Raw genomic sequence first — 69,176 nt, 5'->3', positions numbered from 1 at the left:
AAACAAGATTAGAATAGTCTATGGAGGCTATACTTGTTTTGGTGTCTTTGGTTTCCTGAGGAATGCAATAAGACTGAAATAATAATAGTAATAACAAAAGAATATGTGGCTGAAGACATATGATTCATTATAATGTGCAAACCAACCTATTAAACAGTGTTCAAGTATCAGAGTGCTGGGTACTCAGCTGGCAAGTCAGTGTTTCCCGGTCTAAAGAGATTAAGGGTAGCTAAAGAAGGCGGCATCTTATTTTTCTTTTTCTCCCCAGTGCTATGGTATGTGCATATCCTTTTGGACAATATTTGGCATCTCTTTTTTTTAAATAGCAAATGAGTGGCCCAAGGAAGTGATTTCAAATCAGAGTTGTGAATAACTGGAGTTATGATAACAACAGTGCACTGAAGTGTGGGGAAAAAGCTGGGCAGCACTACCCACTGGGAACCATTTGTTCCCAATAATTTTGAAGCAATCAATGCCAAAAGAAGAAAGCATAATCTGTCCTCCCAAGCTTTTCCTTCCTCTAGAAATCAAAAAGTACCCATTTTTCTGTTAGCAAACAGAAAAGGAAGGTCTCTCTCTTCTCTAGCCCCCTCTGCACCTGCCTGGGGCTGCTGTGTGCCAGCCTTACCCAGAGACCGGCTCCGACAGTGCCTGATGTCCCTGTGCTGATGGGTGAATCACCAGTCCGGGCTCCTCCATTTGCACTGGCTGAGCTCTGAATTTCTGTCAGTATAAGGCCAGCGATTTCATCCAGCATCAGTGTGGTTTCATCAGTCAGTCCAGACAAGCATTTGCTGACATTACTTCCTTGCTAATAGTAAGGGTTTGTCTGAATCAAACTGGATGAGGTGGTTCCCAATTCGGTGGCTGAGATCCACAGAGCCTAAACGACTTAATGATTAATCCCTCCAGCAATTAGCTCAGCCATTAAACAGACTGATACCCTAATCCCCTGCCCTCCACCTGGTCTTTCTCTGTTCACCTCTGGACTCAGTTATGGATTACTGTCATGTGGAAAAGTCAAACCAGTCTCATCGCTTCTGTGTCCCTGGGTGGCTCTTCTGCCTCCAGGTCTCATAAAGATTTACTTTTGGGAAATCATGGCTATTAAACTCTCCTCAGGAGCATACAAGACAGAGCTGATATGTTTCTGTTATCCTGGAGACTGTATGAAATGCTATCCTTTCCTTTCCATCTAGGATTTAATACATTTGTATATACATAAATATTTCCTTCACCAAAACAGATATCCACCCTATCTTAAATTAAAAATACCACAGCAATCCAGGCATTGGAGAACTTTTCTTATCAGCTAGTGGCCGAATGGGAAATCACAGTATATGCAGATCATCTTCCTTATACAGGAGTCAGTCTGCTGTTACAAACATGAACAGCAGTTGGAAAAAAACCCAACTTCACAAGATTTTGGAGTATTTCTTTTCTCAGCAATGATCTGAAGACATGGCGAACAAACAGCATATAAGGATTTATCAAGTTTTGAATGAAAGAAACCCACAGAAAGAATACTAGTGGTAACATTAGCTAGTAATAATGGAACTAAATGGAAGTCCTTTATCTTATTTTCATCACTCTTATTCCCACGGATGAAGTGAGAGCTAAGCTGCCTTATTATGTGTTATTATCTCTAGAGTATCTACTGTCTACAATCACAATAAAAATGTGGTTTTCTACAGAAAAAAAATTACAGGAATAAAACTGAATATCATTTTCTCCTGTGAAAGCCAGAGATAAAAAAAAAAATCTATATCACTAGTAGTCATATTTTTGGCTCAAAAATATATGTCAAAAATACTACATAGTGGAAAGTTTGAGAGGGGCATGCAAGATCTGTGCTTCAAGTCAGATATAAGGTTTTGGTAGACATTTGCATGCTCAACAGCAGAATTCCCATACAGTCTGCAAGCAGTAACTTGCATTCTTCTTCCCAAAGAAGAATAAATCTGACCAAAAAAGGGCCACTTACATGTTGTTGGCATTGATTCCCTCAGACTTAAAGTCCCAAAATAAATACTGCCAATCCAAAAACCCAGGCTGGATGTAAACCCACCTGAAAAACATTTTCATAATCTAAGAATAAAATTTTAAAAACATAAGCCTACTCACAGTATTTATAAATCCTTTTCATTTCTTTATAAGAGTCTCAGTGTAACTCCAGTAAAACTATATGATTAAATCTGTCTTGTCTCCAAGGAACATTTAAGAGATGTGTTTAAATAAGGTCTCTCACTAATGAAATGTTGACAGCTCAGCAGTAGGACTAGGCAGCTGTTTAATAGAACATAGCATTGCAAGGGGAAGACCACTACATCCAACTACAAGCACAGGGAAAATTTAACAATGCAGAATGCAATGATCTAGCTGGAATTTGTCCAAAACGTTGAAAGCAACATGTAGGCCTAACATGCCTATGTTACAGAAAGGCCTATAAGGATTTTGTATCTGGGATGCATATCAATATACGTATTTATGAGTCAAAAGATGACAGTAGTTTGACAGAATTTGGTTTATACTTTATTTAGCTGGTATTACCCAGTGATGCTACCTGTGAACACAGCCTGGAAAGCATACTTGGGGTACTTAACAAATAGTAATGAATCACATGAAGAATAGCAGTACTAAATTGAATTTCACTAGAGTGTTAGTTCTTTCCACCCATTTTATTCCAGTGTAACTGAATGCCAGATCCCTTTAATTCCTATACTTGTGTTATTTTCAGTTTTCAACAACAAGTCCAACACAGAAAGATGGCCTGTGTCTCTAGTGGGAGCTAAGACAAATAGATACAGTACATTATATGAGAGAACAGTCTGGCTGAGCAATTACCTCTTATGATATGTTTTTTTGTTCTCTGTTGAATTGGAGATTTTTTTTCCTGGTGCATCATATCTAGAACACAATTTTTTTTCATAACACAGTTTTTTCTTTCTTCTACAAATTGCTGCTATAATTGAAATATTCTTCTCTCACTATTTTTACCTGTTCAGCTAGAACACAGGAGAAAATATACCAAAGATCATAATGAAGATCAGCATGTACATTCAGTCCTATTCTAGACTCTAAAATCTGTGGCTACCAAAAATTTTGGTGGCCCACTACAGACTAATGCTTCTGGAGAGACAGCTAACCGTTACGCACACCCTGTGATGACCACTTACATGACTAGATAAAATGGAGCTGGAAACAATGAGTTTTGAGACTGTCTGTGTAAGAGAGGAAATAAACGTTTGTGCCTGTTATCAGCCTTAAGACATGGATCAAAGTTTCCAGCCACTATTCTTACTACTGTAGTCAGTAAGCCAGAAGTATTTGACAGGCTCTTCTGAAGAAGGAAAACTGGTCTGTGCCTCATATAACTCAGATATTTAACACATTTAAGAGCTGACCTTTTACTTTGTTCAGAGGAAATAAACAAAATAAGTTTTCAGCAGAATCTGAACTACCTCATAAAGACAGAAGCTCTTTGTGAACCACTGTTTCTGCGTTTAGCTCAGCAGCCTGGTTCCTATAGAAATCTACTATGGAAAAAGCAGAAATGAAAGAACTATGCTGAAATAGTTGTGAATTTCAAGTTAAAGATAGTAAATGACTGCCTTTCCAGATACAATGTAGACCATTTCTCCCTGACAGGTTTGGAAATGGAGGCTTTATGCTACTCCCAGCAAAAAGGGTAGCAGAAGGATCCCATATATCCTCTTACCTCCTTGTGCACTTGTGTGCATGGCCTAGATACATGTGTTCATTTCCTCATTCATTTAACTCCTTCATTATATAAATTGAAGAAAGAAAGTACCCAACTCACTAATGCAAACAGGAATATAGACACAAAACCCCTGCCATTCTGTCTAACAATTGTTTAACAGAAGTTAAATGAAATCTACAAATTAAATGAAAGGTGGTGTAAAGCATTTGTCATATGAATAATTAGACATTATAATAGCAACAGCATGCTTGGTCTGTTCTCACCTGTGGTATTTCTGTTTAGCAGCTGCTATGCCTGACAAACAACTGGCAGATGCAAGAGTTCCCTGATGGGTACTGGAACATGCTCTGCATGTCCTCCTGAACTTTACTACAGTTAAAATGTTATTCTGGACCTGCAGAAAAGTAGACAGATATTTTGCCAGCTTAGCAAATGGGAATATTCCTGCTCTGAGCAAGTGGGAAATGCACTAAATCTGTCTCAGCTAGAAACATGTTTAGCATTCACTGTTCGAATCATCTACTTTTGTAATCTCTAGAGCATAGAGCATGCTATTCACAAACTTCACTTACTTGTAACAGAATAAACAAACTCAACTTTCCACATGTGCTTTTACAAACCAAAATACCTGCTTTCCAACAACAGGTGGGAAATCTAGGGCTCTTGAATATCTGGGTGCTGATAACTGCCCTGCTAATTGTGCATTAACAATTAGAGATTGCAAGAATATGCTTCCGATTACTACCAGTGTAATAAAGTTAGAGGCGGTTGCAAACAGACTTTGTAGCGTGAAGAAAAATTAGTATCATAAGACATGTCGCTGTGAATTCCTGCCATCTGTCTAATGATGAATGACACCAGTGTGAATGGTATCAAATCAGCCTACAGATTTGCTATATATACTTAGTAACCTGCAAATACATAAGGCAAAATGGCCCCACTTACACTATGCATCAAAACAGAGAGTATAACGCTTTGTCATAGGGTAAACTGCTCTGTTAAAATTGTCACATGTTCAGAAATGAAGAAGGCATGTGTTGATTTCAACCTAATTTATTTCTTTTCTGGACATCTGTTTTCTTCCAAAAGTCTCATTTTCATGACTCGGGTTTCATTTTGCTGCTATTTTAATACTACCAATTCTAACGGTTCTTTATACCTTTTATTGTCCGATCAGTGGGAATGCCATGAGGTCCATTTTTGCAGTAGTTTCAAATAGCACACTCAACATTTCTTCAGCAAAATGTAAACAATCTTTGCTGCTTAATACAGATGGCTAGATACTCTTTCAAGCATTTTGCTACAGTTTAATGTTATTGATTTGTGGTCCTTTCCTGAGGTGAAGCTGGTAGTGCTCCAAACTTACAGAAATGGAGGCCTAGGACAGATTCTCTATTTGTATAAGCTGCTGAAATGGAAGTGTATATATATGTGTGTGTGTGTGTGTGTGTATATATATATATATATAATGACCTCTGACAGCTAGACCTCACCTACATATTAAAGAAATTCTGTCAGGGTTATAAATGAGACCAGAGTTTCCTTCTGTTCTCTTCTGCTCTTTTTTTTTTTTTTCCTTCCTGATACAGCTATAAAGGTCTCACTTGGCATAATGTGATTGCTACTTTAGCTTAGTTCAAAGCTTTCATCTTAAAAGTATTAAAGACTTTGGCTCACCTGGCCTAATTTCAATCATTTAAAAGGTAAATATTCAGACTAAGCTTATTAGTTAGACTTTCTCTACTTTCTCTGTCATGGAAGAAAGATGTGATGAATTGCCCTCTGCAGGCACCTTCTTGCGTGGAGTGTGGAAGATTCTCAGATGTCTGTCGCAGAGCAGATGTTTGTCTTTCAGGCTGCACTGTAGAGCATCTGTCCCCTGGGCTTCATCCAGTACTGTTATCTTGACTCTATGTCAAGAAGAAGCATCAGAAGGCAACAACTAGCAGAAACATCATCATCTTTGTTAGTGATAAATCTGTACATGATATAAATGTGAGAATTTTACTGGAAAACATATTATTTAGCACAACATCAAGGTAATGGATTGGTCCAGTTCTTTGTGAGATGAGAGAGTGTCAAAGAGGAGGATTTAATATCTTCTTTCCAGGTGTTTCTTTACAGCGTGCTTCTTTATTCAGGAGAGATCCCTGTAATGACAATTTTTTTCTCTGTGTCCTTTGACTTTATGCTTCCTGGACCCCCTGGCCTAAAATTAATCAATGGCAGAACTCTAGGACCAGACTAAGCAGAGACAAAGACTAACAATAGCCAAATGATTCAGGAAGAGTCATAATCATGGGTAAGAAATATCTCATTACTGCCAAACCCCACCACATTAGTTTTTAATGTATACTGCTCATTAAATGAAATAACCTTTTGAATGAAAAGAAGTTTGTCTAGAAAATTTAGAAAATGATAAACACAAATATAACAGCTGTCGGGGTGCAGCATCAAACTGGGTAAGTAGAGTTAATGTCAGCATTTGCTACAAATTTTATTCTACAGGAGGGACAGAGATGCTTAGTCAGGTTCCATCCTTTCTGCCTTTGTTGAGAACGTGCACCCAGCAGATGATACAAATATGTGCATCTCAGGTCTTTGAACTCTCAAATGTCTTATGTCATGAATACAACCAGTTTAGTGTCTGTAATCTCTTTCCTGCTGGCTACGTGCACTTACCCCAAAAGTCATATGTTTGCTCAGAGAAAGTCCACAGCTGGAACATCAAGATGAAATCTTATGCGCGTAAACACCTCTGTCAAGGGGCACTCTCCACTGTGCTTAACTATTTTTCTGCAGATAAAACTGTACATAGTTTCTCATTTCTCATAACCAGGCATGAAAATATTTCCCAGTGAATAATGGAATTGCCATGAAACTAAACGATAAGCTAATTTCCTGCTAACAGAGAACAAGATGCTAACAGTATTTGGAGTGTTTTTAAAATGTGACACTGATCAATTTGCATTTATTCAATGCTACATTAACTTTTTAAATCACTCGGGTAGCATCAAACCCTTTGCACTACAGACAATACAAGCTTTCCCATTGCCTGCAATAGGAGTAAAATGGTTTCTATGTTAAAGAATACATAGCATCAATTGGAGGAGATAAAAATACTATAAACGTGTTGTGCAAAATATTTCTGTTATAGAAGCTCAGATTTCTTAATCTGTGGCAATTCATTACAAAGCACTTGGGGTTTATTATTTAATAAAAAAAAAGAACATGAACAAAGTTCATTACTCCAGGTGTCTAAGAGGAAAACACTCAGATGATCATGGAAACACTATGCTGTAGTTAACTTTGGGGTAGGCAACAGACTAAGCAATTTCTCCAGGTATCTTGCAGCCCTGTTTAGATGATTGCATAAAAGATATTTTGAAATATTCATTCAGCTACAGAATGTTCTTAGTTCTAAGTAAGTCTTTAGTAATAATGATGAACTGTATTTGTTGTCAGAGCTCCTGCGGGCAAGTGGCTGTATTACAATCAGTGTGATTCAACCCCATCTCCAAAATGAATTTCACAAGGTGTCTTATAGCTGTATTCAATATTAGTACAGACTTTGATACAAGCTGGTTTTTTTTTCTCTGAAAGATGAATAGCAATGCATTTTAACTCTTGTAACTTATTATTTTTACCTATTTTTTTTCTGTGTGAATAATAATAGTTGATAATACAGCGAATAATCTCATTTTAGGAAGTGTGGCAACCACTAATGCTATGAAATGCCACTAATCATTTGTATTTCCATTTTGTAGATGGAAAATAAGTAACTTTAGAGTTTAGTTGTAAGAATTGTGATTTTACTTGGGCCGAAGAGCAGTATTTTCATGCCTTTTGTTCAAAAGAATCTCACAATAACCACCACCTAATTGCTGAAAGATTTGAGTCTGCATTTCCAAAATCTCGGCCAGAAAACCTCCTCAGATGCTTGAAGCTCTGCAGCTGCTCGTGACCACAGGCGTTACCATTCGGGGTTCGCTGAGCATCTAGGGACTCATTTCATGCCTACGCCTGTCAGAGGCGTCACAGGCTTCAGGAAGCAATTCAGTATTCATGAGTCTAGAGAGAAAACGAAGCTGTAGAGAGTGTGTAGGGACTGTTTACCAGGAAAGTGAGAAGGGGATGGAGTTCTCGATGCTGCTCTAAGGAATGCTTTGCATTTTACTTTAAATGGAGAAAACACAGAAATAGCAATGCAAGCAGGGATCGTCATGCAGACTCAGAACCAGCTTGGGGGTCTAAGGTGCTACTACATGATCTTGTGTAGACATAGCCAGAAACCTCAAGTGTGGGATTGTGATTTTTACATCTAGAGCTGGGTGCCTAACACTGCACCAGCCTCTGCTTGTGATTTGTTGGGACAGGGGAATTTGCTTCCCCTCCGGTTGAATCCACCTTACCCTACTTTTCTTTGTTTGATCCTTGTTGCACCAGTTAACTAGCTTTCACCTGTTCCTTTTTTCAGATTCTCTTGGCCCAGTCCCTTGAATAATTGACAAAACAGAACAGAGGCTGGGGTTACTGTGTGGTACTAGCCGTGGCTCAATTTTATTTAATAACACTGTGTTACTCGGTGCAACAAATTGTGACTAATTGCTTCTCCACTGCTCTGCCAGTCTGTGAAAAGGCCAGCATCACAAAATACCAAGTCAGAGCTCCCCGCTGGATCTCTGTAAGCTTATATGAAAAGCAAACTTTGGTGAATGAGGTCTGACTGGTAGGGGAAGGAAGGGTTTTGATGAAAGAAATGTGCCCATCGTTGACTCCAAAGCTGAAGTTCACGATTTTCACCACAGGTGTTATGTACATAAACAGTTTTGGCTCTGCAGATCTTGTTAAAAACTCTTCTTTTTTGCCTTTCTCAGCAAACAAAAACTGCATTCGTATAAACTTGTGTAATTTCTGTTATTGTGTTTATCATGTGTGGGTTAGAATTTTTATTTTAATCAATGAATATAATTTCTCCCTTTCTTACTTTCTTCCTTAGTGCTAAAAAGTACACAATGACTTTTTAATATTTAATTGATGAGATTGTTTTACAGGTTTTAGTTTAAAGGTAACCATAGCACAAACACATCCATTATTAACTGCAGAACGGCAGTGTAGCTTCTTGGGAACCCTCTTTAGTTTAATATGAGAACCCCTGTCAACAGAAAACAGCGCTGATATTGTTGTTAAGTGTCACAAACTGGCAAATGCAATGGGCACCACGCTGGAACAATGCAAACTGCTTATATCAATGGAAGAGGTGATGTTTAAAAGTGAGATGAAGGCGGGCAGCGAGAGGCTGTCGAGGAAAGTTCGATTCCGCGTTGCGTCCTCGCACAGCGGGAGGGTGCTGAAGGAGGTGTATGCCGATGGGGAGGCCGCTGACTCTCTGGACTCCGAGTATGCCAGTAGCTCAGAGACCGACCAAACCAGCCGGCTGAGTGAAGTGGACGGGCAGCAGAATGGACACGTAGGGTCCGAGTGCGATGAAAATGAGACCGAGCAGGACGACTTGCTCATTTTAGTCCGAGCCACTAAAGAGAGGGGGTTTGGTACAAAGCGAGTCAACATCCTCAGCAAAAACGGCACAGTCAGGGGAGTCAAGCATAAAGTCAGCGCTGGTCAAGCCCTCTTTGACAATTTGGCAAAAGTATTTCAGGTAGGTGATGCAGTCCTGCTGGCTGTAAGCCCTGTGTCTGTCCCATTTAACTCCCAACGTTATTCTTTCCCTTTGTCCAAACCTCTCTCATTTATGGTTTCTCAGACTCTGAATTCGGTTCTGCCTCATTCCCATTGCTGTCCACTTGCTGTTCTTGCTTAATCTTTCTGCTATACACCGGATTCCACACTCCGAATTGACTGTGAAATTTTTCTTTCAAAATTGACCTAAAATTTGCTGACTAGAAACATGTATGTTGTGCTTCCCATGTATGTACCAGGAAAGAAACATAACAGAGGAATTAACTGGGGCTTTATTGGAGATCTGTACAGATCTACTGTACAGGGATGTGTCATGTTTCCACTCCTATTATATTAGTCCTAATGAGTTTGAGATGTTATCTACTGTCCCCTACATGTAAATACGTATACTTGCAAATTCCATTGTGTTTAATCTGCAGAGCAGATCAAATTAGATGCAGGGTGGCAGCAATGACAGTTTTCCTATATGAAAATTTCAGAGGAATGAAATCTTAGTCAGAGGTCTCTCTTAATGTCTGTTTTTCATTTATTTTGTAGAAGGAGCAGAATATCTGTATTCGAAACAGTATATCCACACTGATGCCTTAGGCAGAGAAATACAGGCCTCAGAAAAATCAAGATTAACATTCTAAAAAATTTAGCTCATATATATAATTTATCTTTATACACTATTCAAGTCTTATAATCATTACTATTCAAAGAGCAACAGGTATGCAACCAAACTCTTTCTAAAGGTTGTTATAATCCAGAATTAGGATGGTCACTTAAATTAACCTGTAATTGACTTCAATGCATTGTTTTAAAAGCATTTATGCAGTTTTAAAGCATGAGGAATTTGATATTAGTAATGACTGTTGTGTGTATTGAAATGCAATCTTCTAAAAGTTCTTTCTTACTTTGAAGCTGTCATTTCATAATACGTTTAGAAATGGCTATTGATTGACATTCTCTTGCTTCTGAATATGAATTTTTCCTCTATGTTTTACCTAAATTATAACAGTCTTTTTATCAATACTGATGTTCCTGTGGAAGGTAGATATTTCAAAGATTAATTAGCCATTCTTTTTTGTTCTTTACATCACATAGCACTCGAGTAGCTTGTTTTCTTTCAAGCCACTCACTGAAGAGTTTGTCCTTGAGTTCCCTACTCTGATAAAATTTGTGACAAACTCACTTTTTCTAAGTAGATATGAGTTAGGAAGTGTTAACTGGGGCACGTCTGGATTTTTCTCCAACCTTGATTCCAAATACTGTTCCATGTTTCACTACATGGAGTACACTGTTTCACCTCACTAGCCTCATTCCCTCCTAGAAGCTTCCTTCCACTGCATCAGTGACACCAAGCTAAGAAATTTGAATCACCTAAATAAATGGCCCCATCTGAAGACATATGTACCTTAACTAGCGGCCCTGTCATCTTGCTGTTTCTATCTCCAGTTTTAGGCTGGAAGTTCTTCAGGAAAGGTTCATGGACTGAAATCAATGTACTTTGATTGCAATGTAGTTTCTTTTATTCCTGGCAGAGTTACAGCTAGGACCAGCACTATTTCCATGCCAAAAGAAAGGAAGACTTGGTAGGAGGCATATCCATCTGATAACTTCAGAAAATGATATGTAGCCAAGTCTACCACAGAAGTCCATAATTAAAACCTGTAAAATAATGAATGGTTTAAAAGGTGATAAGGATCTTGTACTGACAATATTTTACAAAAAAAGAAAGTGGAAAAATTAAATTATCAGGTGAAAACAAACTAAACAGTTTTTCATACAGCACATAATTAAATTTAAGAACTCTCTGCTACAGGCATTGAAAAGGCCAAAAGAATAGGCAGGTTTTGAAAGCAGATGAGGAAAATATATGGGGAACTGAGCAGCTTCTGCTTAGGTAGGTCTAGATGACTGATTTCCAGAAATAACTGTATGTTCTTACTTTAAGCACCTACTGGATCAAAGACATATATTCAGAGATATACAGAGAACATCACGATTTGAGGTTTCTACACAAACAAGTTCCTGTTTCCCCAGAGATAAAATTTGAAGTCTGGTGAAGAAGAACGATCGTTTGCATCTCTTTTGTGTCATACTGTGAGCCAATTTTCTATGCCACATGGTGAAGACAGAGGAGAGCAAAGCAGAAAGGTTGGCTTTGAGGCTGATTTGGAACTGCTTGATCCCAATGTAAAATATGATTGAAATCTGTCCAATTACAAATAAAGTAATGACCTTTAGGATGAGATTAGAGGATGATTTCTAGGGCTCTGTAAGTCTGTTCCAGACAATTAATTGCACAGTAATACCACTTAGAGAACAGCAAGAGTTCTTCGTTCAAAGATACGATAAGATAGAAATATGTCTCTATTAGAAGATATAACTCAAAATCTCTTGATCTGGGCATTTTTGTAAGTCCCCCCCTTGATTATATGAGATCATCTGCAGTTTTATGTTTCGCTTCTCTTACATAAGCCACAGCAGATGTATAACAACAGTTAAACTGTATATGAAGTCTCTTATCCCTGAGGAGAGCCCACCTCTGCCCCATTACACGTTTCTCAGAGTCAGTGTCAAAGCAGGTATTTGTAATTGCAGAGTATGCACATGAACTCTTGACAATCCTAAATCCTGAGCACTGATAAATTCTTGGATGCAAACGCTTCTTTTTTAGTACTTAATGTATCACTTATGAACTAAAATGTGTATACAAAAAGCCAATACTGAGTATGTGTGTGTCCTGTGACACAAAACTATTTTTTTTGAGATTTTCTTCAGTGTCAGCATTCTGATTCTTCAGACTATATCTAAACTCCTCTAGTATGCTATTACCAAAATCCCCAGATGCTTCCTGTGATAGAGGAGAGATCCTTTAAGACAAATCACTTTGCTCAGATATTCTAGGGATAAGCAGGGGTTCATTAACTGGGCTTTGTTACGTCGTGCAGTCAAGACCTTTGATGTTTCCTGTTCAAGTACCTGTGCTAAAAGCACTCCTATGTATTTTAACGTTCCATGAAATATTTTGGGTTTTGAATATTTTTTCCACATTTTCTAACTACAGCCTTCCTACAGAATTTATTCAGGCAGTTCCTTCCCACAATAGACTCATCAGAAAAAAAAATCACAGCTTCTGCAGTTTTTGGAAATTTGAAAAGGGTGATGTAATACAGGAAGTATTTCTAGATGAAAAGGTTTTTTTGGTTCTTGTTGTATGATACAAGCTTGGCCTGAGAATATATATCTACTGCCAAGTAGATGTGCATCCCCAGTTACATCTTTCCACATCCAAGCACTGAGAATTTCTATACTAGCACAACCAGTGACTTCCCATTTCCACTGTTCCTTGAGAAGAGAAACTAGGTCCCCCGCAGTAGTCTGTCCAATGACTGTCTGTGTCCCCAGATGTGAGTCACTGCTGCGCTGTGACAGTAAAAGGCCTCCCATCAGGTTGGCCCTGCATGGCTGATGAAGCTGCTGTGATCCTGGTGGGAGCAGCCATGTGCAGCTGGGGCTGGCACAGCCGTGAGGACAGGGTGGGACAGAGCAGGACACGTCTGGGGGTTATCTCAGCTTCATGGCAGGACACTTTGGGGGCAGAAAGGTGGGGAAGAGACCAGCACTATTGATGCTTCAGGGGAGCATGGTTTCCATGGCAACCCCTCCAGCCTTTCCCTCCCAGGGGTGGATGCCACAAGGAGAGCGTTGACATAGCAACCACATCCTGGGGGAGATGAGAGGGCGTTGCTGTGGCAACGCCTCCCCATCCTTGGCTTGGTGGGAAGGTGGGAGGCCAATCAGTGGTCATCGGTGGAGGGCGGGGATGGTCACACGTGTCCATCTAACCTGGGGCTGGAGGGGTGGCCTCCTACAGGGCTGGCAATACAGCGGTCAAACAGTCGGGAACATTTTATTCATGAGAAACATACACTGCTGAAAAGCCTGAATAACAGAAAGGATCTGGAGCTCCCAGTCTCCCTGTTTGTGCACCTCCTTGGTATAAGTGGAATTATCTCCTGCTGAAACACCGAAACTGGTGGTGTCGGCAGGTCTGGAGCTGAGGATGTGACCTGCTAATTGTATCAGAAGCATAAGCCCCTTCTCTGCATATCCAAAATAATTGCGGTCTTATTCCAGTACATTACTAGAATTTTTATTTTCTAATACTTACAGTACTGTTAAAACATAAATGGGTATGAATATTTCCTATATTTTCGCACAGAAAGTAGTAGAGAAATGTTTCTTGTTTCCTTAAAATAAATACAGTTCTCTTCATGACCGATTTTTATGACTAGGCCATCCCTGTGATGGCTTCCAGGTGACACAGAACAAAAATCCTTGGGTTGTCTGGAATATTACTGAGCAGTGCCATGATCATTTCATGGCAGACCGGGTTTCTATCCCAACATGCAATGTAATGAAGCTCAGCCAAAGGTTTTACACAGGTCTCCCCTCATTTCCGCTGTTTCAGCATGGGTCCTTTCCTCTATTTCCATATTTACACACTCCACTGGCCTTCCAGCTTCCTCTGAAAGGTCATCTTCTGCTAAATTAGCTACAGATCTCATTCTCAGGCAGGGCTTGCTGATGTCTATTATAAAAGGACAGGCCTGGTTAACAAACCTGCTTAATGCCTTTGTGAACATTGCATCAGAGGGGATATGGGTGAAGGGTCAGACATAATGTACTTGGTCTTTACAATATTTTCCAGCACGGTGTCTCAGGTAGAGCTAACATTTAAGGTTGCAAAGTGCAAGTCAATATTCAGCCTGATAAAGAATTAGCTTATTAATGTTTAGAGAGAGAGGTGAGAAAGAGTTAAGAATCAGGTAGAAATTTGAAGTTTGTTAAGAGAAGGAGAGCTTCTGGGGTGGTTAGGTTCACTTTCATCTTTACTCGTAGGTGACCTGGAAAAGTGAATACATAGCAGGACATGCAGAGCTTGCAAACCAGCTAATATCATAGAGAAAATAAAATGAAAGACAGCAGCAAAACCAACTGTCTTGCAAAGAAGGCAGATGTTGCAAAGTGCCATTCAGGAAAGTTTCCGGTACAACAGGACAAGAAAAGATTTTAGGGTGGGTGGTGTTTTGCGTACCACTCCAGCCCCTGGGACATATATCACTACAATCCCCAAAATTCTGGGGAGAAGAGAGAAGTCTGCACTATCACTAGAGAATTCCTGTTGTCCTCCTCACTTCTTTGGCAGAAGATCAATGCTGACACTCCAGCATCATTGGACTGTTTGAACTCAAAGACCTCTGGTAGGACTGGACGAAGATTGTAAATGGTCTCCTGAACTTTCCCTTCATATTCTCATCCATACACGCTGCCCTGTGACTCCCAAATGGGCATAGCTTGCAAAAGGAAAAGACGTGCTGGATTGCTTGTACCTACTGGTAGCAATGTTGGGGAAACATGCTGATAACCTAAAGCCGTAGCATTTGCTGTAGTAATGCCACTTATACGGATGGAGATAAACTCCAGTGAGCTGTAGGTACCTCCTCTGAGGTATAAAGTTCCAGTGTATGTTCCTAGTGTTAGCAAGTCTGCAAAACTAATTATTGAACAGCGTTGCACTGAAAACCACTGAAGAATAGGAAAAATTGTAATGATACAGAGGATCAAGTGATTATGAAAAGTAGGTTTCTGTTTGTTATGGAAAATTCAATGTTGGAAGGACAGCTGGATCACCAATGGAACAGGCATAGTGTCCCTTCATCACTTCCTTTGTACCTTGCTCAGTGCTTTGATCTGTGACCACAGTGCATGGGACAGTGATTCAGCTGATTAAGTCACAGTTAAAACAGGTAGTTTCCAGAACTCATGGCTGAATAGCCACGCTGATTTAAAAAGGAAGTTGTTCAGGTCTGTGAGCTTTTAAGTGGAGCTTGGGGTTGGTCAGTACTTAGGATATTGGTATTTATTGTTCTCATGTTCTCATATAAATCAGCTCTAGAGCACTGAGCTCAGACAGGTCTATTATTAGACTGTTCATGATATTTTAGTGTTTGCTGCTATTGGACTTGAAATACATATTTGTCATAGACTTGAAATGATCAGTAAATAGACTTTAAACTATCTAAACCTCTGAAAGTGATATGCAAGCTTTGAGTTAAAAAAGACTTAGCTGTCTCATTTTTTAAAAATGTAGGTAAGGGATATCTTGAGTTTTCAATACACTCAGCATTGGGAAGCTTAGCAACAAACCCATGGTTACATTTATCCCTTCTTCAAGATTGAATCAATAATTGAAGAAAAAATTGTTACACTTTTATGCTGGCAGTCTGATCAGCATGTACTGGACATCTGTCCAGCCTTCCAGAGCACTGCATGGCCTCAAAATTATCCTTGCTCTGATGTGCCTTGATCCTTGTAAAGAATCCATAAATGAGGACGCTGTTCTTGAGGCACTCAGGTGCACTGTATGGGGCTAAGCAGAGGCAAGCCCTGGGACAATAAACATTTCTGTTCTGTGCTTACATACGTTTCTGCTTCAGAGGATATAATAAGTGGGTACTTTGACTGCTTCTTGAATCACACCTACATCTGCAGGTGAGTGAAAATTATTATGACACCGAATTAATATTTCCTCACTGGCTACAGTATTTTTATCTGTTTAGCATAGGTAATGACTACCTAAACTGCAAGACAGCTGAGAACTAACCTTTACACATTTTGCAGTAGAGGTCAGGCATTAGTGGCATGAGTGGTGCAGTTTTGAATCTGTGCACACCAGCCTTCCCTGAGACAGAGACTGAACTGACCCACTTCCTAGCAAGGGTCTGTGAAACACACTGGAGTCTCAAGTATAACCAAACTCTGGCAGATGCAGGATGGAAGCAGGAGTGAGGAAAAGATCATTTTGCACTCATTAGCACCTTCTCTCTTCTGTTGATAGAAAACAACTTCTAACAACTGACTGGTACTGAATAGAGTTGTCTGAGGCTTACCCCAGCTAGGGTCTGAGTGCCTGTGGTCCAAGCAGATTGTGCAGCCTGTAGGAAAAAGCAGAGCTGCTGCCCTGGGCTGTGAGGAAGAACAGAATTAAATTGTTCCTTCTGTGAAGTCTACACCACGTGGCTACTTTCCCAAAAGAGTGATTTATTAATAAGCCTCATCCCCTGGCCTTATCCTTTGCATGAGAAAGGGCATAGCAACGAAGCTATGGTAATACTGCAGTGAATACGTATATACAGAATAGGTAGTACTAGAGGGAATCAAGACTTTAGGAATAGATTCAAAAAACTCATAGGCTTCTGAAGAAGGGCTTAGACATCAAGCTCCAAAATTGTGATCCTCCAAACCTCTCTTTGGTGCCACCTTGTCTCAAAGGCAGTAAAAGCCTCTTATTAATGAAAATTTGACTAATGATCTGCCTTGGCCATGTGCCTCAGCATCTCAGTTTTGACAGGACATGACAGTTACCTCCTACTCATGTCCTATGGGAACCACAAAATAAGCGTTCCTTTGCCTGTCTCACCTGCAGGGCATGATGCAGTAGGTGTCCTCTGAGCATGCCTAGTGGATCAGATCCTACACAAACCGTACATAAGCAGATGCTGCTTTGTTACAAATCGTGTCTGCAGGAGGCAGTGGTGGGAGTTGTACTTTGAATTAGACAGTCACAAGACAGCATGAATAAGTTGCTGGGGCAGGAGTGGAACACAGGCTTGCTGATTCTCAACTTGCCATCCCAAATACTATGCTTCAGCATCATGCTTGACTTCCATTTCTTTCTTTCTTGCTCTTAAGCATTATGGTGATGGCATTGCTTCAGCATGGAGGCATCCTAGAAAAGCTCATAGCCTGTGACTTGCTTGTTAGGGACAAGAGGTAGACAGGAGACTGAACCCAAGTAGCCAAGACATGAGAGACTGCAGATAACAATGTTCTCCCACCTTGTTTCATCCTTTCTCTTTAAATCTAAAAATACTTTTGCTTTTCTTTTGAAAGAAAGAAACTGTACTGTTCTCAGGCAACGAATGCGAATGCCAAATGGAAAAGGATGCCTTCTGGTTGTACTAAGTGGGATTCCTAAATCATATTGGCCTCAGGAAATTCTCTGAGCTGAAAATACTCATAAACTCTGAGAGTATTAGGAGGAAATGTCATATATGCTTGCCACACTCTTACTTTTAATTGTCTGTATGGTAGATGACCTGACATACTAGAACACTGGGTCTGAGCCCATCTACTGCTGTGGTGCTCTTACATAATGTCCCTTTGTGGAACTGCTCAAGAAGGTGCTCAACCTTTGAATTAACATGAAAATTGCTTCATCTTCCTTCAAACTGACTTGAAAAAAAGTAATGTTATGTAAACAGCCTATAAAAAAAATTCTTAGGATGCTAGAGCAGAATTTTTCTACTTATTCTAACAGTAGGAAATCTTTGTTTTCCTAAATTGGCCTCTTACAACAGAGATGAAAAAGATGAACTGATTACTCTTAATCATTAATTAGTAGCAATAACCCTTCACCTTTTTTCTGGCTGTGGAGCTGAACTCAGTAACTCAGCAGGACAATTATAAGAAAATATCTTTTGAAATATTCTTAAAACTAGGACCATCAAGAAAAGTTAGGGCTATTCTGCTTTCTTTGACATGGTACAGCAGGCGGCCCGCTGCCTCATTTGCTGTGTCCTCTTGCTTCTGAATATCTGCATGCCTTTGACACAGCATACACAAAGTTTGTGGAACACATATAGCTGAAATAAATGGCCTACAAATATGAACCGTCCTATATGATTAATTACTAGCATAATTCTTGGTCCCCTAATTGACCCCTAATTTTTGTGTACAAATAAATTATTTTGCAACCAATATTTAAGGGTCCTCATTCCACCTGAGTGTCTTAGGTGGAATTAGTGGTCTTATTTTAGTTACATTTTAGTTACATTTTAGTTACATTTACAAACTTATTACTTATTTTAGTTACATTTGCAAACATGGAAGCAAATATTTGGCTACGCTGGGCCAATTTGTCACCAGAGTGCACAGCTGTGCAGTTGTGCAATTGCAAAAATATGGTAATAACGAGGATGAAACGCAGCTCCTTCAGTTTAAAAAAAAAGTTCAAAAAAGTGAGGAATTATCTTTACCTTAGTGGTATGATTATCCAGGCATATACTAATGCTTTTGATTTCATGCCATGGAATGCATTAACAAAAATACTTTCTAACAAGTTAATTACATTACAATTTCATTTAGTTTACAGATCTCAGAACTGTTTCAGTTCTGAATGAGAATTTGCAAACACCTACACTAGTATTTGCAAACACAAGCTAGACAAACATAAATGTACAGCTGCCACACCAGTATTCTGTTACAATGACCCAGGAAAACTGCATTTTAGCAGTTGACCAAAACCAGGTTTCAGAAGTCACCTGCTGCCAATTTAATTGGCATGTAGGTGTCATTGAGGACTCTCTCCTTTCCTAAGAGAGAAGAAATGAAGTCATGCGTTATTTGCAAATAATGCTTGCTAGACTGCTCTGGTCTGTCAGCAGCCTGCACTGACATTTGTCTACTAGTGTTGACAGTTTATTACACACTCCACCAACATGAAGTACATGATTAACAGATTGAAAGAAAGAAATGGTCAAAGAGATACTGCTTTTTTTGGCTGAAGCTTTAACCTGTGACTGCAATGTCTGGCACTATCATAAGTTTGTAGCTTAAGTGCAATAAAATATGCTTCAGAATGGAATTTGCTGCCAGAGAGAAAAGGGTATGACTTTCACGCATGAAAACCTTCGTCATTTCTACAACATCCAGTACTAGGTAGTACAAAGCACAAAACTCAAATCTCACTGAATTTTTCCAAAACTTAAAAGATAAATAATAATTAGGACAGCATCCTCAGCCTGTTGGTTTTGAAAAGCAGTTGGAAAAATATAGCTTCCCATCCAAGCAGGCAATCTTGTGGTTTTGCTTGACACAGTAGTTATGTTGTGGAGAGGCTGCCACAGCACAACTCTTTACAGCCTCCATCATAGAAAGCAACAGAAATGGTCACAGGCGAGCAGCTGGAGTCAGTGAGGTAGAGACTCATTTCACACATGGCAAGAAAGAAGACAGAAAAAACATCATTCATTGCTAGTATGAATTGTGGAAAGCATTTTAACAACCTCAGTACAATTTTGCTTTGGAATGATATCTAGACACACCATCCATCAATAATGTCAGAGGAGTATGTCTTCTATACCACAGAAATACCACATGCAGCCTCATTCTTTCTTCACTCCCAAGAAATATGGGAAAACTTACTGTGCAATATTTGCACAAGTTTATAACAACATGCAATGTTGTACCCTGCAGTGACAAATCAGTCAATGCCAGCGCAATGGCAAAGGATTTTTTCTTTACTCCTGGTAGCCTTGTTTGGAACACTGCCGATTGCTAATTATCTAACAAGTTTTAAAAACTGACAGCAGTCAAACACTATTATTTAAGGAAAATCTATTTCCCCATGCAACTTCTGTAAGACAGAAAGCAGTCAGTTTCTAAACCTGTGAAGTTACAGCTTTTTAAAGAAAATGTGATCTTTTCCTGCCCAGCTGCTCATGTCCTGCTCTTGGTTTACTACGTCTAAATGCAAAGGATTCTCCCTCCCAGGCCCGCAGGCATCTGTGAAGCATTTCATTGTTGTTCAAGTGGAGACTGTCATAAGAGACAGCCTGATAGACACAGTGAAAAATGAGACCTTTAAGCATTGCTGGAGTTCCTTCCACCTATTGCAGGTCTTAATCTGCATCTTGAGAACTTCCCTTTCCAGGTGCTGGCTGATGCTTTCAATCAGATTCCCAAACATGCAGTGGATAAGTCCAGTTGTTCTTCCAAATCCCACCATGATCCAAAAATATAACCACCTACTCAGTCCCTCCAAGTCCAAACTTAAGCTGTCATGTAGATTTAAAAGAGAAAGCAGTTTCTAAATGACTTGTTCAAGAAATAGATTCTGTTAATTTAAATCTGTCTACAAAGTTTTGCCATGGCACCTATTGTTTTTGTACCACCTGCTGGGTGGTCTGGCCTTTTGCAAACCTATCTGCTTGGTGCATGATGTTCTTGTGGATCCTCATGTGAGACACTGTGGGGCACTTTTACAGGTCAAGATTTGCAGCTGAATAAGGGTGACTAATACTATCTTTTTTTCTGCTGCCACTGACTGGGAGCAGCCTTGAACTATTTAGCTCCTTCAATGAGGTAGTTTTATCATCAGCTGCTCTGGCAATTCTCTTTTGAAGTCACAACAGATAAGGGCAAGAGTTGTCAAAAAAGGAGAGATGTCTAGTGAACTTTCTGACCTGTCTTTCATCCTGTCTCAATTCTCATTTTGGCAGAAGGTTATGCAACTGGCAGAAATGTAATCAGTATGGGGTTTCAGCATTGTTTGAAGACATGATATGGTATTAGAATAAATATCGTTGTTTATTTTTCTTGCTGCAGGGGATTAAATGATATCTATGCAAAGGAGCCACAGAAATGTTGTTCCAAAAGAAAAGCAGGTAGAAATTTAATCATCTCAGCATCTGCATTTGTAGTCATATTCCTTGATCAGAACACACCTAACCCTATGACATGATATAGATTCTAGCCCTATTATAAGAAAAGTATAAGAATAACAATTTGTGTTTTATTTAAAAAATACACACCTCTGGGCAAATTTCTGAATCAGACTAGAGCATAAAGCTGCTCACACTGAGCTTGCTAAAAAATTACTCCAACCGCAGATGCGATATATATGGAATAACTAACTTGGCAGCTATTTTGACTGGTATAAGGCATACAACGTGTTACATTCTGATTTTCAGACATTTTACCTATTTGGTAAAAAAGCCAAAAAAAGGCTTACGCCTTAGATTTTTTTCAGCAACAAGGTCTGTACCTCTGCTCCATGGAGATGTATTCTATTTAAATGTATTCTATTGACTTCAATTTACGAGGTGTCTGCTGGCAATACGATACAGCAGAGAGGGAACAGTCCAGGAGGTTCCTTGAGTGTGTGGAAGATGATAACTTCCTGATGCAGCTGGTGAGGGAGCCAACCAGGGAAAGTGCCCTGCTGGACCTGTTGTTTGTGAACAGAGAAGGACTGGTGGGTGATGTGACGGTTGGAGGCCGTCTTGGGCATAGCAATTGTGAAACGATACAATCAGCTAGCTGAATATGAGCCAGCAATGTGCCCAGGTGGCCAAGAAGGCCAAAAGCATCCTGGCTTGTATTAGAAATAGTGTGGCCAGCAGGACTAGGGAAGTGATTGTCCCCCTGTACTCAGCACTGGTGAGGGTGCAGCTCGAATACTGTGTTCAGTTTTGGGCCCCTGTCGTGGTTTAACCACAGCTGGCAACTGAGCACCACACAGCCACTTGCTCACTCCCCCCGGTGGGTTGGGGGAGAGAATCAGAAGAGTAAAAGTGGAAAAACCTCGTGGGTTGAGATAAGAACATAAGTTTAATAATTGAAATAAAATAACATAATAACAACAACAACAATAATAATAATAGTGATAATGATGAAAGAATATACAAAGCAAGTGATGCATGATGCAATTGCTCACCATCTGCCAACCGATGCCCATCCAGTCCCCGAGCAGCAGGCCCCCGGCCAGCTTTCCTCTAGTTTATATACTGAGCATGACATCACATGGTATGGAATATCCCTTTGGCCAGTTCGGGTCAGCTGTCCTGGCTGTGCCCCTTCCCAGCTTCTTGTGCATCTCCAGCCTTCTCAGTTGGTAGAGCATGAGAAGCTGAAAAGTCCTTGACTTAGTGTAAGCACTACTTAGCAACAACTAAAATATCAGTGTTATCAACATTATTCTCCTACTAAATCCAAAACACAGCACTATACCAGCTACTAGGAAGAAAATTAACTCTATCCCAGCTGAAACCAATACAGCCCCTCACTGCAAGAAAGACATTGAGGTGCTGGAGCATGTCCAAAGAAGGGCAACGAAGTTGGTGAAGGGTCTAGAGCACAAGTCTTACAAAGGGCAGCTGAGGGAACTGGGGTTGTTTAGCCTGGTGTCATGGTTTAACCCCAGTCAGCAACTAAGCACCACACAGGTGCTCGCTCACTCCCCCCCGGTGGGATGGAGGAGAGAATCAGAAGGGTAAAGGTGAGAAAACTCATGGGTTGAGATAAAGACAGTTTAATAGGTAAAACAAAAGTCGTGCATGCAAGCAAAGCAAAGCAAGGAATTAATTCACTACTTCCCATCAGCAGGCAGGTGTTCAGGCATCTCCAGGAAAGCAGGGCTCCATCATGCCTAACAGTTACGTAGGAAGACAAACGCCATAGCTCCGAATATCCCCCCCTTCCTTCTTCTTCCCCCAGCTTATATACTGAGCATGATGTCATATGGTATGGAATAGCCCTTTGGCCAGTCTATCCTGGCTGTGCTCCCTCCCAGCTTCTTATGCACCTGGCAGAGCACGGGAAGCTGAAAAGTCCTTGGCTAGTGTAAACTCTACTCAGCAAGAACCAAAACATCAGTGTGTTATCAACATTATTCTCATCCTAAATCCAAAACACAGCACTGTACCAGCTACTAAGAAGAAAACCTATCCCAGCTGAAACCAGGACACCTGGAGAAAAGGAGGCTCAGGGGAGCCTCTACAACTACCTGAAAGGAGGTTGCAGTGAGGTAGGGGTCGGTCTCTTCTCCCAAGTAACAAGCGATAGGACAAGAAGAAATGGCCTCAAGTTGCACCAGGGGAGGTTTAGATTGGATACTAGGAAAAATTTCTTCACTGAAAGGGTTATCAAGCTTTGCAACAAGCTGCTCAGGGAAGTGATTGAGTCGCCATCCCTGGAGGTATTTAAAAGATGTGTAGATGTGGTGCTTAGGAATGTGGTTTAGTGGTGGACTTGGCAGTGCTAGGTTAACAGTTGAACTCGATGATCTTATGGGTCTTTTCCAACCTTAACAGTTCTATGATTCTATGATTCTAAGGCTAGGAGCTGTAGTATAGGTTACTCTAGGGCAGAGCTGGTTTATGTACGCTGTCTAGGAGTTGCATCCTCTATGTCTGCATAAGAATCTCAAGCTCTCTGCCTTTGGTTTTGGAATCTATTGCATAAGAAAAGAAATGAAGCATCATATGTGTGCAGTGCAGATGGATCTTTAATTTAAAGAAATGGAGATTGAGAGTATAACTAATAATTAACTACTTAGGGTTTGGAGATGAAGGTACCAAGGTTCTATGTATTATTGAGTAATGAGATAGCTGAGAGCGTGGTTCCAATTAGGTTAAGTAATATAGCAGGGAAACAAGCTCCTTCATCACTCAGTGCTAGTACAAAACAAAGTAGTGCTATAACTTCATGAGATTCCTTTTCATCACTTACATATATTGAGAGATAAGGCTTGCTCTCATTGAGGAGTGAGGGCTGAATCAGCACTTCATCAGCAGTTTGTTGCACTAAGCATAGCTCAACTTTGCTCTTTACCTCATTCAAAGACCTGTGCAAAATTCATTACCAGTAGCGGAGTGCTTTGTGACCCTGTGCAAGAGAATGCCCTGTGTCCACCCTAAAAATGGTTGGAATTTTCCTTAACAGTGCAGTACAAAGGACAACTTCAGCTTTTTACAGAATAGCTTGTTTTTATCTCAGCCCAGATGAGTAATGTTTTCACGTAGAATTTAAATTGTATAGAGCAGCAGGAAAGAAAAAGTACATAATTTGCTGGATGTTTGGAAATAAAAACTAAGCATACTGGGAGGGTGATGGTTTCCCAGTTTTGTTCACCACTCCTTGGGAGTTTCAGGATCGCAGTGCATCTCATTTCAGCTTCCATTCACAGGAATACAGATTATATAACTTTTGACAGAAAGTTCATTATCTGCCAAACATGAAAACTCCAGGGTGTATCCCAAATCAAAGCCAGACTTCATTTAACTTTCCTCTGATTTTATTGCTTAAGAAGGTAAATTGTGAAGAATGGATCGTAATTTTGAATTTTCTCTGCTACTGATGGCAGTTCAGAGTGGTGCCTTATTTCATTTATGCTGTTACCTTCTTTAGTTGTTTTCTGGGTGAGCAGAAGTAGTTCTGTTGTATAAGACAGACCAAACCTAGGGTATAATTAATCCATGATGAAAGGCTGAAACACCTGCCAATAAAAATGCAGTAAATTTTCAGCTGAGCTAAGTCTAACTGAGAAGAGATTTCCTGAATATCAGTTTTTACTTGCTGATTGTCTTTAACACTAAGAAAATCACCAGTTGCAGCACTGGTGCAAATAAGGAAGAAGTTATGGACTATCATGCTGCTTCCTATGATATTCTGGTATATTGAAGGTAAGTCTTAGGAAAGCAGATCCGTTCACCACACAAAGCATAGCCTGACAAGAAGGAAGAGCCATGTAATATCACAAGCAGGATGTCACCAGCTAACCATTTTATTCTCCAGTCAGAAATATGGTGAATCACAATTGTAAGAAGCTGAACAGACTAGAATTCGTTTTCATAGACCACTAATGCCTTTTAATTAACCAAACTGTAATTGACATTTGGGAACTATAAAGGGGATCACTGCATGAGTAAACTGCCCCTGGTTATGTTTAAATGTAAAATGGCTGAATCAGACATCCAGGTATGTATGTATTATTATTATGTTATTATTAGCATCTATCAGTCTCTCTGATACACAGGGAATATTTTAGAGAGGATGAGTGAGGGACTGGTGAAAGAGAGGAGAAAAGAGAAAAAGGGAAGGGATAGGAACCTTTTTTTTTAAACTTCATCTGCCTGCCAGAGAACTGTAAACAGGGTTTTCCAAAGCTGCTGCCAAGTTAAAAAGAAATGGGTCAGCGTAGACATAGTAATCTTCATGACAGCCATTTGCTGCTGATCAACACAACTCTGTTTCTCTTCAGTATGAAATGTTCTATTGAGTGAAGCAGCAGTGATTACAGACAGATGGGACCAGTGTGCTCAAACCAGGACTCACCTGGAGCCATGCTGTTTGCTAACTTTTCCACTTGATCTGAGATACCAAACACCTTCATCTTTATCTGCCAGCCCTCAGCAAGTCCTGCTCTAGTTCACTTCTGGCTAAAGACATCCTTACTTACAGAATATTCTCAAACAGGACACAAGCTGCCCAATGATCCTCCCCAGACAGGCAACTAAAGATTCAAACGTCTTAAACAGTGTGATAAATAAAAAGCAAAAGAAAAAGCTGCTTATGACAAGAGAAAGTAGGATTTGTGCCCAACAGCTAAGGGTGCTGTTTAAGACAAATGTATTGTGTGTTTTTTTTTTTTTTTAATAATTCAGGCTGACATCATGGGAAATGGTACATAACTGAATAGTAGAATCACCACCAAAGTCTGGGTAAGCAGCAGGACAGAACATTCCCCCTCAAGACAATTAAACATATTTGAAAAATCCTACTCATATTACTAAAAAGGAAGCCCCAAAGTACCTTAAAATGTGAACTCATAGTAAGAAAAATAACTATGCAAGAAAAATAACTAGCTATTTATTCAAGTATTTCATACATACAATGAAATATAGGCAAGTCTACATATGCTTAAAAGTCCTTTTTGGGCAAGTGACCAAACACTAAGTGCTAGTCAGAACTCTTTCAAGTTGACCTACATGCTCTTTTCTTTTATTTCCATCCCTTCTTCTTGTTTTGACTAGAACCAGAAAACAGAAAGGCCCCCAAAAAATGGGTGAAAAAATTGAACAATGTTTTTTAAACTTGAGAAAAAGTTCCATTTTCTTGAAGTCCAGTTCTCATTTTACTCAGTCTGTTTCTCCCTGTTACTAGTGATAAAGAGACAGAGGTGAAATAAACACTGAACAAATGTTGAATAATAATTATTTTCCGTACTCCTACATATAATTTTTATTACCAAGTAGTAACTCATAACTGTTAAGCAAGGAAATTAAAAGGTGTAATCAAGGATGAATCTTCTAAGACTAGAGGCTTATTCTCAGATTTCCAGGGCTTGCACATTGTTTAGATTTGTATAATTAATATTAGCATTCTTTTCATGACCCGTCTGTGAGCCATTGTTTCAGTTCTCTGGTCTTCCACACTATTTACAGACATAGCTTTAGGCAGGCAGATGCTATGCAGCTCAAGCCATACATTTTTAATTTACTGATGGCAGCATTTCTTTAGGTGACATGCAGTAGACTTTTTTTTTCTCTCTTACATTAATTAGTTTCTGTTTGCAAGGTACTTCGGGGTAGTAACAGTGACCTTCCAATTTACCTGTTCTGTAATTTCATTTTGTCTGTTAGTAGGCACAGAAAATCAGTAGGAATGATAAATTGTGAATCTATCATTTTTGTTTTCACATTTTGTTTGACTTCCCAATTTTCCAGACATTTTAAAATGCCTGTATCTTTCTCATGCCAAAGGCACATTACATAAACTATTATGCTGCTGTTCTGTGAGCAGAGTCTTCAGAAAACTGTCTCCAGGTAAACAGGTGCAAACAGCGAAAGTAGAAATTCAGACCTTTTCCTTTCCTTTGTTGTTGATGTAACACAGTCATAAACTCTCACTGGGATAATTTAAAAGCTATGTCCCCTTAGTTTTGCATAGATCAGACAGGCTACTGGAGCCAAAATGAGTCTAATGTGCAATGAAAGTTCAGGCCAAAATTTAGACCTAAATTAAAAGACCTCCAAATGGTCACACGATTCATGCAACAACAAAATGTTGTACATTTTTGTAGACATCACAACTGTATTCAGGCCTGTCACAACACAAGCCGTATCTGCCAGAAATAATATTCTTGCAGAAGTGGGAAATTTCAGTTTGACCACTGATATGCCACCATGCTCCGTAGCTACCATGTTTTCTGTGGACTGGGTGTGAATTTTAGTGCAAATTATTTACACATAGTGAAATACCTCATTAGTTTAGTAAATACTTTGTATCTGATTATTTTTAAAGGAATTCAGCATCAAACAGTGCAGGAGGTGAGATAGAATACTATGTTGAGTGGATACCGGGACTAAATGAGTAAAACACAAGAGGTTATTGGTGGGGGAAGCAAAAGTCCTTCTCTGAGATGATAAAGGTAACTGAAGTGTCTTTGGAGAAACCTCTCTCAATAGATAGGATGAAATTATGTAGCATCCTTGCCAAGTTATTTTGTAGAGGTATTTGAAAAGATGAAGCTAACCAAGAGCCAGAACAACTAGTGGAAACCAAGGTCATGGCAAATGAGACTGGTCGGGTTGTAGAAACTGAGATAAAGTAATTAGTTTGCAGAAAATCTCAAGTGGTAGTTATGCAAGGTCTGTGACTATGAATATATGGGATAGGCTGGAGACGAATAAAGTAAGAACACTGATATTGTAGAGGGAATTCAGGAGATAAATACTTGAGGAGAAAACCTGAGTTCATCCATCAGATGCTGGAGAAAGCTTCCTGCTATCTGGATTCACAGAGGCATCTTGGAGGGAAATGCAAGAGCTGTGATTGTCAGTGTTTGGAATGTTGTTTGGGATCCTGAAAAGCTGGTGTGATGGCTGTGGAGATGCTCTGCAATGATTTCAAGTACCCTGTATTTTCAGTGTTTATTAAGATGACTGGGTAAATGTGTTCACCTGGATTCATGGAATTCCTCAACAAACCTCACACAGAGGGAAGAAATGCTTTGAATTCATCACATTTCAGGTATAAACTGCAACCAATACAAAACTTTGAACGTTTTGGCTTGGTGTCTTTCTGGCTTAGCTTGTGACACTAGTTTGCACCAGAAAGGCAGAGTTCATCTGAAACGGTGGCGTTATAGGTGCTCCATGGCAATGCATGGCAATGATCTTCATATGAAAGGATATGTGCAACACTTTCAGTGAGTAAGACATGTCCGGAAGCCTGGAAACTGTGTTCACTACAAATGATCCCAGGTTTGATTTGGGGACATCTATCTGCTTAGTGGTATGAGTCCTCCGGTGGGCTTCTTTCCCATTTTGGCTGATTCATTATATGCTCAGCCCTACTGAAACGTAATAAGGAAGCATCGGCTGCTTCTGAGCTGGCACTATGGAAATCTCTAGCTCCCAGCCATTCTAAGAGCCTGCCTGCAGCACAGGCTTGTAATTTTGACCTTACATAAATCTTATGAAAATATAAGGGCTGCACTTAAATCATTCCCTCAATAGCTGCCAGAAATGTCAAGTGTGGCAGTGAAGTACTCTGTCTTGAGAGAATAAAGCAGAAAGCGAGAGGTGGGAGAAGAAAGGCTTCCACATGCTGGCAGTGTTGGAAAGAGTACAAATCTCTCCTGGAGGCCTGGGGAAAACTGAGTGTTAATGTCCTGAGAGAAGACTTTGACCTGGAAGAGAGATGAAGAGCAATCAGGCTTACTGGAGGGGAAGGGAAGATTAGCCTTCAATCTGGTCAGTTCTCTGAAGTAAAGAGAAAGAAAAAAGGACTATGGAAGCATGAGTTTTCAATTATAGCTTGAATTCAGAAGGTTTGGCAAAGCTAGATGAATGGGAGGACATAGGTTGCTTTTTACACTATACTGCAACAACACCTGTTGGTGACCAACATTAAGATTAGTCCTTTTCTTCATTCTTTTGATTACAGTTTAAAAATACCTATATTTTAACCATATCTACAGTGAATTTTCTTCCTAACTTTGTTTTAGCCAGAAGAACAAATTCTAGCATAATTTTCCACCAAAACCTCAGTCCTGACCACAAGGGAATTTGAAGTTTTGCAAAATTTTTGCAGTTTTTACCACTGAATTTTCCTGAATTTAGCTCTTCATCTGTATCTGACTGGCACAGCCTACTTCTTAAGAATTGGTATTAAAATTTAATAAACATTTCTAATTAACATTTATTTTATGCAAAGTCCCAAGAAGCAAAGAGCGCTTATGTCTCCTGTAACACTGTAACACAATTTTGCAGAAGTATAGGTTTCAATTTCCTGATCCAGAGATTACATCAAGCAAAGAGAAATTGTTTATGTCGCTACTCAGATTGTTCAGCTGAAAGTCATTTATCAAACATAGCAGATAATCAAACATTAGTAAAACTAGCTTATAACTCTCCTGCTAACACTGCACCTGTAGAAAACAATTGTTTCCCTGGTTGGATGCCAGGTTACAGGACACTACAATCAGTCTTTCAACACAGAGTAGGCACAGAGGGGAAATATGGAATAACCTATTGCCAAAGAAAAATCATTGTTAGGACAGGTGCTGGCTGAAGTTTGCATGATGTGTTCTGTATAGGTTAAGGTAGTCGTTCATATTAAATATACTGTAAAACAGCTGTGAAAAGTGAAAAATACTTATCAGAAACAGCAGCATTTCCCCACTGAAAAACTGACTTTTGCTAGAAAGACAAAGTCTTACAGGTTGGTGTTGTTCATTGTCTCAAAAGAGCCATTTTGCAAGTGCTATGTTTGTAACTAAAGTAATCCCAGCACCTTTTCTCTTGTATAGGAAGTCCTGTTACTCTGAAATGCATTGATAAGGGAAGAGAAGGGAAATAGATAAACAGGCTGTTTGATCATAGAATCATAGAATCGTTAAGGTTGGAAAAGACCCTCAAGATCATCGAGTCCAACCATTGATGAGCAGCATCAGAGCAATTTTTAGCTTTCTTTCTTCTCCCCTTTCCTGATCAGTTCATTTCAGAGCTGACATTACAATTTTCGAACTAACAGACAAAAGAACAAGACTGAATTGGGCTGTGGCCCTGCCACTGAAAGCTGAGAAGCAATCAAGCTCTCAGTGAAGATGAAGATCAATATCAGAACAAGCAAGTGTACTTTCCGTGTGGTTTGAGGCCACTTTACTCACCCAACAAGCAAACGCTGTATTTGGTAAAATGCATACACTGAGAAAGTCTCATGGAACTTTATCCAGGTGAATCTACACTGATGTGTGCTGAAGAAATCGTGGTCCAAGAGCTAGAATATTACTCTATGAAATTTAGTTCCAGTCAACCTTCTTAGTGACAAATATTTCCCTTCTACATAGTGTATTCTAGGAAATATCGCAGTTTCATTCACTTTATATAGTGAATGCCTTCTGAATGGCAGTGCATTCTCTCCATCACATTTACTTTTACAGGGCTGAATTGTGAATTTTGGCTGGCTAAAAAACTCCAAATGTATCTGTATCATTTGTTAAACTAGTTGATATAAAATAATCATCCTAGAATAATGCTTTCTGTGGCTTATAATGATTGATGTACTCAAAGAAACTAAAATAATGGGACAACACCCAAATCCTGATTTTAAGTGCTACTGAAACCAGGAAATATTTGGCTCCAGAGACATATTTTGTAGGTGAGATCGTAATAAGGCTGAAAGATAGTGTATCAGGTTTCAACTATCTATTTTGGTGTAAGAACCCACAGCACACTTTGCAAATGAGGGGGAAAGTTATAAAGTGACTTTCTGAAACTTGGTTAAGATAAGGTTCCTGGCTGCTGCCTTAAAATTGCACTGGGAGTTTCCTGCTGTAAATGGCAAATAACTGAATCTGACTGTCCTAAAAAATAGTTGCATATTATTTTTGCATAGAGATTGTGCTGGTTGATGAAAATTTTCTGAAATCAGTTTCTCTGGCTAGTGCTGTTAAGAAAATTGCACTACCCTGAATTATGCGTCCACTTTTTCTGATATGGATGGAGCCATAAACATTTTCTTTGTACTACTAGTGGAAGTTTCAAAGTTATTGGCAGTCCAAAGTTTATACAGGCCAACTGTAAAAAGATTATCCATGGGACCATTTGTCTGGCTCTAATATTTTATTGCTATTTGCCTTGTGCTTCCTAACATTGTATTTTTTTTGGTGTCTTTATAAAGCTGATGAGAGGGGAGGAGGATGCTAGCAAATTGAATCACAGCGATCTCTGCAACAGCGAAGGGTTTTTAAATAACGGAAAACAATGAAGTAAAGTCACTTAAGTAAGATATATCCACAATTTTGTTCTTACAACCACCACTAGATTATCCGGGGAAGATTTTTTAAGTGCATTTTAAAGATAGTGTAACAGTGTTTTGTCAGTTAACACTGTAAGTATATTTCACTTATAAGTAACATCTTAGGCAGTTGCATTAGTAGATATATAAACAGTATTTGATGGGGAGTGTGTCATTTAAAGGTTTTTCACAACACACCAGGATTATGTTTGAAGACTTTGCATGGAAATTGAAGAAGAGAACCTGCATTTTGGCAATTTCTCAATAGCTGCTGTTTCCAGGACAATGTTTTGGCCATTATTACAACGTTCTGTAATAATTTATTCTATTACTCTCCATGTATAAATGCAATTGGCTGCTCCAAAAAAAGGGATATGAGAGATCATACTTTGATAAGATGTGGTTTGATCCTCTAAATGCTTACATTTTATCAGCTATAAAATACATTACTGTGCTGACTATGCAGCATAAGATACTTCAGGGATCAAAAATAGCCTACCATTTCTTTTGGAAAGAAAAAGAAAGATGAGATCTACTAATCTGATGAGGACTGTAAGGCATAGAAGACAGAAACGCTCAAGTAGTGTAAACAACTCAGCTATTACCTGTCTTAACTTATGTCCCATGTGCCAGAGTTCCTAAAAGTAGCTTCAGCGATGTTACAGGACAGTCTAGGTACAACTTGTCTGGTTTCAGGTCTCTTCTACTGAATACAGGAATAGTTCAAAGAACTGCACGATGTGAGAGGAGATTGTTGAACACACCTTTTTCAAACAACTTCCAGAGCCTCATGTAAACTGCTGAGGACAAAACTATTTTCAGTAGCTCTTGCTTCTTCCCCTTCAGTCTTTGTGGGCAGTGTCCTTGCACAACAAAGAAATGCTTCTTCTTTCTTACAAACCTATGTAACATTGCCAAGGGTCTTCCCAGAGACTCTCTCTCTGTTTCTCTGGGAAGAACTTCTTGGAGATGTTGAATTGGTTAAGTATGAAGAGAGAGAAATAAGGAGCTAGCAAGCAAAAGAGAGAAATAAGCATTATATCACAGTGTTATTTCTTCCTGGGAGAATTGCAGGCTGGGTTAGAATTACTCACAGGATTATCTCTTGCTTCTGATTTTCAAAGGTTTCATTTATTCCTGTCATATGCAGAATGACATAAATAAACAAATAAGAAAATACTGATAGACCTTCCAATGCTTAATAAATAAAATCCAATTAGGCATGGAAAGATATGGATCTTCTTTTGACTAATTCGAACACTGTAATAAATGTTACCCTGGTTGACTTCCACAACATCACTGTGCCTTGTTGAACAGGAGCCACATTTTTCTCCAGGGTCAGTGCCACACCTGTAGCAGGCACTTTAACTCTAGAAAGTCTACACAAGCAGAGGCATCAGGGTCTAGCAGAGACCATGAACCCTAGGGAGATAACCTGTTCTCTTATCTGAGCTCAGGTCACCTGAGACCAGGCTGTAGGCTGGTTGTATGGGTGTGTACTGGATGAACGGTAATAAGGACATTGGGAGGTGAGCTCAGTTGTAGTCTTTGTACCTTCTGAACCTGCCGACAGCTGAAGCATTACAAAGAGCAGGGAGAGGCAGGGTCATGCCCTGTACTCCTTTGCTGTGGTATTGTAAATATTTTTTCTGCTTTGAAATGAAAACACTTTGACATTGTCTGAACAGTGGTCTGTGCAAGAAGATATGTGGGAAAGTCTGCAGTGGCAGAAAAAAAGGTATGATGTTATATTGTATTACTTGAGGGACAGAAAGGGTCACAACACACATATACATGCTGTTGGAGGATGGATATGTTTTTGGTTTTTTTTAGTATTTAGTCAAGTGATTTTAGGATGAAAAGAACAGTATAAATATCACATGCAACATTATTTTCACTGACATCCCCAAAAATGATATACGGCCTGAAAAGTACAAATGAATTACAGACATATATAAATATACTATACTGATGTCTTAGGTATAATATCTATTTTACACTGCAGTTGTTGAACAATTTTGAGGATGCCAACCTTAAGGAGGTAAAACTGTGCTATTTTACAATCAGCAGTATGTGGTGAGTGTATAGATAAGATCACAGCCCTTCTTTATAACTGCGACCAGGTCCTCAGAGTTGAAACTGAAACGGGGAAAAATGAGATGTTTCATTCCCTGTGTTGCGACATTCAAACAGGCAGAGGAGGCTGCATTCCTGTATAGGAATGTATAGCTTTTGGAAATGAATGTATTCCTAGGGCTGCTGTTTGTGGGGGAGGCAAGTGCCAGAATACAGGCAGACAAAAGGCATACAAGTATTTGTGCTATTTTAAAAGCTGAGAGAAACAGTGACCTGACCGCTTTCTTGGGGAAAGCAAAACTCGTATCTGCATTTGGGAGTGTCCCAGACTCTCTGGCTACCTTGTTTAGGAGTGCAGCTCTTGATGTCCTCACTTGTAAATTGATATCGATAGACCTCCCCAGCTTGCTGATGGTTATGAGGAGGATAGCTGGTGATATCATTTCACTGTCCCAATGACACAGGGTTACAGACTCCAAGTCATACAGTTGTGGTTCCTGTAATTTCCAAAACTGGATAAGAAAAAGTGTAGTGTTTTCAAAGCGATGTATTTAAGATAAGGTCAGTACATGCTTTGACTTGAGTATATGACTTGCACTATTGCAGAAATTTAGTCTTTGTTCTACTGAGTTCTACTAAAATGCACAGTTTTCTGAATTTAATAAAGTTCAAGTCCTGAATTTTCCCAAATATTGGTATAATGCCAGGTCCTTGAAGACAATGCAAACAGGACAGCCTTAATGTAATAAAGCACTTAAGAGAGTGCGTAAATTTAAATTTAAATGCACACTGTGCTTTGCTGTGTGAGAGCCCATGGAGGGCTGGAACTGCAAAGAGTGAAGTGGAAGGCAATGTGATTCCGTACTGAGAGCACACACCGTGGCTGGGACCACTTGCAATTCCTCCTGTATGCGTAAACAGATCTTACCTGCCAAAGAAAAACATTTCACTTTTGTCGATGAGGAAGAGGTCCTCCGGTCAGCGAATCAATTCTTCCTGAAAAATGCCATTAAACCTTTAATTTAAACCAGGCAACCGACAATGACAGACAGAAGGGACCGGTTCACAACTCCACTAGCATTGTATTATGTTGTTGTGATGGCAAATATCGTAGTTTTCACTAGAACACAGACCTTCAATCTTCAGCCATCTTGTTCAAAGTATGTTGCACATTTTCATCTAAACAGTGACATGATGCAAAGTATGCTTTTCGTTAAATGCTATACATTTTGGAAAACATGTATGTTCTGATGAAGTGTCAGGTAGAAAAAAATTGAAACATTTTGCTGATAGCTTTTTACTTCAAAATAATCTTTCAGAAAGTATTCATCACTTTTAGTATACATTTTGAAAGCCTTTTTAAACTCAAAAACTAGTAAAAGCTTTTCAATCTTGCAGAAGTGAAATGTTTAAATTGATTTCTTTTTTCTGCAGAACTTCTTCAACAAGAAAGTCGTAGCTGTTTTCTTCCCTTCTGCTTCTGAGTGGGAAATTAAAACAAAAAAATCCAAAACAGACTGTGGTCAGAAAATTAGTGTTAGATCATGATTCTTCTTGCCACTCAGTTATTCATACTAATTCAAGCTATAAGCTATGCAATACCAATTATGAAGTGAGCAGCTTAATTTAAAGCTTCTAGATATGCAAGCATACATAAAAATATACATATATGCACCTATATGCATACATACATACTTATATACACATAGATACTCATTTTGTCTTGCTCAACATTTTCTTTAGATCATGAATGCTGCATTTATTCCCTGAAGCATCTCTGGCACAGGGTTTGTAATGTGCTCTAGATTCGTGCCTCAGCTGACTTAGTCGATAGCAGATACTTCTGCCAGTCTGATAGGATCTAATTACAAAGCCAAGGGGTGCATATTTCAGTAGAACACTCTGAGATGTTGAAAGATGATATTCTGAGACAGAGAAGGGCATATCAGCCATTGATTTAGGTCACAGAAGCAATTCACTACCACATGAATAACGTTAGTTGAATGTTATATCCAAACATAGTAAAAACCTTTAAAAATCTCATATGTGATAAAGGTTGGCATTAGCATTTCAGCTTTTGCCAAAGTACTATACCAGCCCATTAATCTTGACAGAAAAATATTCTGCTTTTGCTAGAATAGAGTTGCTCATATAAAGCATATAATGCAAAGTATAGAGTGGGTTTGGTGGTTTGTTTTTTTTTGTTTGTTTGGTTTTTTTTTTTTTTGTATTTGTTAACTTTGTACTTTAAAAGAACCAAGTGTAAATTTGTGGGTGACGCCACCATTGAAATAAATGATATATGGATATGAATGTAAATACCTATTTTTTTCATACCAATGAGGTTAAACCACATGTTTATGTCTTCTGTCCAGAGAGAGGATTAAAAAAAATAATCCCCTGACTACTTTTGTAATGCTGCTGTCATAGTTTTCATTTGCAACCAAATAAAAATGAGGTTAACACCATGAATATTCCTCTTACTGCTGGGCTTGTCTGTTTACTTGCTTGCAGGCATGGTCATATACAAAAGTTTTCACAAAGAAAATGTTACCACTGTTTTAGGAACAATAGTTTTAATCCCAAAGGTCCACCAGCAGTCCTTACACCACAAGTAGAAATGCATTGGCTTGGACCACTTCCTCTGCTCTGAATTTGGCCAGCTCTTAGCTGTGCTGCAAAAAGATCCACGTTATGAGTTTTGTTCCAAAGATAAAGAGCCACTCAAAGTCAGCAAGGCAGACATAAAAATGTCAGAAAAGGTATTATAGCCTTGGGAAAGCAATTCATGACAAAAATGCCGAAGAAATAATCTAGTATTATTATTCAATAATTCATTTTATAAATTCCTCTCACAAATAGGAGTGTGAGTGATATCTGCTCAGACTGAGGGGACTGGTCAGGGCCAAGGTAACTATGGGACCAGGAGAGAAACACGGACTCTTTTTGCTGCTACTTCAATTGTGACTGGATCCAGAAGCCAGGGGTAAGATACATTGGGGAAGGTCTGAACCCAGAGAAGTCTGTGGGAGTTTTATGGTGTACATATTTAACTGGCTTTCAGAAGCACCATGGAAACACCTGACTGTTATACAATATTTTCAGAGCTACTGAGAAGTCTGTTATTATTGTCATGGCAGCTGTTATACAGAAAAGGTAAATTCTCAAACACATATTTTAGGAGTATGATTCCCAAATATTTCATATTTCTGCAGCTCCAGTAATACACAAAGTTTGTTTTAAAAAATACCCCAACATATTGAAACAACTTGGAGACTCACATATTCTGTAATGTATTTGTTGTTGTTTTACACTTACACTGGCTACCATTGATTTCTTTTAAAAAAGGTTCAGGATGTCGTATTTCAGTGACCTTGTCTCTGTTTTATCATTTACTTTGTTTTGTTTCACTGTCTGTCTCTTTTTTGTCGTATTATTCATGTTTTTATTTCTACATTTAGTTTGTGCTGCTCTTCCTTTGTCAGTATCCTGACATTTTGGTTTTTGGTTTATTATCTATTTTTGGTTATTTCTGTCTTTTCAGCCCTTTTCCAGTCCCCCGCATCCCTCCATTTTATTGCTCATCTGCTTACTCTATTAAGCCTTCTCTTTTTCATCAGCAATTTCGTCCTCTGGTTTGTGGTCTCTCTTGATGCTAAGCTCACGTATTTAGCCTCATGGGATGACATCCCTCATGCTGTTTGCAGAAGACTTGCTCAGCTGATGATTACATTTAGTTGTAACCATGTCAGATGAATGCTGGTGGGATGGCAGAGAGATAGATTTCCCCTAATTGTACACCAAATTGTAACTAACTCCTCATTTGTGAAAGCACTGATCCACCTGGTAGACAAATCTGGGAAAAGACTGAGTCAGGTGCAAAATAAGAACAATCTTTTGGTTTTCTCATATTCAACCATGAACGGGATTGAACTGGCACAACAATTACTCTTTCTCTCTAGATTGAGAAAAAAAGGGCAGCTCTTCCTGAGTCACTAAGAGTGGCGTCTGTGTCATGAAGTGATGCAGGTCATGCTGCTGCTGGTGCTGCCTACTTGAAGCTCCCAAGCAAAATGTAAGCTCTTCAGGCTGACGCAGTAAAACAGATACTGCCTTTGGACCCTTTGGGAGATCATAGCACTGTGCTGTTAAACTAAAATCTGCAAATGATGTAGAGGATCATTACTAAAGCAACTTTATTTCCCTCTGAAACCTTAAATCCCTTCCTTGGCAGTCTTTCTACATGGACACCTTCTTTGAAGCACACTCTTGGCCCATGCACGTGGGGTTTTCTGAATCTGACACAAAGGTTGCCACCTCAGGCCAAATGGTTTCCATAAGCCTCAGGTTTCAATGAGAATCCCATTTACAGGAAGTGCGAGAAAGTGGTCAATGTAAGTTGCTCCAGATCTTTTTGTTTGTTCATCTGTCCAACTTCCACAGCCTCAGTAAAGTTTTGTCATGTCCATTAACCAGAAAATTACCATCTCTTTAACTTCAGCTAAAATTTTATGTGCATTTGCGAGGCACATGAGATGATTCTAATTTGAAGTTTATTAAGAAAAATTGTAAAAGTTCAATTTCTAAAATGTCTTCCTGTTCATCTGTTTACATTGCTTGTCATTTATTATGTTTTTGCCACAGTTCCAACCTAGGAAGGAAAAGCACAGTGTTCAAACATTATTCTGCTGATTTACTTCAAGAGCGTATTCTAGTCACTAAGTATTCCAGGCTGCATTGAGTTGGGTAACAAAATAGGAATTAACATAGATTCTCATTAAGAAAAACCCTGTAAATCTCACTAACTGTCTTGACTCCTATTTTTAATTACCAGTGTGGTTCAAGACAGGTGACAGGAAGGATTTTCCCTGGTATGATAAAGTCCTACCAAGGACAAGGTGTGTGCATTTATAGCACAGAAAACAAGGTGTTTACTAAAATTTCCCTAAAGAATTATTTAGTCAATGCCCTTGATACTTCTTTGCAGGGCAAACAAGGGTATTTCTTCATTGACACATTAGGAAAAAATAAAGGAATAAACATAAAAGTGACTCTGCGTACACACCTTCCACTTGATATCTTTCCAGATCACTTTACAACTTTCCATTTTTCCATGTCTTCAGCTGCTTATTTGTATGCTGTAGGGACACCACAGTCCTGATGCTTCGCTAGATAATGACTGTCTGTATCTATCCTGCCAGCCTCTGGTGTCTGGGAACAAACAGCATTAGAGATTAGAGCTATGTAGGAACAAGAATTTCCATCCTGTTGAATAGTTTTCCACTTCAAAATCTATTTTCACTCCAAAGAGGAGAAAACAATGAGTATGTGAAATCATCTTTTGAAGGAATATTTTAAGAACTCCTTTTGGTTAGTTCTGAAAAGAATCCTTTTCCTTCCAGCAAGCCATGCATGGTTACTAAAATATTTGGCAGTGTTTATGTAGAGTACTTGTCTTTCAATTACAGGACAAGCTAATCCTCACACTTGGAATGTGTGAACAATATGCTGAAGAAGAGACAATGCTGCAGTAGTGGTATAACAGATTTTCAACCTAGAAAACAGGCTGGAGAAAAGTAGCCCACTTTTTATAACATTTGTTCCTAAAATTGAATTTCTGACATCCATTCAAAGAGAAATAAATACTGACCTATGACAACATGCTTCCTTTCCAGAACAGGAGACAGAAAATCAATAAATTACATATGTTTGCAATTACACTTCCAGTGATCTATAAGTGATCTGTAAAACCCAAGTGTTTTTCCTGAGAACTCTTCATCGTACATTGAACCTTGTAAACACTTTTCTAAGCAGAATATGCTTTTCGTAATGACTTTTTTTTTTTTTTTTGCATTTACATAGTAAGATAAATCATGACTTTGTTATTTGGCAAAATCTGCAATGGCATCTACCCAATTTTACAACTTTGTCTTTACAGTTATTACATGACATAGTTCAAAAATTATCTATTCACCCATCAAGGTTCATTTTCCATAGATTGCTACAGCACGTTACAGGTACCTTTGTTTATTATTTTATAACTTGTGGTTTTACTCCTAGAATACTGCTGAAATAATTAAATATAATTTGCTGAATATAATGAATAATTAAAAAAAAATTGGAAATGCCTTACTACCTTTTAAAAAAGCTAGGATTTTAGCTATTTATCTGAACATAATATCTTTGTTTAGAGCAATGATTCTCAGTTTTTTGGAAAATGTACCACTGTCTCTTGGACAAAGTAATCCCTGTAGTATTTACCCTCCCTAATAGTTTTAATCTCAGAAAGGAAAGATACGGCATAAACTTTTACATATGAAGAAGTGGGATAAAAATTCACATCTGAATTGTGGTATGAAACTTATTACAACCAAGGGAACTGCCTCCCCTCACTGCAGTCGGCTTTGAATCAGGCACTGAATACAGACAAGTTGTACTTTTTATTGTTGGTTGGATGTTAGAGTAATTTGACGTGGATCCTCACTAAAAATTGTAGACACATCTGTCCCCTTGCAGTCATAATCTAGTTCAGTGTGGAGAGACCTAAAGTATTCCAAGTTAGTATTGGCTCATGGATGTGATGGAGTTTAGCTTAGGCTCTCATCCTTGCTTAAAGGAGGCTGCCAACAACACTTGAGCTAGCAAGTTTAGACTTAGTCTGGGTACTACCAGACTCTGTTTGTGCAAACAAACACTAGTCACTGTTATAACAGAATCAGACATCTCTAAAAATGGTGGGGTCAGGGGAGTCCTACATTCACGTTTTTATTGCAGCTTTGAAGAATTTGTGCTTTAACAGATGAGAGGGGATTAACCCGTGGCATCGTATTTTACTGCTTGGGGAAGGACAACTGACTCTGTGTACAGGACAACAGCAACAGGGTGAAGATTTATTCACATTGGAAGTCCATGAGCATCTAAAATCTACATGGTTCTTGAAAACAGTGGGCTTGATTCACCACCTCCAAAGCTTTCCAAAAAAAGTCAAGTTGTACCTTACTTAGATAAACAGCTTAAATTGCCTTAAGTTGTTGATTGCAAGAACTTAATTCCTCCCCTGCCATCTTTACATTTGAAAAAGGTAGAATGTTGGATTGTGTTTTCAAGATGCAATTTTTTTTGCTGAAATCGTATTTTTAATGAAATTACTCAATACTTTGAAGGTATTAACACCTTTTTTTTTTTTTTTCCAGGTATCAACAGTGCTAGAGTTTGGCCGCATAGTAATTTATACTACCAGCCTTCGTGTGGTGAGAACCACTTTTGAAAGATGCGAACTGGTTAGAAAGATCTTTCAAAATCACAGAGTTAAATTTGAAGAAAAAAACATTGCTCTGAACAGCGATTATGGAAAAGAACTAGATGAAAGATGCAGGAGGGTCTGTGAAGTTCCCTCACTCCCTGTTGTGTTTATCGATGGCCATTATCTTGGGGTAAGTAAAGCATGAGCCTATGTTTTATTCTGCAGTCTGTAAGAACAGATGAAAATCTTGATGAATGAGAGGCAGGGTTTTTAGAAAATTGTTTGCAATGCTGGAATGATGGGAACAATCAAAGACAGAGATCCCTTTGTGGTATGTGCTGCACAGATCCACACTGATAGGTTTGATCTGAAGATGCAAATGATAACCAGGGAGAGGCTATCAAGAGGGGAATAAGATCCAGTAATACAATCTAAGCTATCCTGTGTTTCTTAAAAAATAGCTTATCTTTGTAGTTGAAACCATGAAAATCTAGAGAAATGGATTTTTTTTTTTCCTCATGGGAACTTGTATGTATGATTGACCCAGGAAGATGAACACACATAGCATAAACCTGTCATTTAGTAATATCTGTGTTGAATATGAAGCTAACAGCTTGGGGGGTCAGACCTTAAACATGCATTGAATTTTATATAATGTAGTCTGTATCAGGCATCTGTAATCAACTGAACATTGGTTTAGGTACAGAATTGGTTAATACTTAATTTTAGAAATGTCTAGCAGTGAGAGAAAAACAGCCCAACTCTGGCCTGTTGCAAGACATAAACTCCAAATGGAAAACTATAATCCAAATTTGTACTCTGGTACTCTGGGTCTACAAGCCTGTTGATATTTGAAATCACCTTTTCATTAAGGCCAGCCTGGACTTTCAAAATGTATTTCTCAGAAACTGAAAAAATCAGGGTTTAAAAGAAAAAGATTCTGGAAAGTGGCACAATGAAAACAGCTTGAGAGCTCAGAGAAGGTATTTGTCTCGAGCAGTAAAGAACTAGCAATTAACACCAACAGCGAGACTGTGATTTGTGAAGGCAAACTATATTTACACACAGCGGGGTTATTGTGTTTGTATTGCTTAACACTTTCATTTTCACAAAAGATTTAAGTAACGAAATGAAATGTAATCAACAATCAGGCATAATTGATATTGGGCCTGTATAAACACTCGAGTGCCCTTTCTCCCCTTTCTCTCTGTCCCCTTCCTAGCTCTCAGTGTGCTCTGCTCGAGGCAGGCTTCCCCGAACACTCTAACAAATGCATTTGCTGGCACAGGGCTCACCAGACCACTGCAGCAACTGCAAAATCACCTGTGTGCAGAATATTAGCAGACAGTGATTTTTACTTCCCAGTGGAGGATGCTTTTATCAAAAATCTGAGTCGGAGATTTCTCCAGCCAGCCAGGAACAGAAGTGCTTCATTCAAAAGCAGCTTAAAATTCAACAGGATTCAGACTAAGATTTGCTCACCTAATTATCACATTAAAAATAAAAGTATTGAGTTATGACTGAGTCCAAGAAAATCTCAGTCCGTATGTGATTAATTTGTCAAAAGAATTCAGTTAAAATACTGAAATGGATTGAATAAATTATTTGCTCAGCTCTAGGTGAAGCCTGGTTACAGTCATTTTGATATGATGGATGGCCCATTAATTCACTGCTGCTTTCTTTTTTTTTTACAACATCATGGTAAACTTGTCTTTTAACAGAGGAGCAACAGTGTAACAAGCAATACAATCTCATTAAAACTATTTACGTATTGTATGAGGTACTTTGGAGAGGTATAGGAAGGAAGTGAATTAGGAAGCTAGCTGTCTGTGGGAGAGACAAATCTAGCTGTCCAACTACCTGCTGACAGGTACTCAGCAGGTTTTTCCTCCTGTAGGTAAGAAAAAGAAGAAAGAATTTGGTGTTCTGGTCTACAAACATTTATTACAGCATTGCAACTCCACTGGCATTGTTTAACACAAGGGAAAAAAAAAAAGTATTGATCTGCTAAAAAAGCAGAACAAAATCAGACTTGGGGGGTGTTTTCTTTCTTCTTTTTCTTTTTTTGATTAAATTGATGAGGCACACTGTGGTTAAATGGAGCAGACTTTAGCTCTAGGAGAGGATTAATGTTATTCCACATAACAGCGGTGTTATTTGTGGAGAATCTGCTCTGTGGGCAGAGAGCAATCCAGGAGATGCTTGCTCTGCTCATGGGGAGCATCATGGCCAGCCAGGACGGTGGAGGCCCTTTGCTCTGCCAATGTGGGTGCCCCTCACCTCTGCTCACAGACGACGTTTCTGCCCTCCACTGCTCTCCGCTAATTATCATCATACTAGGGAGCACTTCTGCATTGGTTCTGTTGCTACAACATCACTCTCTAACGTGCTTTAGTTGAGATGAGCCAGGATGGGAAAACCAAGTTCAATGTGAGCAGAGCTAACTCAGGCAGCCCACTGTGGCTGCCAACCGGAGCACGCAGGGCGATGGGAAGGGATGGCCCCAAGGTGAATGTGTCACTTGCGCTGGCAAGAGACCTGTGTCCACATACTGTGTTTGATAAATGTGGCAAACCCCCATTATTTCATTGCAGTTTTTATTTCTTTGTCTTAATATGTTTTCGTAAGAGAGGTTGGAATTCATTCATTTAGGAAGGGAAATAGGGAGAGAGGGGGGCACTTTGCATATTGAGAAGGTCTGGCAACGGAGTAATCTCCCCCCAGCTATGTCAATGCCTGGTGGATGTGGCACCTTAAGAAGACAATGCATCAGTGACTCCAAAGGCAGTAAGTTGGCTGGAACCTGTGCTGGGCTTGTGTTTCATTAACATGCGATTGAGAACTAATTATAGAATTTGGTCTCGTTGGTAACAGTGGACATTTCTATAATGCCTTTTATGACGATTATCTTCTGATATGCAAATACAACACAGAAATCCAGAAGCCTGGTGTGTCACTAAATTAGTTATGCAGTATTTTCTCTCTCTCTCTTTCTTTTTCTGTCTCTCTCTTAAAAATTTTGAATATTTATTTCCTGGCAAATCCCTCCCTGAAGGAGATTGCATGTAGCAATACAAAAGAGAATCTATATTGAGCCAGGCACCTTTCAATGAGTCATAAGGAGAAAAAAACCCAACCCCTAATTAAAATATGAACAGTTTTGAAAGGGGACAAGATTATTTTTAATGAGATAAATGTAACAAAAGCAGGAGAACACAACATGTGTGCATCTGATAGAGTGTACAGTATCCGAGCCCTTCAGAAGCAGGGACAATGTTGTTAGAGCACTGCAGGCTGTGTGGATAAATCTTCACAGCGCTGTGGAATCTATCATTGCCTGCACAGGGGGAACAAAACAAACCAGCAACTTGGGCAGAAGCAATAGAAAAAGCATATTTAGCCCCTGTCAAGCAAAGTCCTGCGTGCTGCAGTACAGCAGGTTTTTTAATCTTCTCATTTTTTCAGGATTGAATCATTGTATTTCTTGACAGACACTGTCTAAATATCAGTCTGTCAGGAAATTGCAGGTTCTTTCTGCAGCATGCTCTTTACCAGCTGATCTAATCCCTCCTTTTCACCTGAGGTTGTCTCCATCTGAAATGGAATTATGCCATCTGCTGGGACACCAAAGCAGAATAAAAAATGACTTCCAAAAACCAGAAAGCAACACAGAAGAAAAAAAAAGAAAGAAAAAGGAGCATTAATTTACTCTTTTACAAAGGCACCCAAGACTGTCAGAGGTTTATGTTATGTAAAGACTCACTCTGCTGGAAAAGGGATGCACATTAAAAAAAGGCAAATAGAATAACAGAATCATCTTTAGTAAACGTGTTAGCTCACTGCATAGCAGTTTTAAAATACATTTATTTTATTTTTCACTTTAAATATGTGATGTGACTGAATTCAGTATTCACCTGCCATATAAACCTACTTGAATCTTTTTCAAATATGTGAATTTAATATATTTTTTCCTGAAGAAACTGTTTCCTATTTAGTTTTCCCAGCTGTAATGAATCAATGACACAAGATTTATAGTAAAATTTTTTTATTTGACTCATTGGTTATGATTACTTCCTAAGAATGATGAGGTTACTTTTGTAACTGACCTTTAGAAAATACCCGTGTAATATATTTTTTGTTATGCAAGGAGTAACAGTTCCCTTTTTGCTGCTTTCCAGTGGCCATATATGATTAGTAGCTCTCAATTGCCTCCATGTTTTGTTAAACACAGTCTCTGGCGTTCACTTGATGGGGTGGATATGAATGGCTCTGTGGCAGTAAAACTGTGATGTAATCATTGCATTGAGTCACCTAACATTTTGCCACTTGCTTCTTCCATTTTTCAGCTTAACATTTCAGGAACAGCAGAGTTTAATTAATCTGATAGCTCTTTGCATATAAATCTTTCAGTTTTTTGCATATAAAATCCAACATTTCTGGTGCTGGTACTATGCTGCAGTGTCAATTTTCTTAGTTTATGGGCAGATTTTGAGGCATTTAATCACACTCCATGCATGTCTGCTGCCAAGGGGCACCTTGTTGTGAGAGGTTGTTAGTTAGGTTAGTTGTGTAGTGTTAGGTTAGTTAGGTTGTTGTGTAGTGTTATAGGCTGAAGAGCATGTGAGCTTTGGACAGAGGTCTATACAGTCTGTCTCCTCGCCAAGCCACAGTGAAAAACATGGCAGGTCCAGTAAGGGTAAGGTGTGTGATTGCATTTTGCTGCCTTAGCAAGAGGCCTCTCCTGTAAACTTAGCAAAAGTTTGTTTTTAAGGAGATAAGGAAGGCAACTTATCTGCACAGCAAATGTGTCCACAGGAGAGATGTTGCATTGCCGTGCTAATTTCTTCTGTATATAAGGAAGCATATGGAAGAGAGGCTGCTTCCCAAAATCAGCAGATATTCTAGTACTGCCAGATGCAGAGACATATACCTATGTGTATTCCTTGATGAAGAATTACATGAATGAAAATGGTAATGGGCTACATCCAAGATAGGTAAGCAAAAGACTGGTTTAGTGACAGGACAGAGCCTGGGCAGTAGGAGATTTAATGGACCTTTGATTTATCCTAGTTCTGCAGTTAGTGGGACAGAACGTGAAATATGATGCTAATTTCTGGACTTTCTCAAGAGAAAACTGGGAAAAGATTTTGAAGAATAAAAACGGTCTTGAAAACCGAGTGATTTAGCCAAGTCTGTGGCATTTCCTTGCCAAAAGAAGAGCGAAGACCTGACCGCAGCCCCTGGGCTCCTCCGCCATGGTACAGAGCTACTGAAACTATTCACAGGCTGGTGCTTTGACATTTAACTGGTTAACAGAACTAAAAACTCACTTTTCCTTGCTGCTTTTCTAAACGTTATGGCCACTGTCCCTCGTGCTCCTTATGTGAGTCTTGTGAGGGACAGATTCTTTAATGTTTCATGTCCCTTTGTGGGTAATTGTGGACTGAGTACAATCTAGGAAGAAAAAGAAAAATATCACTTTCTAATCAGAAAGCAGCTATTGGACTTATTTAGCAGCTGCTTTAATTACTCTATTAATTACAGGCTCTGTGTGTTAAGATTCATAGATCCAAAGGGAAGGTTAACCTCTGCAAAGTATCTTTTATTCAAATTTCACTCGAGGCAGCCGTTAATCAGAAAAGACTCACTGAAACACTTAAAAATGTTGATAACCATTCAGACGTTTGGTTTTTAATTTTAAAACCATAGTAATGAGGCTTTCCACTTTGAAAGTAACACAGCTGGCCAACTGAATGTCATGTAAAATATAAATCCTTTAAAATATGAATCTATAATGGGAAACCTGTCAGACTTTTAATTATACTGCTGCAAAAGCCAGTCAGCGTTATCATACAGCATCACTGTAACACGGAGAAGAAGTCACAGGAATGCTTTTGCCAACTGTTGCCGCAGAGAAGAGATCCTTTCCTAAACAGGGGCAAATCGGGACTTGTCTGGCTTAGGGAATTTGCGGTGCTGCAATTACATCAATAAAGCTGCAAATCCTTAATGTCTCCGCATCCGACGGGCAGTGCAAGCTTTGTCTTAAGCCGCTCTAGTGTATTTGGCCCTGAGCTAATACACTGTGGGCCGCCTTGGCAGGCCTTCGCTTTGTTGTGCCAATCACTCCTATTGCCCGTTCCATGTGAAAGCAGGGAAAGATTAGAGGGCAAGCATGAAAGGGGCCAACAGACTGCTAAAAGCTGCTCTGCTGGGGCCAGAGAGCCTAACGCGTATGTTGAAGCTGGTACGCTCTGTGCCCACGATCTATAACAGATTTTAGTAGAAGAGTCAGCACAAGTAAGGCTAGCTGATCTGAGCCTCCTGTCATCCGCTGTGACTAATTAACCACAACCAACTACCTTGTATATATGTCTTTAAAAAAAAAATCTCTTTGAAAGTGTAGCACTGTAAGATAGCGTTCACTGCAAAAGTGATACTCACATCCACTAAAATATTAATATTTTGTTTTTTAACTGAAATGAAAATCATCAAACACAGAGTAAAAAGTACTTTATTTTGTACAAAACCAGAGCAAAAAGACTTTGCACAGGGAAACTAACCTTAGTAGGGTGACATACAAAATCCTTTGCAACGATTCGGTGGCCCTTAGCTGCCTTTTAGGCTACACACTTGTAACCTCTGCAGTCCCCAGCGAGGCGCTACAAATGGTTGGACACTAACATGTACATTACTGGTCCATATGTGTTCCCTGTGCTCCCCGGCAGCCTTTCCTGTACCTCCCAGTAACAGGGAGAGCAGTGCTGGTGGGGAGCTGGGGCCGAGAGCCCCCACAGCTGACTGTGGGCAGCTCAAAGTAATGGCCAGTCTCAGGTGTGTGCCAGCATCCCAGCACCCCTCAGCCCTGTGCCAGCATCCCACTGCACCTCCCAGCTCATGCCAGAAGGAAACCCAAAGGTAAAATTTAAAAGTCTGGGCATGCAGGAACTAGCAAACTGGGGCATCGCGATGGCATGAACCCGCCACCCGGTGCAGAGATGGCAATCATCCTTAGCAGCGAGTAGGGACTGTGCAGTTACCTCCATCTTTGCCTCAGTTTCCTCAGCTTCTGTCGGTTTCTTGTGATCCACTGATTAAAAGTATCTGTAAGTGTTTTGTAATATTTAGTATTCAGTGAATTTGGTTACATAAGTGAAGTGTAAGCATTCAATTGTGGCCCTCTAATTAGAAGAAAAGGGAAAAAAAAAGTTTTACATCATCTTTGACACTTTCATTTTGTCTGCAATAATCTCTTAGCATTTAGTTTCAGAAGGGAAAAAGAAAAACCACTTCAGTACTGCCTTGGTTCAGATCACAGAACCCCTCAGAGGCCTAATGTACTCAGACTAAATTATTATTATTCATTGTTGTGTCTGACTTTAATGTTGTTACAGTATTTTCATTACCCTTTTTCTCCTTGTGATATATATTAGGCATATTATGTCTTAATTCAATGCTCAACTGCCAGAATATTTGAAATACAATTTCCTCCTCTCATTTTGCTGCATTCTCTGATGTCTTGTATATTTATATAATTGTAATTTTTGACATGGTAACTAGACGTATTTTTTATTCTGTCAGGAAGCATACCCTGTAAAATAAAGTGAACACAATCAGAATTTCCAAGCTCTGTCGCCTTTTACAAAAAGGCAGTGCAATACGACACCTGGTAACGAACGACAGGCACTTCTGTCAGAACTGTGGTTAGATTCTCCTCTACTTCCAACTTTCCTGGGGTTGACCTAATTACAAAATACTTAATGTGAGTCAAATTTGTTCTCAGCCTGTTTAAATTTTCAAGACCACATCTTCTGATCATCTCTGTTTTTTCATGCTAAACTGGCTGACCTTTCTCTTTTTCTTCTTCCTAATAGGGTGCTGAGAAAATTTTGCTAATGAATGAATCTGGGGAACTGCAAGATCTCTTAACCAAAATTGAGGTAATTCTATTTCTGCAAATAAATATAAGGAATGTACATTGAATATTTGTAATTGAGAAGATTTTTTTTTTTCAGTAGTTCCTTTTCTTCTGTTATAAACTGATGATCCCATTTTTTTTTTTGCTTTTCTCTTTGAATGAATGATATCATAGTATCACAGCCCATTAAGTTTGAGAAAACGTGAATGGCGATAACATCAAATTAAAATGTCCGTCTCTTTAATCTTGGCTTTGCCGCAGCAGGAAAGGCAAGTCATTTTCCCTCTCCTATAACTTTTGACATCATCTTTGGTATTTAACCTTCACCATGCCCTGGAGGAGTCAGGTCTCTTGTGTGGATGCTGTACCACTTTTCTGTGTACTGCAGTGAACGCATTGGGAACCTGCACATCTGCGTTCTGGCTGGACCTAAAGCTGGACATCTGGGCAAATGCTGGATGTTTCCAATTACACCAATTTGCACAAATTACAAATTACAGGTTATCATGCCTTTCTCCAGCTCTTAGTTTACCTTGTCCACTGTAGTTCTCTGGGGCAAGTTTGCCTTTTATTGTGAACAGTTGATGCACGCTCCCTGAGGACAACAGAAGTGTGGGTCTGCTCCCACAGCTTTGCTGTAAACTGGGATCTCTACTGGTCATCACTTTGCTGCTGGTTTTGTGCTATTGGCTGCACAAGGTGTTTTCTATTTTCTTTTGGATAGCCTGCAACAAAGAACATTTTGGGGAGACGTGTGTCATAATATCTGAGTTATATGGATGGCTGTGTCCTTAGAAAAGGAATGTATTGCTATTAATTATCTTGTTATTTTGAAATCACCCCTAACCAAATCGAGATAACACATAAACCTCAGAAGTATGTAACATCAGCATTAAAAATAGATAATGAGGATATGATATTTGTAAAAGACACTGATGAAAGAGCAAAAGAAAGCTACATCTAGTTGATTTAGCCCCAAGGTTTTTCTTTCCCTGCATTTAGCCAAACTACAGCATATGTTTTCCTAACATGCTGTCAGTAACTCTTTGTATATCATACACGTTTGACTTTATCACAAAACGAGCATCTCTGTGAAGCATGTTGGTTTCTTACAGAGAGTCTCCTTCCTGAACTCCTCCAAAAGTTCCAGTCAGGCTGAGCCCAAGGGTTGTTCACCTCTATCTTTTTCAGGAGGTAGATTTCACACTATCCAGTAAATTGTGAACTGCCTCGTCCCTTTGCGGTGCAGGTGGTACCTTCTATATTTGTCTGGCCTGTTCCTTAACTCAGCAAAACTTTCCTTGCCTCATGACTCAGCGTATGTATTACTGTATAAAATGCAGAAGAACCTGCTGGCCATATTGAACCATACTGAATAGCTAACCAGAAACTATTAAACAAAGATATACATATGATTAAAGCATGCAGCGTTATTGTTGTCTGACTGAAAAGGTTAGCTAATACATCTCCTTAACATTTTTCATTACTTTGGAATGAAATGTCCCCAGATCCTGCTTTGGGGGGGTCCTATAATGTTATTACCTAGCCCAATGTGTCCCCTAATCTTGGGACAGAAAGTATATCTGAAAGACAATGCCAGACTGCAGCAGACTATGATAACTGCTTAATGAATGCAAACACTGCTTCAAACACATTCTTGCCTGTCATTTTTTATTGCAAAAATGGCTTTGCTACAATTGCAAAAGACAGACAGATTTCTTCATTACTGAGGAAACAGAAAGTGGTTACACCAAATGTCACCTGTTCATGAAGGAAATGGCCATTGTTCAAGGAACTGAACTAAAACAGTTTTGCATTTGTTTTTTGTTAGTTGCCTTAACTACATGGACAGTTAGTTATTTACAAGCCTAACAAGCAATAATGAATGAAAAGGTTAAAAATATTATTATTTTAAAATTTTGAGATTATTTGCAATAATTTCCAATGAAGTAAACTGCCGTCATAAATTATGAAAGATGTGGGCACTCCTGAGATAAAAAGAATGCTAATTTTACATTACATACTTCCAAACACTGTCCCTGGAGAAGTGAACAGTAATAGGAGTTGTGTGCCCGGTGAAGAAAAATGGCAAGCTTATGAGGTACAGGACAAAAAGTGCCTTTTTTTTGTCAATAGATGAATGCTATTAATGGTTTTGCAGAAATCTCTTCAGTTTTCTCGATGAAGCTACAAGAAGGACTATGTTATCTGTACATATTTCAGTATACTCTGGTAATAAATTGTGACTAAGTTTTTAGTGGTGCATAATTCATCAGACTAACACTAGCAGAAATTGTATAGATTACTGTTCTTCCTTTGTAAATAAATCTGTAAAGTCTTTACTCAACAGTGCAATGTTAAAGCCACATATCTGTGCTGTGGTAAGTACCTAACGTGGTGCACCTTTCATTTCTCTGATATAGAACTTTAAAGCAATGATTAAACAAATTAGCAACATTTTCAGCAAGTGAAACTTAAAACTGTCTCTGAAATCTCTTCCTGTGTTCTCCATTGTCTTTACTCCAAAACAAAATAGAATAAAATTATTTTTTTACTCAGGCATTAGGGCAATTGAGGGAGCTCAAGACTAAGTTGCAGCAATTTTCTTCAGGTATAACTGTTGAATATTGATGATCTTTCTCTTTTACACTTAAAGCTTCAGTATTCTATATCCTTAAATTTGAATACACCACTTATTTCCTCAAGCACTACTTGTCAGAAGCTATGAATTGCTTTTTGATATGATCAACTCTAACTATAATAGGAACAACATGTTCAGCACAAGCATGCAAATACTAAAAGTCACAATATTTTAACATACAGTATAGAAAATATAATGCCAATATAAACTGCCCGGAGTTTAGATTCAATCAATTGCAATACCTCCTAGAATTGATCTAGACCTAAAGCTACATCAGAGTAATGTATGCAAGCTATCCTTTAACTGGCTATTTTGGCAAGTATAAACACAGGCTACTGAGATATAACGTGAGTGATGAACCTGCAGTGAGCCTCTCTGACCATTGCATGTGGATCTGACCAAAGGAAAAGGCAGACGTACTGGTCTTCCATGGTGGTATACCTTGGGATGGGGAGGTGGGTATTGCTCAAAATGGGAACCAGAATGTGTATTCTCAGCTGTCTTGGATCCCTTCATTGTCCTAGAGCTTATGGTGGTTGATGAGGTAACATTTTTGTCTTTTTCACTTTCTTCTCTGAGCAGAGAGTCCAGCATCCTCATGAGTGCCTCTCTTGTGGGGGCTTTGGTTTCCTGCCGTGCTCAGCGTGCCATGGAAGCAAGATGTCTGTGTTTCGGAACTGCTTTACAGACTCTTTCAAAGCCCTCAAATGTACCGCTTGCAATGAGAATGGGCTACAGCGCTGCAGGAGCTGTGCGGGTTAAGAACGGCGTCTCCACATGTACAAACTGATTTTATGGTACTCCACCAGTTTGTAATATGATTTTTTAAAAATTAATCTGTTTATCCAATTCAGTCAATAAAAATTCATTTGTAGTATACTTCTGCTGGTTTGATCATTGAAGCCATTTAAACTGAGGTCGCTGACCATAACATGAACTCTGAAATATATTTTGCTACATTCTTTATAGAGAGATTTGTAGTCTGCAAAACTTACCGTATTATTATCCCTTTTTGGATATGAAGTCTTCCCTTTTTCTATGGGGGATCATCAGCAATAGTATGTGTTTCTGCTCACAGAGTTCTGAGTCATGCCCCCAAGATTACAGCAGAATGAAATTTAACCTTCTGATTATTGAGTAGCTGCAGTTTAAAAAAATCAGTGAGAATAAAGATTTTGTGATGTGGACTAGCCCAAGACCACTCCACTTAGCACTTCCCTGAAAAGGTGCTATGACCAAATTCTGGCCTGAATTCTAAGTGGCAACAGAGGTACAGAAATATTTCTTAAAAGTCCCATGAATCAGCTTTCTCTTTTAGTACTGCTTCATGTTCAGTACTAAATTAACGTTGTTAGACAAAGTTACATAAACATTTAACATCATAGATGTTGATAACCATTGTTGTACTATCTCAGAGCTTTGTAATCCTCCATATCACAGTAGATCCCACAGTGATCAAGTAAGAACACCAGACAGCTTTATAAATTACATAAAAAGTCATTGTGGATGAGGTTTCTGCTTTTTCAGCTTAGTCGCTGTCATGGTTGAAGGGCTAGCCTGGCACGAGTGTTTTAGGGTCACTGGTCTATGCCCAGACACTCCAGCACTGTATATAGCTTTGTCATTTTTGGTGGCTTTCCCCAACACAAGCACAAGAGAATTAGTCAGCGGTTAGTTTGAATGGACTGTAGGCTTTCCACATTGGATATATTCCAGTCTAAAAATGCATTAGCATTCATGCACTGCCACAGAGTACTTTTTAACAGGGTACTTTAGTGGGCCCCCTCCTCCTGCTTACATTGACACTGCACATCTTCCTCCTGTTGCTGCTGTCAGTCTGTGCTGGCACAAGCAATACAGAGGTTTAGCAGCTTGTTGAAATTGGTATCGGCTAGAAACGGCTTCCATTTCATCCTGCCCAAACTGCTTTAGCAAATGTTAAGCCATGCCACTTTTTGCTTGTTGCCTCATTCCTTGTAAAGCTGTGTTGGCTGGGGTTTGGGTAAGTGCAGCTGGCTTTACTAGAAGCTGCTTACTCTGGTGGGGGACCCCATTTCCCTTCCCTCTTCCCATACAACCTTGCTTAATTTGTCTGTGATGAGAAACGCAGTTTTCGTTTAAGTGTTTTGGGCACAGCACAGCTGTGGTATAAAGCAGGATAGCTACAGCTGCACAAAGCATGGCTTGCAAAAAAGCCCCTTCTGATAACATTTGTGTTTCCTGATGCCTTATTTCCCTTACCTGAATCAACAGAAAACAACATTTCCTCCCCCTCCATTCCACTTCCTATATCTAGAGCTGGTAGCTGGTGCTGAGGAGTTGGACAAGTTGGGCTAACACCTTTTTGAACATTTGAATCTAAAGGACTTATGCATATTCTATAAGCTATTGAATGTGCAGGCTTGAACGTGCTTCTAAGATCCTACAGCTTCTACAGTGAGGCTCGGAGGGAGTGTCTGGATCTTCTGCATAACACGAGAGAGAGTAAATTTTCTACAGAGGCCATCTACAACGCTTAGCAGCACCCCAGCTATAAAACTCTGAATTGCAGATGTGCTTAACTTATTACTGCATGGGTAAGAAGAAAAGAAAAGAAATACAGTTCCCTTCTTTTATTTAATACTGTCATGTAACCTCTGTTTCTGGCTAATATTGCAGTCTAGACTGGTGTGATAGAGAATGAAATATAGCATAAAGCAGAATACTGATTCTTAGAATGTCATAATTTCTGATGGATGAAAACTTACTTTTTTTAGTTGTTAACATGCTATGGATCTAGGGAGTGAGCTCATTCACAGTAGTGAATATCATACTTAAGATGGTGTAAGCAAACTTGCCCTTGAGGGAAATTACTATTGAAGAAAATGCCAGTGTTTGTGATATTGTAATTCCCCAGTCTTCAACTTGGAAAAGACATTCTGCTTGATGAAGTAGTCCATATCATCATTCTTCCACTGAAGCACTACATGGCCAAATTAGTACAACTTGTCAAAGTATGTTAAACATTTTCAGTGAAACTGAATTGTTCATTGATCTGGAATAAGGGTTTGAAGCTGTTTTTCCCACCTCTCAGGCAATCAAAAAATGACTTCTCTTCAAAGCAAGACAAAGAAATACACTAAATTCAGTTTCTTTCCTGATTTATCTCCAGAGGCCATGCAAGAAACCCAGAGAGACTGCCCTAGCCTAGGCATGACCCTTCTAACAGAGGCACTTCACTCCTACAATCAGGATGAGGCAAAACTCCCTTATTTTTCTTTTTAGAAGGAGAAATGATGAAAGGAAAAGGTCAGATTTTGTAGAATCTTTTTTTTTTTTTTTTTTTCCAGAGGGTTTTTATGGGAAACTAGAAGATAATAAAATAAAACACAGGGCACATAATGCTCACAAATAGAGCATTCTTCAGGCACTATATATTTTCAAGAAACCTATGACAAAATTCCAGTACTAGTAAAACTGTTTTTTCCTCTGTTGTCAACTGAATTACCAGCTTTTTCTCTTCAGCTATACTTTCCTTGTAGCAGCCTGCATGAAAAACAAAAACAAAACCAATTTTTTTTTGCAAGAAGATGTTTATACTGCATGGTTTACCATCTTTGCTAGAGTTTTGGGTCTGGCTTCTCAGCTCGCTCCAACCATCCTAGAAGCACTGAAGGTGACAGAATGGCAACATTACTAAGGCAAACCCAGAAGCCAGTTCAGGGGTATGATGCTTTCTGGTATGAGAGATGTATCAGGCAGCTAATAATACAACTTTTAAGCCAGTCTGAGAACAGACTTGGAATGCAGCTCTGTCCTGATTTACACCAGCATTGCATCTTTACTTCCAGGGAGTTAGCAGCGGTCTCCTCTGGTATGATAAATAAGACTCATTCAGCTGCATCTTTGTACAGGAAATTTTCTATTTCTCAATGCATCACGCTCTGCTCCTCTTGTTTCTGGCCCTCGTTGCCCCTCTGAGGTAAGGATCCCAGTAGATGTTCTCTGGCTGACAGCTCAGCATATTAACGTATATAAGAGCAAGTATCAGGGAGTGAGGTAATTCTTAGGCTGTCTGCTTTGCAAAATAATCTTTTTGATCCTGAGAAAGAGAATGATTTGGAGTTCTCAGTCCTGTAGCTTGCAGCATGCTTTCCAGTGGGCTACATATCCCCCATACTGATATGCTACAGCCATCAGGTCTCTTGGCTTTACCAGAATTCACATCCCAGGACATGACATGATGCAACCCGTTCCCTGATTTTTCTATAAATTTAATTTTTCATTTCCTTTTTTCATGGGCTCTAGCAACTGGTTACTTTCATGAAAAAGAACTGAAAAGTAGAAACTGAGACACTTCAGGGAACTGGCTTACACGAGGGCCATCTGAGGTCTCATGGACTTGAAACTTCACGGATAAACGCAGGCCCCCCTTGTGGCAAAGGCTCCAACTGACTGACAAATAAAGGTATTGCTTCAGGTGTAAGCAACAAAGACTCTGTGACTATTGCTCTGGGGATTGTTTATATCACTCTAAATAAATGGTTAGACAAATATGATGTTGTGGTATATAATGACCTGCAGAATACACATGCTTTGGTGACCTCATGACAGTTTTGAAAGGAGAAAACTTTTGAACTAACTTTGCCTAACTAGAGAAACTTAAAAAGAAATAAAAAAGGTGTTTAGAACAGAGGTGGAAATGAAGCAGAGTAAGACAGAAAATACTAGACTACTATGGATAACATTTTCTGGTTAATTTTTGGAAAGGAAACAACTGCCCATTATAAGGCAGAGAAAGAAGTACACGAGTACTTTCTAAAACAAAATAAAATGCTGATGTCGTAGGGACTAGCATCTGAATTCATACCTGGCACAAGATCTATGCAGAAGTCAGATGCCTGTTCAGCATCTACACACATTCACTCATGTGAGTTCAGACCCATCTGAGACGAACAAGTACACTGAGAAGTTTGTGTGAATTTTGAGTGGCCAGATGGTGATTAGGAGCTTCTTTTGAGCTTTCTTTTCTCCCTGCTTGCCTGAAGATTGTCTTCAAGGCTACAACAGCAGGTTTTCCTCTACAAGTTTTGACCTAAAACCTTCTTCTTCTCTTCCTGTTATTAATATTGATCTGATGAATTTTAAGAAAGGGATGAATGTCCTTAAAGCATTTGGCACTTCTTTCCAAGTAAAAAACCATGTCATACTGAATAGAAGAATCATATTTTACATTACAACAGAAGATCACACACTGACAAACCTACATCTACTTTCATTTTATGTAGTCTCAGGATGGAATTTGAGCTTATGACTGGTCTTCTCTGTACAGGATTTTACTTTTCATAAGAGTAGAGTGTAAGTAATTTTATTACTTTATTACTATTACTTTATTACTATCACTAAATAGAGAGGACCCCTTTAAACAAGGTTTTCATTCTCCTCACTTTGTTTTCTTTGTAATAACATTGGGGTATTTCAGAGCAATGCATTTCTTACTTGCACTATTTAAGAGCCCAGAGATTATGAATTTTATTTAATATTACACTATTTAATAAATATTTTTGGTTTTGCTATGTTGGGGACTAGCTTACTCTTTTAACACACCAATGGGCGTCTTTTCCTGTGGGAAAAGTCCGGCCATTTTTAATAAGAAACAGTGAGCCTAGGAGTTGATTTCCATTCAATCTCTGGTTGTTTCCTTCGTGTACTATTTCTAAAGATGCATAAAAACAGATAAACTGTCTTACCTGTCAGCAGCCTACTGTAATAAAATATTTTATATTAATTTGGAATGAGGAGAGTTTCTGCAGGTAATGCCGCATAGATTAGCTTGGCCTTTTAATTCATATCTAAAAACTATATCAGACATAGAGCTTACTGACCTCCATACCTGATTCTAAAGTTTGCTGATCTCAAACACAGTCCTCTCAAGTCAATGATAATTGTTCTAGTGATTTAAATGCTTGTTTGATTTGGTCTAGCCTATCTTCCCTTTACAAGTGAAGTACTGTGAAATACAGTTACCAAATTAATGCTATGATGTAGTGTATAGAATAAATGCCTCTTTTAAAATGAGAATGCGGCATGCCTCGAGGCCTTCCAAGAAGTTCACTCTGTGAGTTAATTTGCCACAACTGGGAACTCATAATTATGAATGAAAAGAACCTGATAGGTCTTGAAATAAGAGAAGTGAATTCTGCTGTAAGTAAACATGTATTGGAAGAAAACTTACTACTTTTGATTTCAGCATCACATAAAAAAGGTAACGACAAATTCTTGAGAGTTTTGGTTTTTTTTAGTGATGAAAATAAGAAATGGATTTTACTGAGCTGAGTTTTACAATTTTCGTAAGTAAATACATAATGGAAGACACTTCAGGTATTTTCCTAGCTGTTGCCTTTGTATTATTACATTATAATGAATTTTATTCACTTAGCCTGAGATACATTATTTAACCACAAAAACATTCAACAGGAAACATTTATGCCCTAAATAATTCAGTAAGGAGAAGAATTTAGATTGCTTAGCTTACTTTAAATAATTTAGAGATGATAGTAAAGGATATTGTAATCCAACAATAATTTGAAAAGTAAAAATAATTAGAAATAAATATTTATGTTTAATTCTATTTTTCTTTCTTCTTGCATTATTTTGCTTAGGGGTGATGAATCAGGAAATAATTGCATTAGAAGGAAATGGCTGTGAAAAAAACTTGCAGTTTCAGCTTCTTCTAATTTATCAGCTCTACTTTGAAAATTTGGTTTTGAATGAGTTAAAAGATTTATGAAATCCAATAAATTTTCTACTCAAGAAAAGCCACACTGCAATAAGACATATACTGACTGTCTCTATTTCAGGCCTCATATTTTTTCCACTGATGGAAGGATAATCTTATTGAAAACAAAGGTTTATTTAAAAGAAAAAAACCCAACAATCAGATATTAAGTACAAGAAAAATCATTATCCTTTAGTAACCTGAAATTTGAAAGTATATAAAAGAAATATGCTTCAGGGTAGCTGACAGAGAGTTGTATTTTGATCTGGAGAAAAAAAAACTTGTTGTGAATACACAAAACAAGCAAGGGTTATATGACCAGTCAGAAAGGTTGACTACAAGTTATATTTATTATTGATCATGATCTGTTCAAAGTAGGCAACTAATGATCAATAGAAAATCATCAAATACCATCATTTAAATGTGAACGCTCATCAAATTACCACTTAAATGTTGCTATTTTACTTTATAGTATTAAATCTGGTGGATGCATTCTTGTCTGTCAGATACAGGAGAAATTAATTTCTGATCTCATGTCAGGTATATTATAGATGAGTGAGGATGACAAATCTACGAAGCATCATGTAAACCTGAGTACTCTCTGAGCTAACTCCAGTACCAACTTCATACTATTACTTCTGTTTGGGGCTCTGCCCCTGATTTGGGCCAATGACTGAGACTTTGAAGAACATCTAGACTCTGTCTAACCCCCAAAGTTCATTTGCACATTAATTTTCCCCATCCTATGACAAGTGGGAATAGCACACACTAGGACAGAGACGTTATACTCCAAGGAAAAGCCTCCAGACTTGTGGGACGATATATTTATAATAAACCTGATGCATTAGTAGAGATGCACTGGCAATGAGTGCTTTATACTGCCTCAGGGATCTAATCAGACAGACAGGGTATAAGATCAATACCTCAGTCTGCAAAATTAAAGAACTCAGTAAAAAACTTGTAATTTTTTTGTTAAATATAAGCACAAAAATAATAAACAGTCATCATCATTACTCATATATTTGCAGTATTGCAATCATTGCTTTTAGTATTATAAGAAAATTATGCTGCCTCTCATTACAGCTTGATGGTAATAGCTGATGCTGATAAGTTTTCCCTTTCACCATAATCACAGAATAAAATTTACTAGAGTACTATCAAACAACAGAACTGTACTTTTAAACATATGTAGAATATTGTTATTACTATTCCCTTCATCAGTTAAGATCTCAAGAGAAGCAAGAAAAACTAAAGCAAGATTAACAGACAAACATATCAGAGAGTTCAATCTGCGATCTTCTTCCTCAGTGTTTTAGAGAGATCCATTAACGTGCTTTCTGTGGGATGCAGAGTTTCACAACAGGGCTCCTTGCTATTTGATGTTGTATTCTTGTGATACTCCCAGCAATGCACACAGTGCACTGAGGTGACTGGTGCTGCGCTGTCTTTTTTCATGTCCTGCAATCTTTTACCAGTGTGGGACATAATAATCCTAAATTTGTGAGTCTTTTCTCACGTTCTCAACCAAATGTTCACATTCTGTATCAAAGAAAAGTTAACAATAAAATCCGCTCCTTTTTATAGCCACCATATCTGATCTTCCAGGACATACTTCATGAGCAATATGGTTTGAAAAACCCTGTAATATTTTTCTGCATTTATTCTCCACTCCTTTATCAGGACTATGATGGCAATAAGTCTTTCCTATTGCAGCCTATACTTCTTGCAGAGCATCTAATGCTCAATAATGCCAAATATGTCATGCTGTACTTTACGCTTACCTTCAGCCAACTTGGTATATCTACTTATTGTAGGATTTATAGCCTCAGGGCCTAGCCACAAATCCTATTGTCCTGTCTTGGAGCTTTCCTACCATCTGTCTTTGCTGTACTATAACTTATGGTCCAGAATACCTTGCTATACCATAACTTGGTTTTAGAATTTGATCCCAGATTCACTCATTTCATCTTCTCTCCATCAAACAGTTTATTCGTCCTGCTTAATAGAGGTAGTTTTTTCCACCCTGTCCTCCTAAATCCTCAACTGGAGTCAACCTTTGTCCTTCACTCCTCCTGACAGCTGCCTTGAGAGGGGCTATTAACCTCCTGTAACCAACTGTCTTCATCATCCAATGTACACCTGCAGAGAAACAGCATAAAGCCAAAGCAGTTAATATTTTGGGGGGCGGGGGGGGGGGGGGTTAAATTCATAGTGAGCTTTATTTTAAAGAGTTTTACTAAATCCCCAAAGCACTTTTTTCCCAACATGGCATTTCATATTGATAATAACAGTAATAATTACAAAGTGATAAAGGACTTCTTGGCTGTGAATCTGAAAGTATTTCATAAAAAGTGAAGATCAGCACAGCAATTCTGAATGGCAAGTCAGATTTAACATCCCTGTTTTAACATCCCTGCTTGCCTCAGAGGCACTGAGGGAGAGAAAATTAATCTAAATCTCCAGACAAAAACAATCTTTGCTGATGCCCAGATTCAAGTAGATGTTATCAGGCAGAAATTGGAATATACTAAGTCTTCTCCCCCTAAAAAAAATTCTTTGAAGTATTTCTCCCTTTTTTTAAGTATAAAGTTTTCCCAAAAGCTTTATATCTGAAAAACTAGCAATTTTTGACTTTCCTTCTTTCCTTCCTCAGTTGATGTTATTAGATACCTAGAAATAATTAAATTGTTAAACATAGCTATAACATGTCTCTTTCAACTTTTTAAATCTGATTGTGTATAAAAATTGAATATGTTCCAAAGTAAATTGAAAATTTGAGCTTTCTATTGTGAATTTGCTACCTAACACTGAGCAGCAGATTCACCGTGTCATCACTGTTCATGAGAGAGAGATGTCAATAATAACATGCTGGTAGCAAGTTTGGTAACATTTTTTTTATCAGTATTTGATTCTCTGACATTAAAATTCTGTTAATATTTTCAGCAGTCATTACATTCTGAGTGTTTTTTATGTAATAGTTCAAAAGGATCATATCATGTCTGCAGAAGCAAGGATTTATGTTTCATACTGAGAGAGGTTTTCACAAGTTTATGAAAACTTTTTCAGTTTTGAGCATTTGTGCTTAGTGATGTTTTTTCTCCTGTAAGCTGCAATTGAAACTGGCTGCAAATATTTTGTAATTTCACACAGAGATATAAGAATTTTTAAGTGCTATTTCTATTGCCCAGATACTGGAAAATGTCTTATCCATGAAGGACCACTATTACCTTAATTGCAAGAGAAAAGCTTAATGATGACACATGCATTAGCTGGATACTTCGTCTAACTGAAGGAAAAATAACAACCACCCTTCATGGATGAAATAGTTTATATGTTTTGCTATTAAATGAGATCAACCAAATTAAGATTATTAACTAACTGCATTTTACCTTCCTACTCTTGTGTACTTTTGTTCTAGAGCTTGATACATGTGCAATCTGTTCAGAATGTTTTCATCCATTTGAAGGGAGATTATGAAAAAATGGAAGTATTATGTACCACAAGTGACATGGGTTATTGGCTAAAAAACCACATATCTAAAAACAAAACTCGGAAGAATAAAGCCCCATTTTCCTTCCTCTCTTTCTGAAGAAAATAGTACAAACCCTTGTCCCATTGTCCCCAGCAATTTGCTTTGCTAGTCTCATGGTGCTGTGTGGCATTCTTATTTTTATTGCAAAATTCTCAGAGGCAGGCCTGAAGCTGTGACTGGAAGAACCCTTTCCTGGCACAATACTTACAACTTGCTCTAAACTTTACCGGACCAGACCAGTCCACATTCTTCGTTAGCACTTTCAGTCCTGCATGAGACATGGTGAAAGACTGCAGCACTTCAGCAGAGGCTCTGGATCTCACGTTATGCCCCACGCACAACTATGCCTTCTCCAGCCCGCTTGCGGGATGGCACAGTGAGTGAGCGTCTTGGATGCTGTAGTACCTATTGCTACCACACCTAATGTTCTTCCATGAATTGGCCAAAATCTGTGCCATAACTAGGAAAACACATCAGGTCTTAGATAACGCTTCTGTGTTTCACAAAATAAACTTAACTACCTGTCACGTTACTAAACCCAAACGTGATTACCATGATTTTTTGATACAGTTTTGAAGTAACTTCTTCTTTTAGCATTTTAATTTACATGATCTGTTTTAAGCTTAGAAATTCTTACTGGTAAGTGTGTATAGACCTACAGCTAATACAAAATATATCAAATAAGATATAAACATTTGTGTTAATACCTAAAAATACAAAGGAAGTTTAAAAGCTATCTTAAGCATTCTGTTTAGAATGAGATACTGGATGTCTTCAGCTACATTTTCTCAGTAATACCTTCATTTCAGAAAAAAAGGTGCAGAAGAACAGTGTTGTCTGTACAAAATATACATTTAATCAGTAGCAGTGTTTAGCAATTAACAGATGTCTAGTAATGCCGTTGCATGCTGGAGAAAGAAGTCTACTCTGTCAGTATAGTTCAGTGTGGAATAAAAAAAGCTAAGGTGAACTTGTTTAAGATATTCTAATACCTGAAATATCAATAGCATAGCGAGTGCAGATAAATTAATTCTATTAACTTAGGTCATATAGTATAGAATATAATCCAGTATTCATACCTCTATAGAGCTGTGTATATCTCTCTCTAATTTTATTCAGATAACAGTTATGTTCTTCTCTGACTCCTGCTCCAACAATTTTAGATACTATAACCCAGAAATAACACCTGAATTTGAAAACTCCTTTCGCTTCTGGGAAAATTCCTTTACTTCAGACTCTAGATCCCAGCAGAGCAGCTGGATAAAACTCAGATTTTCTTATTCTTTTGTTCTCCTATGCTAAGAGCTGTTCAGGGACTGCTGATTTTTAATGACTCATCTACTTATTGAAAGATGCTGAGTGCCTCCTCACCATCTCTTCAGCCATGATGCATGTGGCAGAACATTATGAGCATGTCCAGCCTGACTTTTGGGGATCTCTCCAAAGCTGCTCTCAACATCAGATGCAAGGTCTATCCTGACAGTGGTCTGAAAGTGCGACACCATGCAGGGGTGCAGACTGCCCTCTAAGACATGGTTTGTCATATGCCTGACACATGCTTGTTGTCAGTATAGCCTTAATGTAACGAACACGTGTTCTGCTGTATGGTTTAAATATATAAGCACCAGAAGCGTGGAGGAAGAGTTCGCATTTTTTTTATATAACTCATATCTCATTAAAAGAGGCAGGTTTTCAACACACAGCTCCTTCTTTAGGTTTGAAAAAATACCCAACTGATTTCAGAGCTAAATATGAGTTGAAATCAATTCATTCAGGTTTATTTAGATATGCATCAGCTAGACCGGAGGTATCTGGGGAGTGGAGGCAGTATCAGGAGGTGAAGGAGTGGGAATAGGAAAAGGTGAGATGATAAAGGTCAGTCAGGGGTGAGAGGGAGACAAGTAGCACATAGCCTGTTATGGACACAGACAGGAACAAGGGATAATATAATGTGGCATGAAAACTATTACTTTTGACTTGATAGTTTTGGTGTCCAGTAGAGTTATGAATTTTAAATTACAAGTTTGTCTTTGTAAGGTGTTTTACAGATTTTTCTTGAGGATCAGGATACATCTCAATCTCCATTGCTTGAATTGATTAGCTTCTCTTTTTGTCTCAAAAAGCAAGGAGGTAAACTGGAAAACTTGTATTCTTGCGGTGCTTGAATTCAGCAAGCACAGTCAGGGTGGTTTATCCTGGACCATATGCATTGATGGAGGTTGTAGGACAATCCTTCCTACAAGGTCCCATGTTCAGCCACTTACTCTCCACTAGCGCTCACCATTAACACTCCACCTAGTGATGGTCTTAATGCCAGTTCTTGCACATGAGAAACATTATACCAATCCAGCACTTAAATTAGTGGAATTTAACATGTCAAGTAAAATTTTAACAGGAAAAGTGCTTGCCCATAGCAAGCAGCTGTGTGTTCAGTTGATATCTTTAAAATAACCACAAAGAAATATCCCTCCGCAAATGCATATATTCACATCAGTCATTTAATTTTAGTTTTTTGCTACATCCAAGGCAAATTTGAAAGAACCAATAAATTATTGTCCTAAAATCATGCTGTTTCAAACATTTCCCATATATTTGGCTGGATGCTTTATAGCCTTTCAGTCACTGCACAAAGGACAGATTCTTCACTGCTTGTCTTTTCTGCCCATATTTATTTCATCTCAAGGACAAGGGGAATTTGCAAACTGTTTTCTCTTCCAGTATGTTCTCAGAAGCACAACCTCTCTGCAGCTCTGGAAGGCTTTTCACTACATTTTACTGTGACTGCTAACTTTTCTTTCTGTTATGGAAAATCTTCAGTAATTTTCTTTCCTTTCTACCAAAGAACCTTGAATTGTTCACAGAGATCTGGGTTTTCCCTTATTGAAAGAAAATAAAAAGAAATGGCTGCCTTCCTGGACTGAACCAGAGGAAAATAACTTCACACAGACTTATTACTCCTTGGACAGGAAATTACATGACGTTTTGAGGTCACATCTAATTTGTTATTTGCTGGACATTTTTGCATTCTGGCAGGCAACCGCTCATCTTCCTGCGCTGGACAGTTTCCCTCTGAAGTAGACTATGAGAGTTAAATTCCTGGCCAGTTCCTTTTAGGTATCCTTGATTCATCTCTAATTTCTACTGTGTCAGTACTCCAGCTAAGATAATTAAATAAGCAAAATTTTTGTGTCCTGTATAAAAATTATATTATGCAACAATTAAATTCCTAATGATTAGAAATAGTGAAAAGGTATTTTGGTACAAAGCATTACGGGAATCACAGTCTCCTAGTGTAAAAGTGAGTGACTTTTTCTTTCCTTTAGAATTAATTGATTTTTTTCAATAGCAGGGAAAATTAACCTGATTAAATCTATCAGAGCCTCATAACAAATGGAAATTGCTGTCTCAGTCCAAAGTCAATGATCATATTAAATGCACATTGAAACTAATAGCAATCCCAAAAATGGTGTTTAAGTAGTGCTGATGTGTAACTTCACTAAAGAAGTCAGACAGATCTCTGATGACACTGTGGTCTCATGTTGCCTGTAATAAAGAAAGAATGAGTTGACTTGCACTTTAGCATTAACTGTGAATGTCCTTGCTGTGAAATTATTATGTTCCTCTTTTTATTTTTTTTTCTGTCCTATGATATTGGAACAAATCACCATTCAGTACCAAAAAATTCATAATAGCTATACTAAAAGCTATGTCCTTTCTGTTTAATAACATAATTTATGCATAAATTTTATTTCTGGGGAGCAAAAGCAGTCTGTTAGGCAAACCAGAGTAGTCAGTGAGACTGTGAGACCTGTAGTGGGAAAAAATAATGATACATAATACTGTAGTTTCTTTTACTTATGCCATGTGGCCTTTTATGCAGCTTCTAGCAAGTTTAGGATTTTTAGCACTGTACCTTCTGCTGCAAACTCTTCTTTGTATTACTGAAGGAGATTCTCTACTGCAATTAACTTGTAAATGTATTTTATGATAGATTTTTGGCAATACTGATTTCTTTAAGAGAAGAAAGGATTTTAGTAGATCGTAGATAGATTAGATATAGATAGTAATAGCTGTAGATGAGACAGAGACTGGGCAAAAACATTGCCTAGATGTGTTCAAAGTTATTTGATCTGGAGATAGTACTTTGTGGTTCTATTTTTACTTCATTGGGAAAGGTCATGAAATCCTGAAAAATATTGCTGGAAAATGGCAGACTGCCCGTAGTAATCATGCAAAGGGGACATGTCTTCCTGATTGAATGCCACAGAAATTGTGGCACAGCAAAAGGGATGTTGAAGGACTTTTAGAGCAATCCTAAAGAAACTGGTATTAGAGGGGAAGAAGTGTTACTTAATGCTAGGGAAAGTACCTTTGAGAAACAAAGGGCAGCCAAGAGATGTTATTGCTTCTCTCTGAGCTTGCTTAATGATATGTCTACATAAATGATGTAAATAAGGTGGAGATGATTGTTGTAAATGAGAAGTATGGTGAGCAGGACTGAACAGGCAGCAAAACCATTCCTGTTTTGAATGAGATGTTGATTTCCTTTGGATTTTAGGTTCCTGCTGAAAAGTAGATGCTAGTTGTTAATGTACCTCTCTCACTGCAGGGATTTACTCACTCTATTTTAAGCTGCTCTATGCTCATGACTTAAGTGCATATCATATATTACAAGAGATCAGTTAGATAAGTTGGCTGAATTTTAATGATGTGGTGGAAGAAATCCCCTTTGTGAGGGTTCCTGGTGATCCGGTGCAATAGGTCAGATGCCAAAGCTGCACAAATATTTCTTAACATCACTTGGCCCTAAATCCGTATATGTTTCTTGGAAGAAAATACTTTCTGCTTAGATCTTTTACACCTAATGTCACATGTGGCCATAGTATCTGCTCTGACAACAGGCCCCTGGCCTATTATGTTACCCAGTGTATCAATCTGAAATTTGACACAAGGGAACTATGTAACCTCTGCAATATGACACACATTGGAACTATTATCTCAGCAACTCATGATGTGTGTGGAAGGTGAATAAAATATTAGCGACTCATGATCTCTGTGGAAGATGAATAAAATATTGACTGTGAAAAAAAAAATGCTGATGCTGATCTTAGCTTGGAAGGTACCTCGACAACTTTGGCACACATTTATTATAGACCTGGAAGTCAACAAGGACGGTTTAGAATATATTGGGCATTTGGCTAGTTTTCCATCCTCAGAGATAAGATGATACCAATAAGGGAATGAAGATAAATAATTTGTCTATTGCTAAATCCTTGAAAAATTGTGAAAGAAACAGGTTTTCAAGGTAAAGTCTACTTCTTCCCAACTGAGGAATAATAATAAACAAATAGACAGGAATTTATTAGTAGGGGAATACTTGCGTGCTCACAGGAATTGGGTGCTCTTGGGAAAATGGAGAGCATGTATATTCTGCTACTAATTCCAAAAGACCAGACTTAATTTTGGAATTAAAATGGTATTTTGCAATACACTGTATGAGTTAACAGGCTTGAAGAAAGTGAAAAAAAAAACAACCCAAAACTAAGAAACTCCAAACATCCAGAGCTCAGGCTGCTATTTCCTTCTCACTTCTTTAGTCTCGTTTGACAAATCCAGGCCTACTGGCAGAGCTGCCAAGTGCCTTTAGCTTGAATACCTCTTGAAGGACTCCTTGAAGCACCTCCCAGAAGAGGTCTTAAGTGAGGGTGTAAGGGAGCTGAAGTACCTTCCTTTGCTTTCTTACCGCTGCACTGAATTATGATGAAGGTGGGCAAAAGATAGGAAGGAACCTGCCTTTGGCAGGATGGATACTAATTCTTCTTTTAGTTCTCCACTGTTCCTTATGAGTGCCGCATCCTTCGTGTTCCTCATTGAGAAAGGATGCAGTCATGTGTAGGTGGAATTACAGCCCAAACCTGCTGTGTATCGTTTGCGCTCTGAACTTTCACATCATGATGACAGTTATTCCTGGAAGTATGAAATACACTGTTTGTAATATCAGCAATGAACTGCAGGGATTAGAAGAAATATCATCAACAATATACTAGAAAACAGTGATATCACAACTTTGATGAAAATGATGGAAACAGCATCTGGAGTGCAGCAGAGGAAAATCATTGTAAATGAAAACCCAGCAGAGCAGGTAGAAGTTTGTGTGGGATAGGCTGTATATTATCAATGAACTTTTCTCCTGAAAGCATTTTATTGTCAGCAATTTTACAAGATACCAGAAGTAATTCAAAACGGTTAGGAAGCTCCTTAATGACCATATTGTTCACAGGTTGGGCAAAATTTGTAGTCACACAGAGACAACTAATGATACCATGGACATGTCATTACACAGTGTTACAATGCACTTTTGTCATATTGTTGCCTTTTCTGATAATAAAAAATGCACAAAACCAAAAACAAAACAAACAAACAAACAAACAACAACACCCAAAAAACCCCAAAAAAACAAGAAGCTGGCTGAACTTGCTGGTTGTTTGGGAGTGTTTTCAGCAGTCACAGTTGTTGCTGTCCCAGGCAATGCAGCAGTGCAAGCTCAGCCTCAAGCTCTCTTTTATCATGAAGGCAAAAGTGTCACTGCTTTTCCCAGAGCTGCTCTTGCTTCTTGAGGGCTCAAAGCTAATGTTGTGTATTGCAGTGTAAGAGGGAAAGATCTGTTTACTTGCCTGCTGCTTTCTCCACCGGCAGCACAATTCCCTGTTTCCCTATTCTGTTGCTCAGGAAGCTTGTGTCACTTTGATCAAAAATGAATCATAAGAAAAAGGCCCAGGAATATGAAAGAAACAATTTCTGTTTGAATAAGAAACAGAATCACTTTAGTTCCCAAAATCTTCAGGACAGCACAAGGTTAAAAATGGAAGACAAAGCCTCCAGCTCTGGAACAGCAGGTTTATGTTTTCACAAGAACAATTAGTTGGCTGTGGAAAAGGGCTGCTATATTTTGCAGGAAATACATTGCACAGATACAATCCAAACCACACTCCTGGTGGACAAGACGTCTGGTGAGCATCAGCAGAAGCTGAGGACCTTCATTCACAAGCGGCTACACCACAGAAAGAGAGCCACCCCAGGCTGAGACTAAAAGGACAAATAATGAACTAACACAAAAGGGAGACACTTACTTTGCTCTAATGTCTCTAAACGATGGCTTAAAAAAATCATCTTCAAAGAAACTGTCTTCTTCAGCAAGTCAGTCTTTTCCAGCCCAGAGTAACAACCAAAAACATTGTTGCTGTGATGTTTTCTCTTTTGACCCAGGCAAATACTACTGCATTTAAGCTAGCAAAAATACATTAAAATACATTAAAATACATTTTTAAAATGCTTGTGATTATTTGAATGATATAATCAGGTTTGAAAATGTAAGAGTGGATCCATACTCTTTGGACAACTGTAAACATATGCAGATAATCTCTTCTGAAATGAAACCATGCCTCAGAATACCTTAAGTAGGTCTTGGGTATGTTAATTATACACATATGTGTGTATATATACAATGTATATACTATTGATATAGCATCTGTATGTATACTGTCCTGGTTTCAGCTGGGATAGAGTTAATTTTCGTCTTGGTAGCCGGTATGGGGCTGTGTTTTGGGTTTAGGATGAGAACAATGTCGATGATACACGGATGCTTTGGTTCTTGCTAAGTAGTGCTAAGC

At 38.6% G+C, this 69,176-nt stretch overlaps 1 protein-coding gene across 1 annotated transcript; it reads left to right on the top strand.

Moving 5' to 3' along the window:
• Positions 1-8,933: 8,933 nt before the first annotated feature.
• On the top strand, positions 8,934-51,979 carry GRXCR1 (glutaredoxin and cysteine rich domain containing 1; the record flags this gene model as incomplete). Its single annotated transcript, XM_082315264.1, has 4 exons — positions 8,934-9,380; positions 40,609-40,848; positions 48,533-48,598; positions 51,800-51,979. The coding sequence occupies 4 exons, from the start codon at positions 8,934-8,936 to the stop codon at positions 51,977-51,979; spliced, it is 933 nt and encodes a 310-aa protein (XP_082171390.1).
• Positions 51,980-69,176: the final 17,197 nt, after the last annotated feature.

This window comes from Platalea leucorodia, assembly GCF_965183815.1.
Source record: "Platalea leucorodia genome assembly, chromosome: 6".
Lineage (NCBI taxonomy): Eukaryota > Metazoa > Chordata > Aves > Pelecaniformes > Threskiornithidae > Platalea > Platalea leucorodia.
Note: the sequence above shows the minus strand (reverse complement) of the source record. Positions and strands in the feature narration are given on the sequence as shown.